This window comes from Taudactylus pleione, unplaced genomic scaffold, assembly GCF_031769625.1.
Source record: "Taudactylus pleione unplaced genomic scaffold, aTauple2 ptg000032l, whole genome shotgun sequence".
Taxonomy (NCBI): domain Eukaryota; kingdom Metazoa; phylum Chordata; class Amphibia; order Anura; family Myobatrachidae; genus Taudactylus; species Taudactylus pleione.
This window is the reverse complement of record NW_028284434.1, coordinates 48400928-48473016: the sequence shown is the minus strand read 5'-3', so window position 1 is coordinate 48473016 and position 72089 is coordinate 48400928. Positions and strand designations below refer to the sequence as shown.

The window sequence follows — 72089 nt, the reverse complement described above, 5'->3', positions numbered from 1 at the left end:
CCAGGTCAGTGATGAAATCTCCCGTTAATTTACAGGTGACCAATGAGACAGTACCAACAATGGGTGTAACAGGTAAAGTGGAACGTTATCCTTTAACAAAGTCCACAGAGGTTACTATTGGGCTGTTGCATACCAGACATTCGTTCCTTCTGGCTGCTGCGGCTCCTACTAACCTACTGGGCAGAGACTTGTTATGTAAGATGGGATGTGTTATATATTGCACCCCTGATGGGGTATATTTAGATATCCCAGAGAGAATGGTATACGAGGTGCGGGATATGTTAGACACTCCTCAAAGTATAATGTATCACTCTACAGTTGTAAATGAAACCCCATCACAAGTAGACGAAATGTTGTCCCTAATTCCAGATTCCCTTTGGACTAAAGATGGACAGGACACTGGATTAATGGCAAATGTAAGCCCTGTAATGGTAAACTTAAAAAACGGTAGGCAAGCTCCAAAAATTCCCCAGTACCCACTAAAACAGGAGGTAGAATTAGTGGTGTTTTCAATAATTGAGCGATTGTTACAACAAGGAATTGTAGTCCGTACAGCTAGTGTAGCCAACAGTCCCATCTTTCCAGTGAAGAAGAGTGGTGGGAGGGGCTATAGGCTGGTACAAGACCTTAGAGGTGTTAATAAGGTAGTAGGGAGCCAATTCCCCGTAGTGCCAAATCCAGCTGTCATTTTGATGCAGATCCCACCAAATGCAACCCATTTCACTGTCATTGACCTCTGTTCTGCTTTCTTCTCTGTGCCTCTCCATCCTGACTGTCAGTATCTATTCGTATTTACATACAGATGTTTACAATACACATGGACACGATTACCCCAAGGTTTCATAGACAGCCCCAGTATCTTCTCCCAGGCATTGCACAACTGTTTACAATCTTTTCAACCTGCCAATGGATCTGTTCTAATTCAATATGTGGACGATTTATTGCTATGTTCTGACTCGTTTATGTCATGTTTGAATGATACTAAACTTTTATTACTTCATCTCTCACAAACAGGACACAAGGTGGCTAAGGACAAACTACAGCCGTGCCAATCCAGAGTAAAATATTTGGGACACTGCCTAACCCAGGGGTTACGACACCTTACAACAGATAGAATACAAGCCATACAAAACATGACACTGCCGCAGAATCAACAGCAAATTCGTACCTTCTTAGGAATGTGTGGATATTGCCGAATGTGGATCCCAGGTTTTTCTATTTTGGCCTTACCTTTACAGGAATTAGTCTCTTCCTCAAAGCCCGATCGTGTCATACACACAGAGGAATCAGAACAGGCTTTCCTTAATCTTAAGGATAGTCTGACAAGAGCTCCTGCATTGGGAATACCTGATCATGAAAAACCTTTTGATTTGTATTGTACGGAAGCCGATGGTTGTGCTGCAGGTGTCCTTACACAAAAACATGGTGATGCCAGTAGGCCCGTAGCATACTACAGTGCCCAATTGGACACGGTAGCAAGATCACTCCCCACTTGTTTGAGAAGTGTAGCAGCTACCACTCTATTGGTGAGTAAAAGTGAGGACGTAGTATTGGGCCATGATATGATTGTCTACACTCCCCATGCTGTATCTGCTCTGTTGAACTCAGCTCAAACCAGACACGTCTCCTCAGCTAGGTTCACCAAATGGGAACTAGCCCTAATCGCTCCTGCAAATGTTACTGTTAAACGTTGCAGTACGCTGAATCCAGCAACATACCTACCATATGTACAACATGATGTACAAAGGGTGGAAGGAGAAGAGTTGCTGGCGGGAGGTGAGTTCGGCAGACATAATGATATGCACGATTGTATGACATATCTGAATCAGACCTTTACTGCTAGACCTGACATACATGACACACCTTTAGAGAATGTGGATGTAACTTTTTATACGGATGGGAGTTGTCATAGACAAACAGACACAAGTGAGTTATGTACAGGTTATGCTGTTGTAAATGACACAGACATCATGGAAGCTAAACCTCTCGGTCCTCCTCACTCGGCCCAGGTGGCAGAGTTAGTAGCACTGACTAGAGCATGTGAACTGGCAGCAGGCAAATCTGCTAACATTTACACTGATTCGAGGTACGCATTCGGGGTAGTGCATGATTTTGGGGCTCTATGGCGTCTGAGAAATTTTATGACAGCAGCAGGCACACCAGTTGCACACTCCCGACACATAAAACATCTCTTAGAAGCAATCCAACTGCCCAAGGCAGTGGCAGTAATTAAATGTAAAGCCCACACATGTGAGGATGACCCGGTGTCACTGGGCAACAACAGAGCCGATGAAGCTGCAAAATGGGCAGCAGGATTAAAAATGTTTTCTCCAACTGAAACAATTATGTCATTCCAAACCGTTGACATGCTAAAATTGATTGAGATGCAAAATTTGTGTTCAATTCAGGAAAAATCCATTTGGAAGTCCAAGGGGTGTGGGCAAGAGTCCTCTGGGCTCTGGAGGGACGGACATGGTAAACCAGTAGCCCCCAAGGCATATTACCCCAGCATGGCTGAGGCAGCACACGGTCTGACTCACCTGGGTAAACAGGGTATGTGCAAGTTGGTGAGGGCATACTGGTGCGCACCAGTTTTTTCTTCACAAGCAGAGAAGATAGCAATGTCCTGTCTGACCTGCTTGAGAAAGAACATAGGGAAAGCGATCCCTACCGAACTGTCCCACATTCCACCGACTGATGGACCTTTCCAGGTGATACAAATTGATTTCATCCAATTACCACCCTGCTTGAACCTTAAGTATGTATTAGTGTGCACAGACGTATTTTCTAACTGGGTTGAGGCCTACCCAGCGGCCACTAATACTGCTGCATTTACTGCCAAGAAAATAGTTCAGGAATTTGTATGCAGGTATGGTATCCCTAGAATCATCGAGAGTGATAGGGGTACCCATTTCACAGGTGATGTTTTCCAAAATATGTGTAAGCTGATGGGTATTAATAGCCGACTTCACACCCCCTACCGACCGCAAGCCAGTGCCAAGGTAGAGAGGATGAACGGGACTATTAAAAATAAGCTAAGTAAAATCATGGCAGAGACTGGACTAGGATGGCCAGAAGCATTACCGTTGGTCCTACATAGCATAAGGACCACTCCTAGACCTCCTCTGAATCTGTCCCCATTTGAAATATTGTTCGGTAGACAACCTCATTTGATTATAAGTCCACAGGAAGATCTAAAGGGTAACAATGAGGTAACTGTAAAGTATCTTATATCAATGAGTAGGCAGTTAAAGCAACAGCAGCAGAAACTGAAATTGTTGTCTAATGATATGCCTGAAACTAACTGTCATGATGTTGAACCAGGAGAATATGTAATGATCAGAAATTTCTTGCGTTCAGGTTGTTTGACTGACCGGTGGGAAGGTCCATACCAGGTGCTGCTGACGAGTACTACATCTTTGAAGGTGGCCGAGAGAGATACCTGGGTCCATTCGACTCACTGCAAAAAGGTCAATCAACCGGTGGAGAAACAAGTCGGAAACAAGGCTGATAGTGTGGACCTGTCACTCGCGAGCTTGTTCCGGGAGGACTGAAAAGGTCGTAGTGAGATACTTGAACCGAGAGAAATTTTGCAGGACTTGTTGTTAAAATGGACAGGCCTGCTGTGTTCATTTTCATATTCTCTTTTAGAGTGTTCACCATTCTGGTCAGTCCAGGGATATCCAGTGTCTGTGATGGGGGACCGATTGAGGAAACGGGAGCTGATGGCAGTGCCGATGGAGTGGAGACAGGAGGAGTGCAATGCCAATCAGGGGAGTGTCTTTCCAATCTTAGTACTGTTATTGTTAAAAGAGCTATCATTCCGGATACTCGGGGAAGGTGTGGAGGGTTATCGTCTGAGGATTCCTGTATTTGTGAGCTTTGTGGGTCCCTAGTTGATGAGAACTGTATCCAACGGTGCCAACCAAAATATAATCCGTACTGGGGAGGGTATCCTTTAGAGGATTATCACAGCATGGTAGGCAAAGTGTTAAATCAAACCGATTGCTGGGTGTGTTCGCATGTGCCACAGGGACAGCATAATGTAGGGTTGGTGCCATTTCCGCTGAATATCACGGAAATTTTAGAATTGCAAAAAGGGAAAACATTGGATGGAAAATTCCTCTCATCCAAACCACCTCATTTCAAACTCGGGGAATAATCAGACGATGACCTTCTCACAAAGAGCTGATAATGAGTCCATAAACTATGATCTGCTACGCTCAATTAAATCAAGTGGGAAATATTTTAGGTACCAGTATACATTGAGTTCCACCAAAGAAATGATTGGTAAAGTACCAGATGGTTATTGTGCTAAAATAATACAACCAGAAACTTGCATATACCAGATGGAAGAGCCTGAGATAGGATTGTTTGCAAGAGAAATGTGTTTAATGATAATGATGCATACCATTCCTTATGTTTTCCCTGATAATGTATATTTTATATGTGGAAGAAAAGCGTATAAATGGCTCTCCCCAAGTTCCGATGGTTTGTGTTACCTGGGAAGAGTAGTCCCAGAAGTTATGACCCTCACACATGTTGAAATGCTGAGTATACATAAAAACACACCGTCACCATATCTTCACACTCAATATGAACACAGAGGCAAGAGAAATATGATACCTGGTGATATGCATAAAGCCGCTCAGTTAATCAGTGAGACAACTGGCTTCCAAGTTTTAGTCGCCCTGGATCCCACCAGAATTGCGAGGGGTACATTAAATTTTAGATATATCCAAGAACTTGCTAAATTAATAGATAATATCACCGAGATGTACGATGACACATTCAGGTACACAGGGAGAGAATTGCAAGCGTACAAGAAACAACTGGTGCAACACAGGCTAGTGTTGAATTATTTAACAGCTGTTACTGGAGGGTATTGCATAACATTGGCCACTCAATTTGGAGTAAAATGTTGCACCTATGTCACCAATGATACCAGCGACCCTAAGGAGGTGATAGACCGGAAGATGGATGAAATTCTGCAGCTAAAGTGGGAATTTCGCAAGAACCATAACGCTTCAGTGGCTGAAGTAGGGGAAAAGATAGAAGGATGGGTGTCATGGCTGAACCCAGTGAAATGGTTCTCGGGTCTAGGGGAATGGGTCCAGGAAGTGATCGCCAGCATAGGCAAATTCTTGATCCTTATACTGATTGTCATCATAGTAATTGGCATATGCGTCCGGTGTGTTCCTATTGTGTTGAAGTGTGGAAAATGTAAAAACAGAGTGAAATGAAGGAATGAAACTGTGATGGTGGTTAGAAATGATAATATGTATACCAAGGTAGATACAGAACTGCATTACAACCCTGAGCTAGGAAGTACCATCATTTAAATGTGTAATATTTAGACATGCATAGAGGATATTATTGAAATGTTATTTATAGAACACCCAGAAAATGTAAAGTCTCAAATTCCCCTTCAAGACTGCTGTTATAAGACTGGTGCATTCCCACACCTGTCACATGATCTCCCAAGATCCGCGGTGTGCGTATAATAGTAGTTTTATGTCCCCACCCAGAGACACATTATTGATGGATTAAGAACCACCTTGTGCCATCCCATAATAACACTAAATAATATATAAATGTAAGCCTAAATTAAATCCTAATAGCAGATTGTGATAGCATGTTGTTTGCTATCAAAGGGTGGACTGTCGAAGCTGAATAATTGGCTGAGACAAGTTCAGTTTAAAATTTAATCGCGACGACGCCATTTTGCGACTGGCCTCAAGACACCATCTTGTGAATGGCAGCAAGACTCCATTTTAGAAAAGAAAGCTTACACAAGCACCATTTTGTCAAAAATACATAGTACACAATGCACAGTGCAAAATTGCTAAAAGTAGCAATTTTGCTACTCACAACGCAAAGTTGCTAAAAAGTAGCACGAACAGCTTTTTCACAATCTTCCCCAAACACCTACCAACGGTGTTTAGCAGACATAAAATAACTTTGCAACACATTAAAATCACCACAAACATATTTGAGCAGTAGCAAAGTAGTGGTGTTTTCCCCTGCATTCACATTAACACATACGCGATGTAGCAAAAAGTAGCAAATTAGTGGTGTTTTCCCTGCACTTCATGTTAAACATAGGACAACGCAAAATAGCTATTTAGATGCACAGCCAGCTTTTTAGTGATCTTTCCCAAACCCATACTGGAATGCTCACACACATACACAGAAGCCTTTCCAACTTAGTGCTGGTTGCTAAGTGCCCCACAGACCCTCAAACGCACAACACAACTTAATGTCATTTCTCCCCGCATACACATTTAAAAGCAATGGTCCCGCAGCACGAAAGGAATGATTATTATTTGGTTTAGTCGCAATGTCAGCATATGAAGAAATGAATGTTTTCTGTAACTATGGTTTAGTAAATGGCAAATGGACCGTGATTGGTGCCGTACTGATCTACTCTTTTCCCACAGCGTTCCGGTGGCATCGGTGAGGAGATCAGAACATGCGGCTATGAAATATGAATGATCGAGAGAATAACTCCTTGAAATGTTGTATGCCATAGTTTAGACTAGATTTATTATGCAGCGGGAAAGTGGACACAATCAGGCTGTTAGAGGCTGGTTTGAGTCTTTGCACTGACCTATGAATTGTACCGTAACGGAAGAAGCAAGAAGAGGAACCAATGAGAACCTGCCAATGTATTCTATTGTATTGCTTATCCCAGTACGGGTATATATGTGAGTGCTCTGAAACGAGATCCCAGTCTGCGGTAGTCCTGTTATGCTGTTTTGACGAAGGTTTCATTACTGATGCCGGTATTTGGTCCCAGAGCGCACGCGTATGTATTGACTGTACCTTATGACCTAAATGTTTGTACAATTTAGTTTGCGCTCATTGTTAGATCATAGCGTGGTAACATCTGTACTTTTACCTGAATAATAATCTTTAGCGCGTTGGACCGCTATTCCACTGTCTTAGAGTCTTATTAATGGTATATTTAAAACACAGCGCAGGTTTTGTCTTAGAGGTTCTAGGCAGGTGAATCTTAGAGGTTTATAGGCAGGAATGTACTAAAGGTTCAGATGTACGATTCAACAGATCACATGACAAAAATGCCAGAAAAGAAACCAGGGAATGGGCGCCCCGTTAAGATGGCACCCCATTGGCCTGTGACCCCGACTGTCACCTCTCCTCAAGGAAACACCACTGGAGATGCCAAGGTCATTTTCTATGAGTGCAGAGGGCCAGGACATATAAGGCGGGACTGTCCCAGAAAAACAGAGCCTATATAGTGTGGGGTTGCTAGTATGGGCGCTATGTACCCTGCTTTTGCACGATGGTACCCCTGTATTACAGACCCCTGTTAATGTGGGAAACTGTGTTACTGAATGGCAGAGGACTCTCAGCTATTATAGACTCAGGGAGTGAGCTAACCCTGATCTCAGAGGCTGTCCTGCCCAGGCCAGTGGAAAAGATGCCAGGGTTAGTTGCAGTACTCTGCGTTCATGGATCCACAAAAAACTTCTCCTGGGTGCGGGTGAGCCTCACCATAAAGGGGCACACTTATAAGGTGGTTGCCGCGGTTGGTTCTAAAGTCCCCTCTCTCTATCATATTGGGACGCAAGGTAATAGAGTACAGAACACAAAGAACATTAATAATATAGCCTTTATTTCAACTTATAATAGTTCTTCTTTTGCTATTAAAAGGGTTATTGAAAAAAAATATTATATTTTAAAACATGACTCCATCCTGAAAGATATTCTTCCTGCGAAACCAATTATAACATACAGAAAAAATAAATCCTTGAAAAATATTCTGGCCCCCAGTTATTTGGAAACCACACAAACCATAAAAACTAATCCAACAGATTCCTGGTTACTCACTAAGCCGATTGTCTAAGTGTGGGAAAAACAAGTGTGTTACCTGTAGGTACATTTTGAACAATACTAAAATAATCAAGGGTTCTAATGATATACATTTTACAATAAGACAGTTCATCAACTGCGACACAAAATTTGTAGTGTACATGCTAACTTGTGGATGTGAAAATCTTAGATATGTAGGAAGGACCATTCGATGCCTTCGTGAACGTTTCTTAGAAATATTTTAAACAAAACCTATTACACAGTGTATCAAGACACTTTATAGAGGTGCACGGGGGTGGACGCCAACTCCCTAAAGGTGGTAGGATTGGAATATGTCCCCCTGACATTTAGAGGGGAGACAGATTTAGGTTCTTATGCCGACAGGAGATATATTGGATTTTTAATATGAATTGTTTGTTTTCCGATGGCTTAAATTAACAAATCAAACTAAATACTGTTTTTTATACCTCATGTCCACCATTTTTATCCTGTTAGTGATCAGATTTTCCTGTTATTGGATCCCCACTACGATATTATGTGATCCCTTTACATTTATAGTTGACTGCTGGGATATATAAAAAGTATAGACATTAGGAAATACATATTTTATCCTATATAGATATTTTATCTCTATATATAATCATTCATATTACTGTCTGTATGACACAGCAGTGAAATATGAATGTGTACTTGTTACTTTGTTTATTTGTTATTGGAAATTAGAGATATATTGTAACTATTCTCCACAAAGTTTCATCTGACAAATATTCGGTTCACTGAAACATACAGTCATTGACAGAATTTTCATATTTTGGCCTCTATTCACCACCACAATGGCTTTGAAATGAAACAAACAAGATGTGCTTTAACTGCAGACTTTCAGATTTAATTTGAGGATAATTACATCCAAATCAGGTGAACGGTGTAGGAATTACAACGGTTTCTATATGTGCCTCCCACTTTTTAAGGGGCCAAAAGTAATGGGACAAACTAAACAATCCTAAATCTAACTTTCACTTTTTAATACTTTGTTGCAAATCCTTTGCAGGCAATTCCAGCCTGAAGTCTGGAACGCATAGACATCACCAGACGCTGGGTTTCATCTCTGGTGATGCTCTGCCAGGCCTCTACTGCAAATGTCTTCAGTTCCTGCTTGTTCTTGGGGCATTTTCCCTTGAATTTTGTCTTCATCAAGTGAAATGCATGCTCAATCGGATTCAGGTCAGGGGATTGACTTGGCCATTGCATAACATTCCACTGCATTTGCAGTATGCTTCGGGTCATTGTCCATCTGCACTGTGAAGCGCCGTCCAATGAGTTCTGAAGCATTTGACTAATTATGAGCATATAATATTGCCCGAAACACTTCAGAATTCATTCTGCTGCTTTTGTCAGCAGTCACATCATCAATAAATACAAGGGAACCAGTTCCATTGGCAGCCATACCTGCCCACGCCATGACACTACTACCACCATGCTTCACTGATGAGGTGGTATGTTTTGGATCATGAGCAGTTCCTTTCCTTCTCCATACTCTTCTCTTCCCATCACTCTGGTACAAGTTGATCTTTGTCTCATCTGTCCATAGGATGTTGTTCCAGAACTGTAATGGCTTTTTTAGATGTTGTTTGGCAAACTCTAATCTGGTCTTCCTGTTTTTGTGGCTCACCAATGGTTTACATCTTGTGGTGAACCCTCTATATTCACTCTTGTGAAGTCTTCTCTTGATTGTTGACTTTGACACATATACACCTACCTCCTGGAGAGTGTTCTTGATTTGGCCAACTGTTGTGAAGGGGTTTTTCTTCACCAGGGAAATAATTCTTCTGTCATCCACCACAGTTGTTTTCCTTGGTCTTCCAGGTCTTTTGGTGTTGCTGAGCTCTCCGGTGCGTTCTTTCTGTTTAAGAATGTTCCAAACAGTTGATTTGGCCACACCTAATGTTTTTGCTATCTCTCTGATGGGTTTGTTTTGATTTTTCAGCCTAATGATGGCTTGCTTCACTGATAGTGACAGGTCTTTAGATCTCATATTGAGAGTCGACAGCAACTGATTCCAAATGCAAATGTCACACCTAGAATAAACTCCAGACCTTTTACCTGCTTAATTGATAATGAAATAACGAGGGAATAGCCCACACCTGTCCATGAAATAGCTTTTGAGTTGATAGTCCCATTACTTTTGGCCCCTTAAAAAGTGGGAGGCACATATAGAAACCGTTGTAATTCCTACACCGTTCACCTGATTTCGATGTAATTACCCTCAAATTAAATCTGAAAAGTCTGCAGTTAAAGCACATCTTGTTTGTTTCATTTCAAAGCCATTGTGGTGGTGAATAGAGGCCAAAATATGAAAATTCTGTCAATGTCCCAATATTTATGCACCTGACTGTACCTACTATTATGAGCAGGTGTATATAGTCAATTAGGGATACACCTAATTGAACAACTGCTATTTAAACCGAGCCTGGCCAATCATTCCCACAACCTTGACAAAGACGCCAGTAAGGTGTTGAAACGCGTTGGTGACAAGCTCCTGACACACCGAACTGCTGGAAGCAGAGATACCCCTTTACTCGGAGCCACACTATGACGCTGCATACTTTTGCCTTCAGAGCTAATTGATTGGACTAACAGCAGCTAGAGTACTCAGTGTAAGCCCAGACACATCAGTGAAGTCTATCCTGACAGCGCCTCATCGACATCCGTCCTCCTTCCTCCTGTACATTGGGGACTTGTGCCATTCTTCTGCACCAGCCCTCCGGTAATCACTTGGGCAGTGACTCCGCCAGTGAGTGGAACGCTCCCTGCAGCGGCCTCAGAGACACTAACCATCCGGAACTTTTGCCATTCTAGTGTGCTTCTGTTTAAACAGCCAATTTGGATGGTGTAAATATACAGGTATTTCTCCCGACTGACAACTGAGTATGTGGGGGTTTTATGGACACTTCTGATTTGGCTTCATAAAGGAACATTAATATCCGTGTGTGAAGGTTCTAATTATATACTAAATGTACATTCCATTGTTATCATAAATATAAGTGATTACTCGCTTTTTAATATGACTGAATTGCTCGTAATAAAATTACTCTTTGGTAGTGTATAAGTTTCAGTGAACCTGATTTTATCCCCTTTTTCTGTTTGAGCTGCTTTTCTATATATACTGTTTGAAGAAGTCTGGACAGGAGTGGTCTTCATGGAAGAATTGCGGCCAAAAAGCCATACCTTTGATGTGGAACAAGGCCAAGCGACTCATCTATGCACAAAAACATAGGAACTGGGGTGCAGAAAAATGGCAGCAGGTGCTCTGGACTGATGAGTCAAAATGTTAAATATTTGGCTGTAACAGAAGACAGTTTGATTGCCGAAGGACTGGAGAGTGGTACAATAATGAGTGTCTGCAGGCAACAGTGAAGCATAGTGGAGGTTCCTTGCATGTTTGGGGCTGCATTTCAGTAAATGGTGTTGGGGATTTGGTCAGGATTAATGCTGCCCTCAATGCTGAGAAATACAGACAGGTACTTATCCATCATGCAATACCATCAGGGAAGCGTCTGATTGGCTCCAAATTTATTCTGCAGCAGGACAATGACCCCAAACATACAGCCGATGTCATTAAGAACTATTTTCAGCATAAAGAAGAACAAGGAGTCCTGGAAGTGATGATATGGCCCCCACAGAGCCCTGATCTCAACATCATCACAGGCGCCGGCACAGGGGGTGGCGCTTCGGCATTTCCCCCTCCGCCGGGTCATGGACAACCCCGACCACACCTCCCACCGGGACACAGATTACTCACCTGGACGGCCAGGTGAGTTCAGGTGAGCAGTGTATGTCCTGGAGGGAGGAGTGATGGAGTAGTCCATGACCCGGCAGAGGGGGAAGTGCCGAAGCTGCACTCCCTATGCCGGCACCTGCGCACGCCTATGTCATTGAGCAGGGGCGGATTGGGAACTTAAAGTGGCCCTGGAAAATTCCCAGAAAGTGGCCCTGGGGCGGTACACCTGTCAAACCGTAACGCAGGTGTCCTAAGGCGAGCTCAGGGAGGACAGAAACTTCCCGTGGAGCAGAAGGCGAAGGCGCACGCCAAAAAAGGTGGCGTGGCTTTGTGGCAAGGGGCGTGGCTATGTGCTTCCAAGCAAGCATGCATTGTGAATGAGTATTTTCTTACCTATATGATTGCTCTGCAATGGGGAGCTTCTGCAGAAATTGATCCTTTCTGGACAGGCAGCGTCTTGAGTCGGTATTCACTACTCATGCAGGATATCACATGGTCTGGAAGCTGCCTGTTTGTGTAGGAATACAGCCATCATGTCATCATCATGTAGTGGCTATAAAGTCAATATTCAATAAAGGAAGAGAGGGGTACCATGAGATGCTGGAGGACTGGAAGGTGAGTATGGAGAAAGACAGAGAGCAGTGCGGGAGAAAGACAGGGAGCAGTGCGAGAGAGAGACAGGGAGCAGTGCGAGTGAAAGGAGAAAGACAGGGAGAAGTGCGAGAGAGAGCGACAGGGAGCAGTGCGAGAGAGAGAGAGACAGGGAGCAGTGCGAGAGAGAGAGAGAGAGAGAGAGACAGGGAGCAGTGCAAGAGAGAGAGAGAGACAGGGAGCAGTGCGAGAGAGAGAGAGACAGGGAGCAGTGCGTGAGAGAGAGACAGGGAGCAGTGCGAGAGAGAGAGAGAGAGTCAGGGAGCAGTGTGATACATACAAGGAGCAGTGTGATACATACAGGGAGCAGTGTGAGAAAGACAGGGAGCAGTATGAGCACTCCGTTACCTCACTGCGAGACGGGTGAAACATTCTCACGTACTAGCCAACCTCTGATCGGATCAGCTGAGCACGGCACTTAGTTCCAGCACTGCAGCTGATCGATCATGGGGACATAGCGCCCCAGGTAGCAGCCCCCTTTATACAGTGCCCCCAGGTAGCAGCCCCCTTTATACAGTGCCCCCAGGTAGCAGCCCCCTTTATACAGTGCCCCCAGGTAGCAGCCCCTTTATACATTGCCCCCAGGTAGCAGCCCCCTTTATACAGTGCCCCCAGGTAGCAGCCCCTTTATACATTGCCCCCAGGTAGCAGCCCCCTTTATACAGTGCCCCCAGGTAGCAGCCCCTTTATACATTGCCCCCAGGTAGCAGACCCCTTTATACAGTGCCCCCAGGTAGCAGACCTCTTTATATAGTGCCCCCAGGTAGCAGACCTCTTTATATAGTGCCCCAGGTAGCAGCCCCCTTTATACAGTGCCCCCAGGTAGCAGCCCCTTTATACATTGCCCCCAGGTAGCAGCCCCCTTTATACAGTGCCCCCAGGTAGCAGACCCCTTTATACAGTGCCCCCAGGTAGCAGACCTCTTTATATAGTGCCCCCAGGTAGCAGACCTCTTTATATAGTGCCCCAGGTAGCAGCCCCCTTTATACAGTGCCCCCAGGTAGCAGCCCCTTTATACATTGCCCCCAGGTAGCAGCCCCCTTTATACAGTGCCCCCAGGTAGCAGACCCCTTTATACAGTGCCCCCAGGTAGCAGACCTCTTTATATAGTGCCCCCAGGTAGCAGACCTCTTTATATAGTGCCCCAGGTAGCAGCCCCCTTTATACAGTGCACCCAAGTAGCAGACCCCTTTATACAGTGCCCCCAGGTAGCAGACCTCTTTATACAGTGCCCCCAGGTAGCAGACCTCTTTATATAGTGCCCCAGGTAGCAGACCTCTTTATACTGTGCCCCCAGGTAGCAGACCCCTTCATATAGTGCCCCCAGGTAGCAGACCTCTTTAGATAGTGCCCCAGGTAGCAGACCCCTTTATACAGTGCCCCCAGGTAGCAGACCCCTTTATACAGTGCCCCCCGGTAGCTGCTGACAGGCAGCAGCACACAATAAGTGGGCGGGACTTTTGGCAATTGGGCCGGCGGGTGGTCGCCCTTATCGCCCCCCCTTGGATTCGCCGGTGCTGAGGCCGCTGTCACCCGCAGCCCCATTGCCCGCCCCTGGCCCCTGCTGCAGCTAGCCAGATTGTCTCCTCTCCGCTCTGCCCTCTCCCCAGGCTGTGAAATTAAACTTGACACTTCACAGCCTGGGGAGGAGAGAGTGGAGAGGAGACGCTCAGGCTAACAGATTGCTGTGCGGCCCCCCACTTCCGCCGCAGCTTACCCCCCTTGATGTCCCGACGTTTGCCGCGGGTCCACGCCACCTTCCTCTATTGAATCCTCCACGGTGTGTGACGCCGATAGTATGTTGAGTGAGGTTTAAATAGGCTGCCGCGCTGGCCTCTCTTCTCGCGAGAGAAAGAGAGGCTAAGTCTTAGGCAGGGGCCGCCAGACAAAGCTGACAGGCAGCCGGGTGACATAAATAAGGGGGTGGGGCCTCACAGAAAAGCGGCCCCACAACCATGCGGCCCACCGGGATTCTTCCCGCAAAAAATACCTGCCAATCCGCCCCTGTCATTGAGTCTGTCTGGGATTACATAAAAAGGCAGAAGGATTTGAGTAATCCTACATCCACAGAAGATCTGTGGTCAGTTGTTTGGAACAATCTCCCTGCAGAGTTCCTTCAAAAACTGTGTGCAAGTGTACCTAGAAGAATTATGCTGTTCTGAAGGTAAAGGGTGGTCACACCAAATATTGATATCTGATTTAGATTTCTCCTCTGTTTATTCACTTTGAATTTTGTTAATTGATAAAATAAACTATTAGCACTTCTAATTTTGAAAGCATTCTCACTTTGCAGCATTTTTTCCACACCTGCCTAATATATACACTGCTCAATAAAATAAAGGGAAGACTAAAATAACACATCCTAGATCTGAATGAATAAAATATTCTTATTAAATACTTTGTTCTTTACATAGTTGAATGTGCTGACACCAAAATCACACAAAAATTATGATTGGAAATCAAATTTATTAACCCATGGAGGTCTGGTTTTGGATCCACACTCAAAATTAAAGTGGAAAAACACACTACAGGCTGCTCCAACTTTGATGTAATGTCCTTAAAACAAGTCAAACTGAGGCTCAGTAGTGTGTGTGACCTCCACGTGCTTGTATGACCTCCCTACAACGCCTGGGCATGCTCCTGATGAGGTGGCGGATGGACTCCTGAGGGATCTCCTCCCAGACCTGGACTAATGCATCTGCCAACTCCTGGACAGTCTGTGGTGCAATGTGGCGTTGGTGGATGGAGCGAGACATGACGTCCCAGATGTGCTCAATTGGATTCAGGTCTGGGGAACGGGCGGGCCAGTCCATAGCATCAATGCCTTCATCTTGCAGGAACTGCTCACACACTCGAGCCACATGAGGTCTAGCATTGTCTTGCATTAGGAGGAACCCAGGGCCAACCGCACCAGCATATGGTCTCACAAGGGGTCTGAGGATCTCATCTCGGTACCTAATGGCAGTCAGGCTACCTCTAGCAAGCACATGGCCATTTCTTTGGGGGGCTGTGCGGCCCCCCAAAGAAATGCCACCCCACACCATTACTGTCCCACTGCCAAACCGGTCATGCTGGAGGATGTTGCAGGCAGCAGAACGTTCTCCTTGACGTCTCCAGACTCTGTCACGTCTGTCACATGTGCTCAGTGTGAACCTGCTTTCATCTGTGAAGAGCACAGGGCACCAGTGGCGAATTTGCCAATCTTGGTGTTCTCTGGCAAATGCCAAATGTCCTGCACGGTGTTGGGCTGTAAGCACAACCCCCACCTGTGGATGTCGGGCCCTCATACCACCCTCATGGAGTCTGTTTCTGACTGTTTGAGCAGACACATGCACATTTGTGGCCTGCTGGAGGTCATTTTGCAGGGCTCTGGCAGTGCTCCTCCTGTTCCTCCTTGCACAAAGGCGGAGGTAGCAGTCCTGCTGCTGGGTTGTTGCCCTCCTATGGCCTCCTCCACATCTCCTGATGTACTGGCCTGTCTCTTGGTAGCGCCTCCATGCTCTGGACACTACGCTGACAGACACACCAAACCTTGCCACAGCTCCCATTGATGTGCCATCCTTGATGATTTGCACTACCTGAGCCACTTGTGTGGGTTGTAGACTCCGTCTCATGCTACCACTAGAGTGAAAGCACCGCCAGCATTCAAAAGTGACCAAAACATCAGCCAAAAAGCATAGGAACTGAGAAGTGGTCTGTGGTCACCACCTGCAGAACCACTTCTTTATTGGGGGTGTCTTGCTAATTGCCTATAATTTCCACCTGTTGTCTATTCCATTTGCACAACAGCATGTGAAATTGATTATCAATCAATGTTGCTTCCTAAGTGGACAGTTTGATTTCACAGAAGTGTGAATGACTTGGAGTTACATTGTGTTGTTTAAGTGGTCCCTGTATTTTTTTGAGCAGTGTATATAACATACCCTCCAACATGACCCATTCCATTAGGTACATAATGCTCAGCTCCTGGACTTCATTTATGATTGCAGCCACCTGTGCTGAAACACCCTTCTCATGAAATAACTAAAGGTGCCCATACACGGTGCGATGCACCGTGTAGGGTGACTGCCGATCCGTCAGTAGACGGATTGTGCTGTAACCACTGGTAATGATGCGGTCCCAGCTGACCGCACAATATCCCGGCTCCCCCTCCTCCATCTGAATTAGATTGTACATCGCATCCCAGATCAGATGACCCTGCGGGAAGATCTGGAGAATGCGATATACGATCCTGCGGGAGCGCGCAGCACGATATCAGGTACGATTTCGTGCCCATACACCTATCCGAACACAGGTGACTGCAATCATTTATTAGGTGGGAAGTCCAGGAGCAGAGCATTTTGTACCTAATGGAACAGATCATGTTGGAGGTGAGGCTATATAATACCAGTTATTTTAAAAATAACTGGTAATAAATATATAGAGAACTCTCTCTCTCTCTCTCTCTCTCTCTCTCTCTCTCTCTCTCTCTCTCTCTCTCTCTCTCTCTCATCTATCGTACTGTGAGAAAGATTTGTCCAATGATAACGCGGAACCGTGTGACTGACTTTCTCCTCCGACCAGTAATAGGAAAGGGTGTGGACTGGGGCGTTGATTGGTTGGAAGATTGACAGACAGCCGAGTAGCCAATCGCGCCGCAGCCCGCGCTGCCTGTGCTTCCCCTTGCTGTAAAGCAGGCAGCAGTCTGCAGGCGCTGCCTATTCAGAGAGTCACTGTCCGGACCTTCATCCGGCTGCAGTCAGGCGCGGACATGACTTCCACACACACCTTCCTCGGCCTGGAAACTGACAGCAAACCCAGCTCCAGGTGAGGCGGCCCCTGTACCCGGCAGCCCGCTGTGCTCCCTGTCAGCGCTAGATGACAGTGCTGTCGGGGTATGCAGGCGTTCAGTAGTCAGCTCTTGGGTCTCCACTGCTAAATTGTATCTCCAATGGTCTCCTTCCTCGTGTAGTTATGTCAGGCTGATGCTCGAGGTCAGTTCCCTGTAGCACCATAAGTCTCAGCGTTCACTGCCAGTCCCTTGCCCGGCATGCTGGCACATGTGACGGTCTGGTGGCTGTGGAACTGAACGTCCCTGCCTGCCCATCCAGTTATGCATGCTGCGGTGCCCCGGTGACTGGGCAACTAAAAGTCCCAGCGTGTCCCTTGGCTGCTGTTATACGGATATTGGCGGTGTAGGGCGATGAAAGGGTTAGTGTGTTTGCAGAGCCTTCCTGGTGGCCATGTGTAGAGAGGCGCTGCAGCTTGCTCTGCCCATGCTTTGTTCTGCACTAGGTGTGTGTAAGGGGGAGCAGGAAGCTGCAGCTCTGGGCACTGGTTACCGGCGGCCATGTACTGTAACTGTAATTACATGTTACTGTCCCCGTGGTGCGTCTGCAAATATTGTCCTTACTGCTGCCAACATCATCAGGCTTCTGAAGGCCAATATTATTTTATGTGTAATTTGCAGAAGTAATGTCACTGATATATAATATAGGCACCATTATTCTCTATACTGCAAAACCACGCCTAGCTCATCAGTTGTGGTTTGCTCTAAATATATTTTTTTTCTAGGTCCCATCGTTAATGGACCCTGTCTGGCATTAAACTGTCTTTATAAGTAAATATTCCAATTCCAGTAGGAAATTGTTCCTATAATGGTCACACAATGAAAGGGTCAGATTAATCTTTCTTGTAGCATCATCATTTGTAAATGTCATTTCAAGAGATGAAGTGTGTGTGTTCTGCAGAATGAGCTGGGTTATTTAGGCCTGGTTGATGTGTTTTTTTTTTTTTTTTTTTTTTTAATGTAAACTGATTTTCCCCACAAATTTTGAAACCTCATGTAGGAACGTGCAGGTAAGTCAAGTGATGTACTAAAATGTCAGCCTGTTCAGGGGAAAAACCAAACTCATTCTGCATTCTGAACCTTTATATATCCTATTTCTGAAACGTCAGACTTATTTGTGATATATATAGATATAGATATATAGACAGAATTCTTTTTAGGAACCGTGCAAAAGTCCAGCATGTTTTTCCTTCTTTCCCACTATTTGCTAGTACTACATCAGCATGGTCATGACTGTAGTGTCATTGTTTAAACATGTTTTGTGTGCTCTATTTTTACTTTTAGTATAGAGCAGTTTAGAAGCATTTAGAATGATGGACTTGTGACATGCTCCGACACGGCTTCCCTAAAGAAACACTACGCTTTGAGGAGATTTGTGCTATGCGATATGGAGGGGGCTCAGGTCATCTCCACCATGAACACAAGTTTATATGAAGCCCTAATCTTACATTTATTGTTAATTTGCCTTGCATAAGTGAATGTTGGTTACATGTACTTACTTGGCCCTCAGTTGCAATGGTGAGTGTGTGCAGTTATTTAACATTGTAGACCTCCTATGACTTATTTTTTTAAATATATTCTATGTGAGAAGTAGATATACTAATCACTGTCATCAGTTTACACAGTGTTATAGGCCTTCTGCCCTCATATACTTTTCCATGGGTTATGCTGGCCATTCACGGTGTGATGCACCGTGTAGTGCGACTGCCGGTCTGTCAGCTGACAGATCGTGCTGTCACTGCCAGTGGGACCGCACGATATGCCGCCTCCAACATTTAAATGAGATCATACATTGCATCCCAGGTCAGATGGTTTTGCAAGAAGACCTGGGGATGCGATGTATGACACCGCAGGAGCACGCAGCACGATATATTAGGTATATCGTGCCATGTATGGCCACCTTTAAAACATCCTGGAAGCTGCAATTAAGGAGTTGTTAACTTGTCTGTTTTTTTTTTTTGTTGTTTGTTATATTTCTGTCTCTATAAAATCTACTTGAAAGATGAAAGCCGCTATAGTAATCCAAACCAACCTTTTTATTTAAGGCTTTACACATCTGGGTGTTATATAAAAGCTTTTAACAGGTGTCCTTAAAGAGTATTAAATGTCTTGTGATGCAGATCGCCTGAAAGTAATGTAAGCAGAATGGGCCAGCACGCACACAGACATTTTGGTATGTGAGAGCACCTCCCCCCCGATTTACTTTGGAACAATTTCAGAGTTGCATGCAGTATTAACAAGCATTAAATGCACATTAAAAATACATTGAAATATGACGGAAACTCTGATATACCACTTGGCAAGCACTTCTCAGGGCATCTTTGCCCATGAATGCTGCAGGGTAGCGTTGGGGCAATTTCTTTAGCACATCAAGTGCTCTGCGAGAAAATTGCAGTGTTCTCTCAGGCATTTTAATTGGTGTTAATTTAAAATGCTGATGTGTACGAATCTCAAAGTTGCTGAGGGATTAAATACCCTGCTGGGTGGAAATTGAAACTAAATTGTGTTATGTCTCCTCCATATCTACAATTATAGGCTTGGCTTCACCTGATAGACCCCAATCTGCTCGCTCACACCCGGTTATCTCCTTTACATGCTCTATATGGGATTACTGTAAATCCCATTTTAACATCACCACCTACCCATCCCCCATTACCCCTATATGGTCGAACCCAGCATTCTCCCCAGGTTTCAACCTTGCCTGTTTTTCTTCATGGATTAAAGGTGGGGTGAGGGTGGTATCTGATTTCTGTGAATCGGATGGATGCGCCCCTCTGGATTCCCTACAGAATAAATGTAATATATCTTCTTTTAATACTTTTACTTATATTCAAATACGTCACTTTATTAATTCTTTTCCCATTAACTCAATTGTTAGATCTTTAACACCTTATGAGTCTTTGTCTCCGCAATCCTCTTATGAAAGGTATTATCTGTCATCTATAATCTTTTATTGAATGTTAATTTATCAGATACACCTGGCCATGAACTTCAGTGGTAAAAGGATCTGGGGAGCCCACTGGACGAGGACACATTGTCTGTGGTGCAGGAGAGGGTATCCAAATCTTCTATTTCCACCTTAATAAAGGAAAATGCTTACAAGATATACTACAGATGGTACCTGGTGCCTGCCCGCCTGCATAGAATGTTTCACCTAGCATCTGATCGTTGCTGGAGAGATTGCGGTGAGGCAGGCACCTACATTCACATATGGTGGTCATGCCCTAAAATAGCCAAATTTTGGGATGAGGTTGCTGTCCTCCTTTCGGAAATACTAAAAATACCACTGACTAAATCTCCCTAGTCTTTTCTCCTTGGCTGTCCACTCGAGGGCCTCAACCCATATGCTGATAAGCTTTCTTCACATATCCTAAACGCAGTTCGTAGCTTAGTCGCAAGGCACTGGAAAGATATCAACCCTCCTCGCCAACAACTCATAAATAAAATTTGCATGTGTCGGCCATGGAGAAAAATCTCAGTGTATCTCCATAACACCGCCCATAAGTTTCTTATAGTTTGGGGTGACTGGTTTCTTTATAATAACACCACACCACATGGATCCCTACCCTCAGGCTTTTCGAACCTACTACTTTAATGATCATAGTCCACCTATTATCTGTTTAATTCTGGACTCTGTCTCCTCTTTAACTCCCATGTCCCTCCCAATATATTTTTCCCCTTCTTTCACTTCTTTCCTTCTTTCTTTTTCCTCTCTTTACCCCCTACGTAGTTCTGCTTTCCACGTATTTTTTCCCAATATTTTGTTTCTACTTCAGGGTCCATAGGGGGTCCACAGGGTTGACCTTGGGGTATAGCTGGATCTGGATCCATGGGCACCACGCAGTTAAAGCTTTAGCTGCTCCCAGGATGCACTTGGGTCCGTCCTCCTCTATACCCCGCCCCCGGCCACAGCACCTCAGTTTGAGTTGGTGCCCGGCCGGAGTCGGGTCACCTGCGCAGGGGGGCTGCAGGAGCAGCCCCCAAAAGCTTTCTATTTTTATTTAAAAAAAAAAAAAGAGCCTGTTAGATTTTTATTTTTAAACAGAGGCTCTAGTGTGGCAGCGACGGGCTGTCTATGCAGACGCCCACGCTGCCGCTCTCCTTCCCCGCTGGCGCCGCGACGCCAGTACTGCACTGGGGATCGCGGCGGGAGGCCAGAGTCCGTACTAGCCGGACTCTGGGTCCCTCCCTGGACTGCTGCCGGAGTCGCCGGGGACAAGGTAAGCCGCGAGTCGCCGATTAGCGGCGGCTCGCGGGTTTTGCCTGCAGATGCAGTCCTTTGCCCCCGGTCCTAGGGGACAGACCGGGGGCTGCTAGCGGTGGCGGCGGGCTCCCCCTCTGAGGAGGAATAACCCGTGGGACCACTAGACCACCAGGGATATATGGCAAGCGGGATGCCGGCAAGCCCTGGGGTTAATATGCTAGCCAGGGGAGGAAGCCTTCCCTGTCAGCGGCTCCTCCCCTCAGCTCAGCGCGCCTTTCAGCACGGAGTCTGGCGTCGCTTAGCTGCAGCTACTCGGCCACTCCTCCTCTGAGGTCTCCAGCGGCCATTTTCTCACAGTGGCAGCGCAGATCTTCAGGGAGCACGCGGACCGGTCCCCCTGTGTACCTCTCCCCTGATTAAGGACAGCGTACACAGCACTATAGCCCTCCCAGACACTGAATCTGGGCAGGTTGATTGTAGTGGAAAGGTGCAGTGAGTATATCTTCCTGCATGGTATGTGACTTTTGCTAGTGCTGCCTGTCTGTGCTTATTTTCTACTTACTGTCAGCTTATACCTATCCCTTTACTTCTCCTACAAGCCCTACAGGTGTGTGGGGGAGGTGCGTTTCTACTGACCTCACTTATATAGATCACGTATTTGTGAGGTCCGTCACATACAGTTGTGTGCTACTCAGTGCCATATTGTGGGCTGTTGTTCAGCACACCGGTGAGTGCGTTTTACTTCTACCCTGGTGCCAGATATATAATATATTCTGTCATGTCAGACGAGGAGGTTGAGCGCTCAGTGGCTCCGGTGTTGGCCTCCTGCGGACGCTGTTCTGCAGGAGTAGATAGGGAGGATTTGTCACAGGATGGCCTGTGTAGTCGATGCCAGGTGGCTCCTGGCCCATCCAGACCTTCTCTGGCGCAGGAACCACCGTGGGCGATGTTTTCTCAAGTGCTGGTGTCTATTGCGGACCGTCTGTCCGTCCCGACTGCTCTCCCTACTAGGTCGTTGTCCCAGCCGACCATCCTCCATTCCCCGGGTGTCCCGCAGTTATTGCGGAGTCCTCCTGGGTCTCAGTCGGTGGGTCCCTATGCGGGGTTGCCTATGTATATACAGGCTTCCCCTGTGCCGCAGCAGCCTGTGGTACCTTTTCAGGCCCCTATGGTGACTCCTCCACCCTGGGTGGATGTGCTCTCCAACTCCGTGCAAAATTTGGCGGCCGCTTCCTCGGCTTTTCAGTCAATGTTGCAGACTGACATGCCTTCTAGGATTTCAAAACGCCCACTCATGACACGGGCTGCTCAGGTATCGGACTCAGAGGGTTCCTCAGATGATGGGGAGGTCCCTGATGACACTGACTCGGACGCCTCGGTCCAGGAAATGGATACCAAGTCGTCCATTAATGTGCGAGCACTAGTTAGGGCGGTGCGAGCTATTCTTCTTATAGAGGATGAGGCACCGGTTCCTAAGTTGAAGTTTCCTAGTTTCAAAAAAACTAAGGTGGCTTCTGCGGTGTTTCCCCTGTCGGATCAGTTGACGGATCATATAGCGGTAGCTTGGCAGGCGCACAGTAAGAGATTCCTTCCTCAGAAGCGGTTGGCTTCTAATTACCCCTTCCCTGAGGCACATTGTAAAAAATGGGAAACTCCACCGGCGGTGGATTCCCATGTCACCCGTTTAACTCGGGGCGCCACCTTACCATTACCGTCGATATCCTCGCTGAAGGATCCCACGGACAGGAAAGTTGAGACTTGCTTAAAGTCTATTTACTCCCTCTCCGGGGCGGTGGCCCGACCGTCCATGGCCATCTCCTGGGTGGCCAAGGCCATTGAGGGGTGGGCCAATGCATTGGAAGATACCTTCCCGGACGACGCTCCGGATGTCCAGCGGGCGTTGTTGGGACAAATGAGGGACGCTGCTTCTTACATTGGAGAAGCTTCTTTAGATGCTAGTCTGCTGACCTCGCGGGTATCGGCTGCAGCGGTGTCTGCCCGCCGATCCTTATGGTTGCGGTCCTGGAGAGCGGACTCCGATTCAAAGAAAGGTCTGGAGGCCTTACGTTTCAATGGGGAATTACTATTTGGTCCGGACTTGGACAAAATAGTGGACACCCTGGCTAAATCCAAGTCGGCCTTCCTCCCTTCGGCGGCACTGCCTGCTAAGGTTCGGAGTTCGGCTTTTCGTTCCTTTCGGGTTCAGGGTAAGGCGAAAGGTCAGTCCTTCCCGAGACAGTCTGCGAGTAAGACTGCCTCTAAACCCAAGAAGCAAGCCTGGAGTGCTCGGCGCCCTTCTTCCAAGCAGGAAGATAAACCTGCGGCCTGATGGGACGGGCCTCCCTCTGGGGGACCTCAGAGTGGGAGGCCGACTTCTTCTATTTGCCCAGTGCTGGCACAATACCACCACGGATGCCTGGGTTCGAGAAGTGGTCTCCCAGGGGTACGCCCTGTCTTTTCGGCACAGACCGCCCCACCAGTTTTTCTGCACAAGTCCTTCTCAGGACAAGACCAAGGCGTTACAGGTTCAGGAGGCTATAGAGTCCTTGCTGAAAGCAGGGGTCATTGTTCCCGTTCCTCTATCACAACGAGGGACGGGGTATTATTCGTCTCTGTTTCTGGTGCAGAAACCCAATGGTTCTCATCGCCCTATCCTCAACTTGAAGTCTCTGAACAAATTCCTCAGGGTTCCCAAGTTCAGGATGGAAACGTTACGTTCCATCATTCTGGCGATGGAACCGGGGGATTACATGGTGTCCCTGGACATCCAGGACGCCTACCTCCATGTTCCGATAGCATCTTCACACCAGCGGTATCTGAGGTTCGCTATCCTTCAACACCACTATCAGTTCCGGGCGCTACCCTTTGGTCTCTCCACGGCACCGAGGGTGTTCACGAAGATTATGGCGGTCATGGGCGCACATCTTCGGAACCAGAATGTACGGCTGCTGCCGTACCTGGACGACCTCCTGTTGCTGGCGAGCTCCCCGGAGGTACTGCTTCAACATCTCCACCTGACGATCGCTTGCCTGCAAGCACACGGGTGGTTGATAAATTGGAAAAAGTCCTCCCTGATTCCATCACAGCGGATGGTTCATTTGGGAGCCCTGCTGGATTCGCGTCAGCAAAGGATCTTCCTGACTCCGGAGAAGGTCGCCTCCCTACAGCTGCGGATACGCAGTTGCCTGAGCCGTTGCCGCCTGTCGGTCCATTCGGCTATGAGAGTTCTGGGGTCCATGGTGTCGACATTCGACATGGTGGAATTTGCCCAGTTCCATTCCCGGCCCCTGCAGGGGCTGATTCTATCAGAATGGAACGGGTTACCTCACCGGATCCGCTCTCAGGTGCTGGTGTTGTCTCCGGGCGTTCGGCTTTCTTTGGCTTGGTGGCTTCAGACAGCTCATCTGGTCGAGGGGCGCCCATTTTGGATCCCGGACTGGGTCCTGCTCACGACGGATGCCAGTCTCCGGGGTTGGGGGGCAGTGACCGGCTCTTTGTCGCTTCAGGGTCGTTGGTCAGCGGAAGAAGCACTTCTCCCCATCAACATCCTGGAACTGCGGGCAGCATACAGGGCCCTGCAGTCGTCCGGCCCCGCTCTTCACGGAAGGGCGGTACAGGTGCAGTCCGACAACGCCACCACGGTGGTGTATATCAATCACCAAGGCGGAACTCGCAGTCAGGCAGCGATGTCGGAGGTGTCTCGTATCCTGACTTGGGCGGAGGGTCACATTCCAGCGATCTCGGCGGTCTTCATCCCCGGAGTCCTCAATTGGGAGGCGGACTTCCTCAGCCGTCACGACGTGCATCCCGGGGAATGGTCGCTTCACCCAGAGGTGTTTCAGCTACTCGTGGACAGGTGGGGACTGCCGGAGCTGGACTTGATGGCCTCCCGTCACAATCACAAGTTGCCCGTTTACGGGTCAAGGACAAGAGACACAGGTGCAAGTCTGGTGGACGCGCTGTCGGTGAAATGGACGTTTCACCTGGCGTATCTGTTTCCTCCGATATCCCTGCTTCCTCGGGTTCTGCGGAAATTCAAGCAGGACAGCGGCATGCTCGTGCTGGTAGCTCCGGCGTGGCCCAGACGTCCTTGGTACTCCGATCTCAGGAGCCTCTCCATCGACGCTCCGTACCTTCTTCCTCCGTGTCGGGACCTGTTGTCTCAGGGGCCCTGCCTTTACCCGGATCTGGGTCGGCTGTCTTTGACGGCGTGGCTCTTGAGACAGCCGTCTTGAGGTCTCGGGGCTTCTCCAGTTCGGTTATTGGTACCATGCTCAGGGCACGCAAGCCTGCTTCAGCACGGATTTATCACAGAGTGTGGCACACTTACTTTCAGTGGTGTGAGTCCAGACATTATGATCCTCAGGTGTTCCGAGTTTCTAGGATCTTGGAATTTCTTCAGTCAGGATTGGATCTCGGCTTACGCCTTGCATCTCTGAAGGTTCATGTGTCCGCCTTGTCCGTGTGGTTTCAACGGCGGATTGCAATACTACCAGACGTTCACACCTTTTTCCAAGGTGTTCTCAGGATCCAGCCTCCCTTTGTGCCTCCTGTGGCTCCTTGGGACTTGGCGGTGGTGCTACGGGTCCTGCAGGGTCCTCCGTTTGAGCCTCTTGAGGTGGTGGAGCTCAAGTGGCTGACATTTAAGACGGTTTTTCTCCTGGCAATTGCTTCGGCCAGGAGGGTGTCTGAATTGGGGGCGCTTTCCTGTCTCCCTCCTTTCCTGATTTTTCACCAGGACAGAGCGGTGCTCCGCACTCGTCCTGAGTTTTTGCCCAAAGTGGTCTCGAAGTTCCATATTAATCAGGAACTTGTTGTGCCAGCTTTTCAGTCCCCTGATCTTTCAGCTGGTGAGACTTCCTTAGATGTGGTCCGGGCGCTTAGAATTTATGTAGACCGGACGGCTTCGGTTAGGAAGTCTGATTCCTTGTTTATCCTCTTTGGTTTTCACAAGAGGGGTTGGCCTGCCAACAAACAGACTCTAGCCCGTTGGCTTCGTTCCGTTATTTGTGAGGCTTATGCACAGGAGGGCTTACCTGTGCCAGCCTCTGTTAAGACTCATTCCACTCGTTCTGTGGGTCCCTCTTGGGCTGCTAGACGTGGCGCTTCTGCTGTTCAGCTGTGTAAGGCGGCCACTTGGTCTTCAATTCAAACGTTTTTGAGGTTCTATGCGTTTGACACCTTTGCCTCTCAGGATGCATCCTTTGGGCGCCGGGTACTCCTTTCAGCACAGGAGCGTCCCCGCCCTTAGTTGTACTGCTTTGGGACATCCCCAAGGTCAACCCTGTGGACCCCCTATGGACCCTGAAGTAGAAAACAAGAGATATGGTAAGAACTTACCTTTGTTATCTCTGTTTCTACGAAGTCCATAGGGTCCACAGGGCGCCCGCCCTGACGCACCTGGCTTCAAATGGGCTGTGTGGCTGGTCACCGGTTTTCCGTCTCCCATTTCTGTGAGTATGGTTTCTTGTGTGTTCCAGTCTTCCTTCTCTCTGTTTAGTCTCCTCCTCCGGCCTTGGCTGCTTACCAACTGAGGTGCTGTGGCCGGGGGCGGGGTATAGAGGAGGACGGACCCAGTGCATCCTGGGAGCAGCTAAAGCTTTAACTGCGTGGTGCCCATGGATCCTGTTCCAGCTATACCCCAAGGTCAACCCTGTGGACCCTATGGACTTCGTAGAAACAGAGATAACAAAAGTAAGTTCTTACCATATCTCTTGTTATTGCTCTATATGATCTATTCTAATTAGATTGGATTGTTGATATATGTGCTAACATGATATATTGTTTTGTCGATCTGAATATTTCATATACCTCTTTATTGGATTATGTATAGTTGTAGTATTTTACTTCTGTAAAATCTACAAATAAATCTGTTAAAAAAAAAAAAAATTTTCTGAGGGATTTAGGTGTACCAGTCACATACTGCCAGCTGTATATTTCTATCTTTATTTATGTCACCAGTGTGTGGGCCTCTTAATGATAGCCATGGATTCCTGTGACGTGGCTGGGAACTGACATTTAACTGGCCTATCCTATCACTGTCTGTAGCGTTCAGAGTTAGTGCAGTGTAGGAAGTAAGTACTTCCCCTATTGATAACAGGAAACTCATCAAAACAACAAAATCTCCAAGGATTACCCTATGTGTAATGCTGGGCATCCACTATACAATTTTCTGTCAGGTATCTGTCCAATCTGGCTGGCTTGAAAACCTGGTAATGTATGGTCAGTCTATTCACTTTACACAACTTAGTGGATGCACAAGGAGCTGCTATTTTGTAAAATAACTTCTATAGTCCATATATATCACATGGTTTCTGTATGCTGCTCTGCAGTACTGGTAATGACACAACTATTAGCCAGTATGTTGCAACACATGAGGCCAGATGTGTCATTAGAGTTGATGCGTCATTGTAGATTGCAGTGAATGAATTGTGTAGTGGGGAAGAAGTGGAATCTGTATTTCATAAGTTTTAACAGGCAAAATGTACCATAGTCTGTTGTGTTAATGAACCTTCATAGTTCTAGCTTTGTTTGAGTGTATTTTCACACAAGTGTGGTATGCTCATATAGAAAGCATATCGGCAGGTGTCACAATGAAAACCATTCTGGACCACTGTAGTAAATAATGTAACAGGGCAGTGCTACATCTCATAATGAGTTAAATCAATACTTCAATGAAGGTGGAAACTGAACCTATATTCATGAGTAAAGCCTTCCATTTGCTTACACATGTTTTGGGGAAATCTACCAGACTCCAGAGAGATTAGATAAGCTTTGTGATTCTCCCACTTCGTACGACAATTGGGCAATTCGGGGGCTTAATGGTGCGATTTGCGACAGTGTACAGCAGGAGGTGAACAGGTGATGGAGCAGTTCATGACACTGTACTTCCTGCGCCTCCCACTCCGTCATCTCTCAAGGTGCCTGGGTAAAGAAGTGACCGACATTCAGTACTGAGGCATGATATCCCTACATCTTTTAGGGGCTGAATATTAATCCTGCCCCTAAAGTAATTGCCTCCACTGTGTAAAGGCAAGCTTTAGGTGCAAGATCATTCTCCTGTGTTGGTGTGCCACACTCACAACACAGCATAACCTAAGTTATTTTGTCTGCACACATCGACCTATATTACAGTAGCCAAATATACAGCTATTTTGAATGTTCACGAAGTCCCTTTACGTGACATAGAAACATGGAATTTGGCCAAGTTGTGCTTTATCTGTCAATCTAGTCTGCCCCTTTTCATTTATCCTTTTGGCTACTTCAACCCTATTTGCTCCTTAGGGGTCTCTTAAGGATATTCTTATGCCTATCCCAAGCGTGTTTTAAATTTTTCCACCGTCTTTGCTTCAACCACCTCTGATGGGAGGCTATTCCACTTATCAACTACCCTTTCTGTGAAGTAATTTTTCTGCAAATTTCCTCTGAGCCTCCCTCCCTCCAGTTTCAGTGCATTTTCTCGTGTCCTTGTACATCTCTTCCTTTGAAGAATGCTTCCCTCCTGTACCTTGTTAAAATCCCCCACACGCCAGAGAATAGTTTCTTTCAGATTAGTTATACAGTAGGATAAATGTTCTGTATGTGAAAATGAGAGCTTAGTGTGACTGGTATTCTCAAACACGTACAATTAGATTGAGTAAAGCAGAGATATGTTACATGTGGTTGTCCTAAACATAGGAAGACTACTGCACCTTTGTTCAGCTTGTCATGGAAATCTAGTGCAAATTCTGTGACTGCAGTAACAAGTCTGTGTAATGGGTTCATTCAGATAACATTTTATGTAAACTGGGGACGTGTTTCACTGCATCTAGGTGCAGCTTTATCAAAATAATAACGCTGCACCTAGATGCAGTGAAACGTGCTAGGACTCATTGCACTACCATTCTCACCACCTACCCTGACTTGGATTCATCTTACTACTATTATTGAGTTCTTGGGACCATAAAACTTGAGCCACGGGGGAGCTATATATCACCTAAAGCCAGTTGCTTGTTGATGGATGCCGCACCATTTGAGGACATACTCTACTGATCCACTACCTTAAGGGATTTTCCTCTAGCGGATGCCTACATAAGCGCATTAATTTGTCCCAATTGAGCTCTTTGTAGCTAAAGTTATCAGCCATAAAGGAGGTACAATACATCGGATTCCAGCGTGTTGCCCATGGATACCGCATTATTGAGGACCCAGTGACCTGATCAAGGGACATCCCTCTAGCGGATACCAGGAGGAATATGCTGCTATAAACATCTGTATTGTTCATTTGGCAGACTTTATAAGAACTTGCCAACTTACCAATCAGTCCGTTACCATCAGGACATTCTAATCTAAAGTTGTGGGTGAGATTGTATGTTGTTGTATATGTTTATTTTATTTCCCAGCTAATATGGTGAATACCATGCAATTTTAACTATTAAATTATTTTATTGGCACCGAATTGAATTTCATTACCTGCTTATATGCTCATATAACATTATTTAATAGCGCTGCTATCTGTGTTGGTGAACCTAGACAAATGTCTGGAAAATCCCATGTGTGGCCAGATCTAAGTGGGAATTACTCCAGTATGTTACCCTAAGGAATCATTATGTGGTGTGTGTTTTTAAAGGTGGCGTAATTTTCTTTAGTCTATATATCGTCACTGGTAATTCATGGTAAAGTTCCGTCACTGTGTGTTCTGAAAACAACCACAATCCTCAGAAATGATACCTTCACAATTGGGAAGGTCAGTCTTATGGCTGGAAGATTGCCACTGTTGACCTGTCTGTGCCATCCTCTCCTGACCTCTCATTACCAGGAGGCCATGCAGCCAGGAGAGAACAAGGTGATCTTACTGAGAGACTGAATGGGGTAATTGTCTGATGTGGCCACCCACAGTTAAACAGTAGTCATGTCTTGAGTGGCAAGTTTGGGTTGTCTACGATAAATGTATCCCAAGAGATAATTTACTGAGAGCCCCTGGCTAGTACTGACAAGCAGGCCCTCTGGGTTATTGCCCTGGAAGGCACGGCTGAAAGAAGTTTTATTGTCTGTCCTCTACTGCACTGTATTTTGGGCACTGTTACGCTTAATTAGTGTTGTGGTCAACAGCTAGTAAATCAGACTAGTCTGCTTGGAAACAATGGCATCTGACAGAACAATGACAGGGCAGTGGTCTAGCCCCCTGTCTGGTTACACACAGCTTTTGTTTCTAATGCATTACACGCTCTGGGAGGTTTAGCTTCACCTCTTGGCAGGAGACCTGGGGGTGTCCAGCTCCCTGGCAAGAATAAAGATGCAATGTTTCTCAGTCCTAGTTGCAGTCTGAGTTGCAGTATATTATTAGCTTGTGGTAAAGACATTTCCCATGCCATGTGCTTATCAAGTATTTCTGTTGCCAAGTCTACTCTGCTTATTTCTCCTTAAAGGACACATGAACTGGTTTTTAAAAGCAACAAAGTGATATGGATTTTTTTTTTTATTAGTGTAAGAAGAGATACCTTTGCTGTATGTACAGATAGTTAGTCTTACTTAAACCCACTGACTGGAATGATTAATGGGGAGTATGACTGACTGTAAAACTGCAGAGATCTGTGTTATGGCAGAAGAGCAGGAAGGCGTGGGACCTATTAAACATCCCTCTGTTAGCACTGAAGCTGCATGTTGTGCGGTCTCCTGCAGAAGAAGCAACTCTAAATGGGTAACTTACTCTATCTCTGGCTAAATGCACCTATGTAGGAGGCAGTGTTATTTGCACACAGTAGGCACCTCTCCTTCCCCCTCCCTCCTCCTCCACTCTAAGCAAATGTCTGGTACAGAAGTAAAGTACTTATTTATATATTTTTTCTGTTTCATTTTGTAACACATGTTAAGTTGACTGTGATGGACCAAGCACACTGGCACCGCTCAGCCAAACTAACCAAGCATAAACTGTGTCCTCATTACGGTTTATTTGTAAGGCGCCACAGAACTCTGCAGCGCCGTAGAGTCGCCTACACCTTACAATTGCACATGAATAGAACAAGTGGAAACATGGGTTACTGAGAGTGCAGAAGTGATCAGCACATTTTACCATCTTTAGTGGAAAAGATGGAGGGTTTAATGCACTGCATCTAGGAATTTGTTCCAGGGGAAAGCAAGTTAACAGTTTCTCGAGGGGGTGGGGGTGGGGGGGGGAGACAAGTCGCCGTGAAGGCGGGAGCGCTTGGCACTCTGGCATCTTTGAAGTAATACTGGGCTATTGTAATAAGTTGGTATAAAGAGTCACACAGAAGATGCACTTATTTCTGTGGACTAGGGTCTGGTGGTTTGGTCAGTACATGTATTCCATTCATTGTTAAATTTACATTAAGTGGTAACAAAGAAAAGAGGAAGCGCTGTTTAAGAAGAACCCAGGGCAACGTGTTTAACGAGGGGTCCGTATGTTCACAGGGTGGTTTTACAGTGATCTTTTTGTGCCTTCTCTATAACTGGAAAGTTTAACTGTTTGTGTTTAGCCTTGAGCACTAGCTACAGCTAGGGACAAGCCCAACAATAGTCTCTATACAATTCCCTGAACCTCCTCACTTTCTTAGCTTGTCACTTAGTACACACATTGCTGGGTTTGGGAAAGACTGAATATATGTAAGATACCCCGCTCACCAGAAGTATGTAGGCTTTATTGCTCCACTGTAGATATTATCTGCACCCACAGGTGCTAGTTTATACCACTTTCCCACCTAAATACTGGGTCCGACCCGGCTTCAGACCCGTTTCCACTGCACTACGACCTGGGTTGGCCCGTTCAGACTGAACCCGTGTGCAGTGGGAACTCTGCTGCCAGAATATTCGGATCTCCCCATGTTGTAAATGGGACCCGGGTTATCCCTTTACATGGCCCCTTAACTCTGGTCCTTCCCATGTCCACCCCTGGTTGTCTCCCGAGTCTGATTCTTGAGTCACTGGATACGGGTTTAGTTATTTCATTTTTTTCTTTCTACTTCAGGGTCCATAGGGTATCCACAGGATACCTTGGGGTATAGGTGTGACGTCAGTCGCAGGGCACCAAAGAGTTAAGCTTTCAGCCTCCCAGGATACACTGGGTCCCCCTCCTATACCCCGCCCCTGAGCCAAGGCACCTCAGTTTAGTTTGGTGCCCAGCCGGAGTCGGGTGCACCTGTTGGAGTGGGGGCTAGAAGAGCCCCTGAAGCTTTTTCTTCATGCAGCTGTGGCTGCACATCTGGATGAACAGCATGGACAGTCAGTCCTGACGTCCATGCTGTCTTCCCTACACCCCGCCAGTACCAGAACGCCGATACTGATCCGGGGATGCTGGTGGGCATCTGGGGTCACAGCTAGCGGTGACCCCAGATGTTCCGGACCATGGCCGGATTCAAGGGGGTCAGAGGTAAGCAGCGGGGTCCCGCGATGGGTCCCTGCTGATCACATGGTCCTAAGTCCCCAGGCAGGGGGCTCCCTGGGGACTGGCTGCAGCGTGGAGCCAGGCGACCAACCTGCGCTTCCACTACCCCCTGGGACAGCGGACCGCAGCAGAGCGGTAGCGCTGCGGCGTCCCAGGGGTTAAATGCATGCCAGGGGAGCGCGCCTTCCCTGTCTCACAGCCGGCGCCTCCCCCGCTGCACACAGCCCTCTCTGCACTGTGCTGACTGGCCCTGTGTCAGCGCTCCTCCCCCAGGCCAGCCTCCTCTCTGCTCCTCGGCGGCCATCTTCTCCAACGCATGGTGAACGCTGCTGGAAGCACTGGACGGAAGCATCGTGGTCTGGGTCCCCCCGCATACCTCTCCTCCGCTGTGGTCAGGTCTGTGTATGCAGCGCTGTGTCCTACCAGGCCCTGTGTCTGTGTAGTTGAGTGATCAGCGCTGTTAGTGCAGGAATTGATTTTCTTTGCATTGTATGTGACTGTGCTAGCGCTGCCTGTAACTTTTCTTCTCTAAACTGTCAGCTTTATTACTGTCCCTGTTCTTTCTGCTAAGCCCTTGTGGTGCGGTGCTGCAGGGTGGTCTCTTGCCTATTTAATATATAATTGGTGAGAGGGGTCACATACGTGGTGCCATCATGTCTGAAAGTGATTTTCCCCTCCGGCTACAGTGTACCACGTGTAAAGTACCGTTAGCGGAGGGGGAGAGTAGCGCGGAGGGCCTTTGCCGGCAGTGTTTGTCCATGGCGCGGCCTCTTACGGTTACAGCACCGGTACAGGAGCCGCCCTGGGCTTGTTTCGCTCAGGCGCTAACAGCTTTAGTGGGCCCGTTAGCTCCGCAGCCCGCGTTTACTCCGATGGGTTTGTCCCAGCAGTCTGTGGTGTCACCCATGCAGGGTTTCCCACGACAATTGGTGGCACCCCACAGTCTCCCTATTTCCCCGCTCCCGGTTTCTCAGGAGCCAGCGTGGGTTAACTCCCTGATGAGTTCTGTACAGCACTTGTCGGATGTGTTGCAAGGGGAGTCTGTGATGCGGCCTCATAAAAGGCCGGTGGCGTCCCTGTCCGCTCCTTATGAGGATGACGAAGGGACGTCTGATGATGGGGAGATTCTGGATCCTTACGATCAGGAACCTCTCCATACTAAGGACGCTGATGCTAAGTCCAAAGTATATATTCCTGGACTTATTCGGGCGGTCCGCACAGCCTTGGTGATTGAGGACGAAGTTCCCCCAGCGACTAAGTCTAAATATGCCTTTTTCAAAGATGTGAAGGGCGATGCCACAGTCTTTCCTCTTTCGGGTCAGTTGGTGGACCATTTAGAGGAGGCGTGGAAACAGCCTGGCAAAAGATACCAGCCGCAGAGATGCCTGGCGGTGGCTTATCCGTTCGCGGATAATTATTTTGCTAAGTGGAAATCCCCTCCACAGGTGGATTCTCACGTGACCCGTCTTGTCCGTAGTGCCACATTGCCGATGCCATCCATGTCCTCCCTTAAGGATGCTACGGACCGCAAGGTGGAAATCTGCCTGAAGTCCGCTTATTCCCTTGCAGGGGGGCAGCACGGCCGGCTATGGCCATTTGCTGGGTTGCCAGAGCGATGGAGCGATGGAGCGCTGGGCGGATTCATTAGAGGCTTCTTTTCATTCCGACTGTCCGGCCGAACAGGCGGAGTTGATTGGCAATCTCCGTGATTCGGCCACTTACATCAACAAGGCGGCTCTAGACATTTGTACTCTGGTGTCTAGAATTTCTTCAGCAGCGGTAGCTGCTCGTCGCACCTTGTGGCTGCGATCCTGGAAGGCGGACGCAGATTCCAAGAAGGGTCTGGAAGCCTTGCCGTTTTCCCGGAGAAGTTCTCTTCGGTCTGGATAAGATTGTGGCCACGCTGGCGGCAGCCAAATCGGCTTGTCTCCCGTCGGCCGCTGCTCCTTCTGGTTCTTGACCATCGTCCTTTCGGTCATCTAGGGCCCAGGGCAGGCCCAAACCACAGTCGTTTCCTCGTCAGGCTGGCCCTAGGAAATCTGTCAAGCCCCGGAAGCAGGCATGGAGTACAAGACGTCCGGCCCCCAAGCCAGATGACAAGCCTGCGGCCTGACGGTCCGGGCCTCCCTTTGGGGAATCCCAGGGTGGAAGGCCGCCTGCTGCAGTTCGCCCAGTGTTGGTCGGTCACTACGAGAGACACTTGGGTTCTGGAGGTGGTCTCCCACGGGTACGCCCTCTCCTTCCGGCACAGACCCCCGGCTCGATTCTTCACCACGGGTCTACCATCAGACCGGAACAAGGCTACGGAGCTGCGGAAGGTATTGCACACTATGCTCCAGGCTGGAGTTATAGTGCCTGTTCCATTCTCCCAGAGGGGCCAGGGTTTCTATTCAAATCTTTTTTTTGTGCAGAAACCCAATGGGTCGTATCGTCCGATTCTCAACCTCAAAGCACTCAACAAGTCTTTGCGGGTACCGAAGTTTTGGATGGAGACCCTACGGTCCATCATTCTGGCGCTGGAACCGGGGGACTACATGGTGTCATTGGACATACAGGACGCTTACCTGCATGTCCCTATTCTTTTGCACAATCAACAGTTCCTCAGGTTTGCAATCCGCAGCGACCACTTCCAGTTTCGGGCGTTACCTTTTGGCCTGGCGACAGCACCACGTGTCTTCACCAAGGTGATGGCGGCTTCTCTGCGGCTGCAGGGAGTCCGCATGTTGCCGTACTTGGACGACCTGTTATTGGTGGCAGGATCTCCAGAGCTCCTGTTACGCCACTTAGCCCTGACCATTGCCCTGCTGCAACGGCACGGCTGGCTAATCAACTGGCAAAAGTCCACTCTAATCCCGTCTCGGAGGATTCTGCATCTTGGAGCCTTATTGGACTCGGGACAGCAAAAGATCTTCGTGACTGAGGAAAAGATCTCGGCTTTGCTGTCAAGGGTGCGCAGTTGTCTGCACAGCCGCCGGGTGTCCTTACACTCGGCGATGAGGTTACTGGGCTCCATGGTGTCGGTGTTCGACATGGTGGAATATGCCCAGTTTCACTCCAGACCTCTGCAGCACCTGATCCTGTCAAAGTGGAACGGGCTGCCTCAGTCTCTGAAGTCCCAGACGATTGTGTTCACTCCGGAGGTTCGCCTGTCCCTTGCTTGGTGGTTACAGACGACCCACCTCAGCGAGGGACGTCCGTTCTGGATTCCAAATTGGGCCTGACTACGGACGCCAGTCTTCGGGGCTGGGGAGCAGTTTCGGGTCCACATCTGTTCCAGGGCAGGTGGACTCCGACAGAAGCGGAGCTTCCAATCAATATCTTGGAACTCCGTGCGGTCTTCAATGCTCTCCAGCAGGCACATCGGTTTCTCCAGGGTCACCCGGTACAGGTCCAGTCGGACAACGCTACCACCGTGGCCTACATAAACAGGCAAGGAGGAACCCGAAGCCGGGCGGCTCTCGTAGAGGTCTCTCGGATCCTGGTTTGGGCGGAGCGCAATCTTCCGGCCATATCAGCAGTCTTCATCCCGGGAGTGCTCAATTGGGAGGCGGACTTTCTAAGTCGCCAGGACGTTCATCCAGGGGAATGGTCCCTGCACCCGGACGTTTTTCAACTACTGGTGGACAGGTGGGGTCTTCCAGAAATCGACCTCATGGCGTCCCGGCACAACAACAAGTTGCCGGTGTACGGGTCTCGCACAAGAGACGAAGGGGCGTCTCTGGTGGATGCTCTGTCCGTCCGGTGGACGTTCCGGTTCGCATATCTGTTCCCTCCGGTCTCCCCTCTTCCACGGGTAATCCGGAAATTCTTGTCTCAGGGTCCTTGTCGTCACCCGGACCTGACTCTGCTGTCTTTGATGGCGTGGCTGTTGAGACGGCCATGCTGAGGTCCCGGGGGTTTTCCAGCTCTGTGGTGCGTACCATGTTGCGAGCTCGGAAACCGTCTTCCGCGAGGATATACCATCGCGTGTGGCATACGTTCTTCCAGTGGTGTCGACCGAGAGGTTATGCACCGCGGGAGTTTCGTCTGTCTCGGATTCTCGCCTTCCTGCAAGCGGGACTAGATCATGGGCTTCGCCTTGCTTCTTTGAAGGTACAGGTTTCGGCCCTGTCTGTCTCGTTTCACCGTAGGATTGCTACAATCCCGGATGTGCGCACCTTTATGCAAGGTGTTGTCCGCATTCAGCGGCCCTTTGTTCCACCTGTGGCGCCTTGGGATTTGGCTGTGGTCCTGAGGGCTCTCCAAGGACTGCCGTTTGAACCACTGGGCTCAGTGGATCTTAAATGGCTAACAGCTAAGACTGTTTTCCTTCTGGCTATTGCTTCGGCCAGACGTGTTTCTGAGTTAGGGGCTCTTTCTTGTAGACCCCCTTTCTTGGTTTTTCATGGGAACAGGGCAGTGCTCCGCACTCGGCCCGAGTTTCTTCCCAAAGTTGTTTCCCAGTTTCATGTTAACGAGGAAATCGTTGTTCCGGCCTTTAACTCACCGGGTCTTTCCGTGGGTGAGGCCTCTTTGGATGTTGTGCGGGCCTTAAGGACTTATATTGACCGCACTTCTTCGTTTAGGAAGTCGGACGCTTTGTTTGTCCTCTATGGCTTCCGTAAAAAGGGTTGGCCTGCTTCAAAGCAAACTTTGGCAGCCTGGATCCGTATGGCTATTTCTGAAGCTTATCTTCATGAAGGCCTGCCGGTTCCTCCTTCTGTGAAGGCTCATTCCACTAGGTCTGTGGGTCCTTCGTGGGCAGCTCGACGTGGTGCCTCTGCAGTCCAGATCTGCAAGGCTGCTACGTGGTCCTCTGTCCATACCTTCGTGAGGTATTACAGGTTTGACACCTTCGCCTCTCAGGATGCTTCCTTCGGGCGGCGGATTCTCCTTTCAGCACAGGAGCGTCCCCACCCTTAAAGGATACTGCTTTGGGACATCCCCAAGGTATCCTGTGGATACCCTATGGACCCTGAAGTAGAAAATGAGATATGGTAAGAACTTACCCTTGTTATCTCTCTTTCTACGAAGTCCATAGGGTTCCACAGGACTCCCGCCCTGTCGCACCTGTGCTGCAGATGGGCTTTGCTCTGGTCACCGGTTTTCCGTCTCCCTCTGGTGAGAATGTGATTCTTGTATGTGTCCAGATCTTTGTTCTCTCTCTTCCTTCTCCTCCTCCGGCCTATGGCTTGGTAACTAACTGAGGTGCCTTGGCTCGGGGGCGGGGTATAGGGGGGAACCCAGTGCATCCTGGGAGGCTGAAAGCTTAACTCTTTGGTGCCCTGCGACTGACGTCACACCTATACCCCAAGGTATCCTGTGGAACCCTATGGACTTCGTAGAAATAGAGATAACAAGGGTAAGTTCTTACCATATCTCATATATTTCCACTGAGCCGCAACCTGGGTTATTGCGGTAGTTGAAAAGGGGTCTAAGTGTTTATGCTCCTTTCACCCCATTTAGCTCAAAGTCCGCATTACCATTGTCTAGATGTGGGAAAAGACTGGTGTTCTCTGATCAGATCATATATGGCCTATAACAGTGTTGGCTAACCTTCACACTCCAGCTGTTGTGGAACTATATATCTTAGCATGCCCTAATGGCAAAACTGTAGCAGTGCATGCTGGGTTATGTAGTTCCATAACAGCTGGAGTGTCAAGGTTAGCCAACACTGGCCTATAAAGTGGTGTGAAACTGGTGGAGGAGGTTCTATGTATAACTTTAGATAAAACTCTGGCAATATGTGAGACGGCAGTCTGCTACCTCCAAATAAATATTGATGAAGAAGTATACCACTCGTGAGTCTATTATACTTAGGAGGCATCGCCTTGTTTATGCAGTTCAGGGTTGTGTAGTATTTGGGTATGTGAGATCTACACTAGAGAAGGTTAAATGACACTGGAGGTGACTCAGTCAGTGCAGTGTGCCAGGAATGTAGGTCTGCAATATGAGTTCACGAGTAAGTGTCATCTTCGTGCAGTCTTGCTATTCAATTCCATGGGCTCCCAAACTCCTGTTTCACAGCAAATTCACATTATTTTTATTTTTTTCCCTCGCACCCTCCTGAGCATGGGAAGATGATGGGACAGTTCTGCTAGGTTTGCCTCTTTTGGGGAGCACAGGGTGATTACCCCACTTTTTCAACCATTTCTCCCTGGTCACACATTGTAGAATTAAAGAGCAATATTGACACAATTCGCGGGAATGGCTATTTACAATTTAATTGAGAGGTGCGTGGTTGCGCTTCATGAAAATTAGCTGCGATGTGTGCAGGATTTAAGTTGTGAATTTGCGCTCCCAAACTCCTGCTGCATTGACTGTACTAATATAATGTCCAGTATAGAAACATTCTGTAGCAACATGATTGAGGTTTCTACAGAAAATAGTTTATTATAACACAATGGGGGCGATTAACTTCAGTGATGTTGAATAGCCCCAGGAATGAGGTCCCAGAGCTATTCAATTGACTGCGTCGTTACCTCCAGCTAAAGGATTTCTTCTCTCACCCTCCTGAGGTGTGAGCAGAAATCCGTCTTAAATGCCGGCCGCGATGCTGCTTTCCAGCTAAGCGTGGTGCCAACAGCCTCACAGCCGGCACTTTAGTTGGAGAATGCTGGTTAGCTCAACTAAACACCAAGTTTAAGGTGCGGTAACAGTCATTCTCTGACTTAAATGCTACTAGTCTGATTTAACAGCGCGGTCAATTGAATACTTCTGGGAACTTCTTCCCGGGGCTTCTCAATATTGCACTGAATTGAATCCCCCCAATGAACACCTACCGGACAGCTTTAAAGCTGGGCAATATTGCTGAGCCATAGCTAAGCAAACTTCTGTATTTATGTGTAATGTCTGGAATGTTTCCATTTTGGGTGATTAGTAAGTTATGCAGGGTATTTCCTGTGTGAGACTGTCATCTTAGCAGGCTGTAGTATGGATCTTGCTCACAATGATGAGAAGCATCTTATTGCATGTTAAAAAAAATAAATGTCAGTGTTCATTTCATCACCTTGCACATAACCAGTGAGGGCATATTTTATTTTGAAGGACAACATTTTATAAGTGACTTATCTCTACAACTACAGTAGCTATAGTGATGCATCACATCTAAAATGTTACCCTTCAAAATTAAAGTGCCTCCTAACTGATTACGTGCAGGCTGCAGGAATGATCACTATGGGACATATTCAATTGGGCGCAAGGTTTAGCGAGGAAAAAACCTTACACCCATCACGCCCAATTTTGCATTACCGCTGGTATGCGTGCTCCTGATACCCACGGTACCCAATTTAAAAAAAGCAAAAAAGTGGTTGCGGGGTTTTCAGAGTTAAAAACAACACTCTGCCTAAAATAAATAAATAAAAAACTTACCTGCCCGGTGATCTCTGCGGCTGCCGGTGGCCTCCCCTCCATCTTCTCACTGGGGAGGGGGCTGCAGGGAGTCCTGTGGGCTGCTGGAAGGCTGCATGGATGCACAAGGGCTGCTGGGAGATGTAGTTCTCCCAGTGCCCACTATAGTGGGGCATACTTACACTTGGGAGACACACACTGGGGGTCACTCACTCTCTCACCGCTGCTGCAGAAGACCGGGTCCCAACGCTGGATGCACATTGGAAGGTATTACTGACTAAGCTAATTATAAACTCCCAATAGTTAGTCATTAGGAGGGGTGCCGCTGGGTCCCAGAGCATTTCCTGGCCATTTTTCCTAAAATTGTGGATTTTAGGAATAATTGGTCATGCTCTAGAGGTGCACAACAAAAAAAATCCTCCCGGTGCTTAAAAAAATCAAACACCCCGCTCCTAATTGAATAACAAATATCCTGCACCTGCAGGAAAACCCCAGTGTTTGTGTTTTTTTGCTATTCTTCGTCCCAATTGAATATGCCCCCAAATGACAGTCTTACTCAGACCAGTGGGGCACCTCGTTTGAAACCAAAAGCAAACAATTTTTATATGTTAATATAAGCCTTAATAATAACCTGTTGTGTTTTTTTTCTACTTCAGGGTCCATAGGGGGTCCACAGGGTTGACCTTGGGGTATAGGTTGGGAACCAAATCCGGGCACCACGCAGTTAAAGCTTTTAGCTCCCAGGATGCACTGGGTCCACTCTCCCTATAACCCCACCCCCAAGCCAGAGGCACCTCAGTTTAAGTTGGTGCCCGGCCGGAGTCGGGTCACCGTTAGCGCAGGGGGAGCTGATTAGCAGCCCCTAAGCTTATTTTATTTTTTTAGGGACAAAGTTTTTTCCATGGACTTTGGACTCTTCAGAGCGGCAGCGTCGGACTGTCCATAGGACGTCTAAGCTGCCGCTCCGTCACCCCGCTGGCGCTGAGACGCCAGTACAGATCTGGGGATCTCAGCGGGACCCCAGAGTCTGTACTAGCCGGACTCTGTGGGCGCCCAGGACTGCTGCCGGATCCACGGGGAGCAGGTAAGGTCGCGGATCACCGCTTGCGGTGATCCGCGCATTTCAAATGCAGTCCTGTGCCTCCGGTCTCAGGGGACAGACCGGAGGCGCCGGCAGTGGCGGCGGGCCCCCCATACCCCGTGTGTCCACTAGACCACCAGGGACTTAACGATCGGTGCAGGGAGCCGGCGTCCCGGGGGTTAATAGCCGGCCAGGGGAGGCAGCCTTCCCTGTTACAGCGGCTCCTCCCCTCAGCTCAGCGCGCCTTTCAGTATCCATAGTCTGGCGTCGCTGAGCTGCTTCCTCCGCGGGCCACGCTTCTTCTGAGGTCTCCAGCGGCCATTTTATCTCTGTGGTGCAGCAGAAATCTCTCAGGATGGCAGTGAGTCCAGTCCCCCTGCGTACCTCACCATCAGGTCAGTGTACACAGCACTGTAGCCTTCCCAGACACTGAATCTGGGCAGTTGAATGCAGTGTAATAGTGCAGTATATTATATGACATGTTTATGTATATATGTATATATCTGCATTGTATGTGACTTATGCTAGTGCTGACTGTACTTTATTCTCTCACCTGTCAGTGTATATCTATCCCTTTTCTTTATCTGCCCTAATACAGCTGTACTTAGGGTGGTTCTGAGACCTCACATTTATATACTTGTTAATATTTGTGTGGTTTGTCACATACTGTTGCGTGCTGCACGTTGCCATATTTTAGATGGAACTGTGTGTTGCATACGCTGAAAATGGGTCCCTGCAGCTAATTTTTGGCATCAGTCAGGACCAGTATAGCGCTGCTTAATATTTCCGCCAAGATTGGTCAGATATGTCTGACCAGGAGATAGAGCGTTATACTGCACCCATTTTTACTATCCTGCAAGTCATGTGCTGCAGGTGTTAGTGCGGAGGATTTGACTCATAAAGGGTTCTGTATGTGGCGTCATCTGGTGCTGGCCTCTTTCACGACCCCCTTGGGCGGTTTGTTTTCTCGGGATCCTCTCAATTGCGGATCGCCGGGCGGGCCCCATTGTTGTACCTCACTTGGGGTTACTTCACCATACTGCCCTTTTCATCTCAGGGTATCTCGCAGCTTCTTGCACTCTTCCCCTGTGACACAGACTACCGCTCCCTGCAGGGGTTTTTCGCAGTATATGAATTCCCCCTGGTGCCACAATAGTCTGTCATTCCCCTTGCAGGGATTACCACAACAGCCACCCTGGGTGGATGTCGTTTTCTACGAAACGCTAATTGGCGTGGTTGACGCCCTGTGGTTACTTCCCAGTTGGCTCTGCCGTGAACTGGGTACTGTTCGGGGCTCTTTCCCTCTTACACGGGGGGAAGCCTATTTCAGGTATTATTATCCCTGCTTTAGGGCTGGTAGCAGGTCCATTCTGGTTAGAGTGAATGTTGACCTGCACCTGTATCATACACCCTCAGTATTGCGTGCCTTCGGGTTCCCTGTTGCTGACTAGCGGGTGGATCGCATAGCGGGACTCTGGCTGTTGCCAGATAGGAGGTGTTACAACAGTGTTTGGCCTCCTGTCCCAAATTCCCTGAGGGTCATCACGAGCCCCTCCTGGGGGGGATGGGCGTGTTACTCGTCTGATTACAGACGTTACTACGCCTCCCATTCCTGCGTGGTCGGATTCTTCGGATCCGTAGGTGGTAACTCTGCCTGAAATCAGTATACTTGCTTTCAGGAGTTGTTACCCATCCTACCATGGCTATAGCATGGTTGGTTAATACTATTGCATATTGGGTTGATGCATTTGTAACGTTTTTTCCCCTCCAACACGTCGGGGGTTCAAATGTATTTGGTCGCTCACGTAATATATGCTGTTGTCATAGGTGGAAATGCCTATATTGGATACCAGTCTCCTAACTTTCAGAGTTCCGGCTGCGACTGTATCCTCCGTAATACCCTATGGCTGCGCTCTGGGAATGCAGAGGTGCAGATACCATCTTTAGGGTTGATATTGTTTGGTCCTGACCTTGACAAGATTGTAGTAACATTGGCAGTATTACTAACGACAAGTTTACCGCTTTCAGCTATGCCCACTACAAGGCCTCAGACTAAGTCTGTTAAGTCTTTTTTGTCCTCTGGGTCAGCCTAAAGGTCTGTTTCTTCGTAGACTGTCGGCATCTACAAGGGCCGACATATCCAGTACCGAGCAGGCCTGGACTGCCAGCCGATCCTGCTTCTGAACCTACGGATATCTCTTCAGCCTGACGGGACAGGCCTACAACTGGGAGATACCGATTTTCTCAGTTCGCCCGGTATTAGTGTCAAGTTGCCGCGGCTACGTGGGTAGGAGGGTACGCCCTCTTTACAAGGGCCTTACAGATCCAGAAAGCTATGCAGTTGTTGCGGTAAGCGGAGCTAATTAGGCCATCCCCACTATCTCAGTGAGGGACTGGTTGTTCTGCTTTCTTTCTGGTGCGGTGGCTGAATGGTCCTCTTTGGCCTATTCTCTGTCTCAATTCCCTGAACCAGTTCCTAAAGCTACCTGGGCTCAGGAGGAAATCCCTATGCTCCATCATACGATGTTTGGAACCTGGGGACTTTATGGTATCACTGGATATACAGGACGCGTGCCTACGGGTACTTACAGAGACCTTTCCTCAGCATGGGCTGAGGTTTGCTGTATCACAGCAACACTTACAATTTTTCGGGCTCTGCCTGTTGGGACTGTCCTCAGCCCCACAGGGGTTTACCAGCGTTTTGGATTTTCTGACAGTTCTTCTGTTCAGTATATCCCAATGCTCCTGTACCTGGACGGCCTCCTGCTCTTAGCGGGATCACCGGGGTACTTTACGGCCAGGTCAGGATGACTGTGGCTTCTTCAGGATGCAGACGTTTAATCAACGGGGAAAAAGTCCTCCCTGCATCCCTCTCTGGGTATTCTTCATCTAGGATCCCTGCTGGATTCTCAGAATCTGAGAATTCTTCTGGCGTAAGACGGAATCTCCTCTCTTCCATTAGGAGTACATGGTTGTCTGCGCAGTCGACAGATGTCTTTACACTCTGGGATGCATGGTGGAATGGGCTCAGTTCCATTCCAGGCCTTTCCATAATTGGCTCATCTCCAGATGGAATGAGTTTTTTCTGTCGGATAACTGTTCAAATGATGATGCTCTCTCCGGAGGCAAGTCGGTCCCTGTCCGGGTGGCTATGGCCATCTCGTCCAGGGTTTTCTTTGCTATGGACAGTGTCTGGATCGAATCCTTTTCAGTGCAGTTGGACGTCTGTCGATTCCACCCTGTCAATTAACTTACTCTGGCATAACTCTTGTTTCCCGGTGAACCTGAAAAGGTTCAGTCCGACAGGGTCAGGACAGTGGCTTCCTTTTTAGCAACACTGTTCGTTGGGTGGCAATGACAGGTATGTCACATATTCGGACATAGTCCGAGGGTCTCCTCCCGACCATCTCGGCAGCGTTCATTTCAGGAGCTCTCCATTGGGAAGCGGGAGTCCTCAGCCGTCACGACGTGCATCCCGGGGACTAGTCTCTTCCCCAAGAGAGGTTTCATCTCCTGGTGAGCAGGGGGGGCCCCCCTGAGGTGACCCTCATGGCCTTCTGACTTTATCACACTATGGTGTTACAGTTCAGCTTTGGGGATTCTGAAGCAACCTTCAGCGACTCTTTGTCGGTGAAGTGGTCCTTCCACTTTGTGTACCTGTGTTCTCCGGTCTCCCTTCTTCCTCAAGGTCTTTGGAAGTGTTTTCAATCGAGACGGAGATGCTTTCCTGCTGGTGGCTCCTGATTGCCCCAGATGTCAGGGGTACTTGGATCTTCGGAGTCTCTACATCAATACTCCATCCCTGATGCTTCACTGCCCGGACCTGTTGTCTCAGGGTCTTTGGTTTTGCCTTGGACCTGGGTCGTTTGTCTTTGACTGTGTCCTTACAGTGGTCTTACGGCTTCCCTGGCTTTGTCATCGTTGGAATGATTAGAGCACATGGATCAGCTTTTGCTGGGACCTACCACAAACTGTGGCAGCCATAAATCTTATGGTATTGTACCTGTCGATACAATCCTCCGGTGTCCAGGATTTCCAGATATTCTGGCATTCCTTCCGGCTGGCTTGGGTTTCACACTTGGCCTGGTCTTCCTGACAGTGCGGATCTCTACACTGTCAGTATGGTTAAGATATGGAATTGCTCCACTCTGGTATCCAGTTCATCCTTTGGAGTGTTTTCTTGATTATGCCTCCATTTGTCCTCCCTAGGGACTCCTGGGGAGTAAGTAGTGGTTCTTCGTTACCTCCGGGGACAGTCAATGGAACCGCTGGTTGTGATAGCCATTACATGGTCTATTGCTTAGGCTCTCTCTTTCTCTCAGGGTGTTTATATCAACCAGGAGAGTGTCTGAATTGGGAGCGTTCTCATGTGGCTCCCTCTTCTGGAGGGCATCATGTCAGGGTGGGAGTTGCTCTCGCCCTGTGTTGCTTCTTAGTGGTTTTCAGGTTCCATATTATTCTGGAACTTATGGTACGGCCATTCTGTCCCCAGTCCTCTCGGCTGGTGTGGCCTCATTGACTGTGGTCTGGCCTCTTTGGATTTTTGTGATCCGTTCAGGTTCCTTACGGAAATCGGACTCCTTATTGGTGGTCTGAGATTTCTGGTTTTCACAGGAAAGGATGGCCGGCCTATAACCAAATGTTGGCTGGATGGCCTCGTAGGTCTTCCTCAGGGGCCTACCCATGGGTGGGCATTTCTGTCGTTGAGGCTTGTTTTTTTCTCGGGCCGTGTAACCCTCGTGGGCGGCTCGTCGTGGCGCCTCGGCTGTTTTACCTTACTAGGTGGCCACGTGGTCTTCTGTCCACACCTTTTTAAGGTTCTAGGCATTGGTTTCCTTTGCCTCTCAGGATGCTTCCTTTTTGGCGACGGATTCTCCTCTCAGCACAGGAGCGTCCCCACCCTTGGTTGAACTGCTTTGGGACATCCCCAAGGTCAACCCTGTGGACCCCCTATGGACCCTGAAGTAGAAAACAAGAGATATGGTAAGAACTTACCTTTGTTATCTCTGTTTCTACGAAGTCCATAGGGTCCACAGGGCGCCCGCCCTGACGCACCTGGCTTCATATGGGCTGTGTGGCTGGTCACCGGTTTTCCGTCTCCCATTTCGGTGAGTATGGTTATTGAGTGTTCCAGTTTTCTCTCTCTTTTTCTCTCCTCCTCCGGCCTTTGGCTACTTACAAACTGAGGTGCCTCTGGCTTGGGGGTGGGGTTATAGGGAGAGTGGACCCAGTGCATCCTGGGAGCTAAAAGCTTTAACTGCGTGGTGCCCGGATTTGGTTCCCAACCTATACCCCAAGGTCAACCCTGTGGACCCTATGGACTTCGTAGAAACAGAGATAACAAAGGTAAGTTCTTACCATATCTCTTGTTTTTTCTTCAATTAAGACAATAGTTCTCTTTGGAAAAAGCAGGCAAAGAACTACAGTTGCTTTTTTGGATTTGCCGTCCAGCTATAGCCAGTTATTCAGTGCCAGCATATTCCATAGCATTGAAAATTGGGAACAAATGCGATAATAAAACAATAATGAGCATCTATTATAACAGATGAATGTTATAGCAATATTTAAAATAGATGAAGGGCTGGCACCATCTTATCAGGTATTGTGAATGTATGAAGAGAGTTGCTTGGCAACAACTTGTATATGCCAGGTGAAAAAGGTGGGCATCTGGTGGTCAACATGGGGTTTTTAGTACAATAAATCGCCTTATACCTGGTGGCGTCTTTTTCAACACTAAAAAACGAATGTGCACCTAATATACCAAAATAGATTCCCAACTCCGCTACAAAAAATAGGAACCACTATATTAGAGCTTATTGAGGAGGAGTTTAACAAACAAGTCTTCCCGGGAGCCGGAGGTTTCTGTCCTTATCTGTCTGTCATATGATGTGGCAATGTTCCAGGATCCTAGAGATGGACAGCCCTGTGTTGTTCAGACCTCCGTCTTGCACTACACTAGGCTTCCGTCCTATCGCTACACTAGACTAGATAGGCAGAGCACTGAAACATTCATGTGTTACTCAGTATCATCTGTACAGTGTCAGCCCAATGTATCGGTACACTAGACTGTATCCACAGCGCACTGTAACATTCCTGTTACTCCTGTCTGTACAGCTTCTGTTCTACACATCACTACAGTAGACTGGATCCACAGCGCACTGTAACATTCCTGTGTTACTCTGTATCATCTGTACGGCTTGTGTCCTACAAGTCAATACACTAGACTATTCGCAGCGCTCTAACATTTCTTTGGTACTCTTGTCATCTGTACGGCATCTGTGCTACACTAGACTGTATTTGGAAGGCACTGACATTCCTATCTGTTTGCTTGGCCTACAGGCTACTTGTTTTTCCTCTGGGCTTCACTTGAGCAAAGCAATAAGGGGTCGGAAAGAGACTGGGTATCTTATAGACTTAGGAGGAAATCCAACTAAAGGGTGCAGATTTTCTCCTAGACCAAACCTGTGTGATGCAAGGTGGAAATACTGTCTGCTTTTGTCTCTGGTACAAACCTATATATTGGGCAGCTTTATTGTTATGTTGCTTTTTCGATTTGAGCTAGGAGATGTTCTTATGCAATTCTAAACCTGTACACACATTATTACTTCTCCCCCCCACAGCATAACATTGTTTTTACAATATGTTACAATATATTCTATTTAGACATACTCCTAGCTCTGGATTACATCCTTTTGGTTCTGAGATCTTAAGTGTAAACTTGGCATATAGATATTTTCATAAATCCCTGTTTAGTTGGTCCGCTTGTACATTTAAGAATGACCACCAGCCAAAACTTTTTCCTAACCACACTTTCCTGTCCCTGACAGGTAGGTGGAAATATCATGGATGCTGTAAGGAGGAATTAATGGAAACAGTCACTTGCTATAGTAAAGTAGACTATATAGCAGTGTGAGCGATTACTAATGGAACAGTATGCACTAATTACGATAGATCACAGGTATTTGCCTTTTACCTTGGTTTCACTTCCTGTTATAGATGAATAATCGTTTAGTCTCCTTTATAGAAAGCGGATACAGACATGCTGAAAGTTCAAAAGAAGCTGTCTATAAAATCTTTAAATGGTTTCATTTATAAGGGATGCCATATACTGGAGCGTTATAAAAAGGGAATTAGGAAATATAAATAAAATGTAATTAAATTGGAAGTAAAATACTGGAAATCTAATATGCTACAAATACAAGGACACACATCTTAACTAGATGGAAATAACAAGAATATGGGTAAAGGAAAGAGGCCCTTTACTCCAGTAATCTGTGTAATTGGGAGGGATGATAACGAGACAGGATATGAAGCGACCTCAGTAACGAAGGATCCTAGTTAATAAAAAACAAAACAATATGTTCCTGAAAAGTAATGCTGCTTTAACGCTTTTTGCCTGGATCATCACAGTGAGAGCATCTCCTGGAGGTCAGCAAGAAGTCATAGCTTATATTGTTACGTCGGGTGTGGGTTCGCATTTGCAGAGCTAAAAACTTGCAATAGACATTGCGGTCACTCCAGCCAACCACAGAGTAATGGCGGAGCTTGTTAAGCGTTGTTGCCCATAACACAGGAGACGTCTACAATATGACTCTTAATAGCTTTGCACATTTAAGGCAAAATTAAGTTTGACCCTGTTTTAGTAAATGGCTATTTGCACATTCTTTTGTGAGAACTACATTAGTTTGATCAAGACTCCTAGGGTGGGGAATTCACTTGTGTCCGACTGGTGATATTCAATTGTTTTGACAATGGGCACAAGTGCACTGGGCACCCATTACTTATTGCGCTGGGATTAGCTGTGTAAAGCGACTAAACCCGTGCAGACAATGTGTTTGGGTTCCCAAAAGCCTGTCTTTGGGCGAATTTCTGCTCGCTACCTTCAGAGGGCTTGAGCAGAAATAATGAGCGCCTGCAGACAAGCTAATCACTCGCAACACTTTAGACGGGAGCTGCGGCTGCATTAAAACAATTGAGCCCCCCTTCACCCAAAGGATTATATAGGCTGAAATCCTGCATTTGTTCATATCACAATAGAGATGGCAGGATAGGTGCAACCATAATTTTCCATGTACGGTGAGGTGTCTCTTGTCATTGTTTTACCATGTTTGTCATGTGTCTGCCCCATATCTCCGGTGTTTGTAACGCTGATTATTAATGACAGCTCAGTTACACATCACTCCTGACTGTAGAGGATCCCTCCCTGCTGTAAGTAGAGCAGCCTCTACATGGAAATATCTCATCCCGGCAGGGGATCACTTTACCTTCCTCCCTTGCAGGAGGGGTCCTGTCCTGTCCTGTCATCTGCTCTGCAGCTTGCTGTTCCACTTTAGGTCCTGACTAGGGTTAGCTGCACTACTTGTTTTTAATGAGTTTCCTGGCTATTCCCTAGTCTCCGATTTCATGGCCCTCTGAGCATGTGCTAGTCACATTTTACACAGCTCTGTTTTTATGCGAGTTATGTTCATCTTTTGTACATTGTTTCAGCTCAGCGCTAGTGTCCAGAAATGTGTTATTGTACAGGACACTGGAGGGGCCTCTGCTCATCTTTCCATCCAGCGGTCATTGCCCTTTCGTAGATATCGCATCAGGGAAAAGAATAAACCACAAGTGTATCTTTATGGAGCCTAGAAAGTTTGTCTTAAATGGAGTTATTTTTTGGTCTGGCATGAAAATTGGAATCAGTAAGGCGGTTGAGAGAACACTTAATATTAGTTGTAAAATATAAACCCCCTTTGTGGTGGTCACTAATAAGTTACATAAGATGGATCTGAAAGAAGAGCATGTTGAAAACAAATGGTCTCTGGTTTAGTAACTAAGAAACTTAACCCCTAAAACACTAATTCGAGCTATATTGCCATTATCTTGGCATACTTCTCGTTTGCTTAGATGATTTTGTTTGCACTACTTTAAGGAATGTGGCACTTATTCATATACCCCCAGATGTGACCTTTATGGTGCAGGTCCAGAAATAAACAATGTCACATCAAGAACTACAATTGGATTGTAAGGGCTCATTCACATAGGAGTAGCATAAGATATTATTCCTGTGGAAGGAGTGCCTTATAAGAGGGAGGGGATTTGAATTCAATCCAGAAAGACCACAATGCTATAAGCTCCAAGTGCTACTCGGGAGCTACATGATAAGTATTGTCCATGGACATGTAAATATTAAGGCGTTGGCACAATTTCTGGACTGTAGGAGGGACACATGAGAACCAGTGCACTTGGAGGACCGCTCTAGCAGCATTATTAATATTCTTGAAAAGGATTTTTTTTTTTGTCCTGTGGGACTGGAATCTTAGACTAAGAGTAACCAAAAATCTGGACCTTGTGGCACTGGGTAACCTACTATTTCTGAGGCCAAGGCTATAATTCTTTGCCTAAACAGGATAATCAGGGAGCAGTCCCACCAAATATGCATCTGCCTACCCGGTACCTTGTGACAATGCGAGCAGAGAGGACACAGAGGGGAAGAATTGGTGGAGGTTTACCGGACAACGGTACCATTTAGTTAAAATTTTGTATTGAATCGCCAGCACCTCTAAGCTAGAGGGACAAACACTATAAACCCGAAATACTTTTTCACAGTTTACTTTTATTCCCCTTGGTGATAGAGCTTGATCCCAAGCGTCAACAAATCAAGGATATGAAGCGAACAGGGAATGCATTAAAATCTTAGATTCCAGAGATTGTATAGGGGCCCTCTGATGGGGGCACATAGACTCAAAGGGGGTCAGATCTCTAGATAGGGCCGAAAGTCCCGCAAGGGATGAAACAAAGTGTCAGATCTGAAGGTAAAACCAAGAGCAACGTTCAGCTTAAGGAGTAGCAGAACAAAGCTCCTGAAAGGAAAGCCTGAGTATATGGCACACCCTAGTAAGAGTTCCCGGAGGAAATTGAACATTATACAGAAAGGGTGTGAGAGGAGATGGTGCAGGAGAGATACCATTTTTACCACGTAACTTCCTCCATGACCCCAGTGTGAGCCCAACCTGTTGAATGATTTGAACGGTCTATTTTAGAGCACCACTGGAGCATCTCTAAACGGAGATAGGGGGATGCAGATTCAAATTTCACCCATTGCTGACCTCCAGAGTCGCAGGTCCAGCTCAAAACCCTATTTAAAACGCATGTTAGTAGGTCGAGATCATGGGAACTTGTTTCCCTCCATAACATTTCTGTCGTTAGAGAATTTCATGTTTAAACCTAGGCTTACTGCCCCCACATATAAAAGTACAGAGAGCATGTGTTTCAGAGAGAAAATGAAGGGATAGTCCTATCGGAGTCATTTGCATTAAATATAGAAGCTTAGGAAGGACATTCATTTTAATTATATTCATATTCAGAGCAACTGATCTAGTTCCTTCCAGAGTGTTCACAGCAGAGGAACATAATTAAGAGAAAAGGTCGTTTAGGTAGTAGTATGCCTAGATATTTGCCATGGGACAAATGCCATTGAAAAGGAAAGGAGATGCGTAGGGCAGAAACCGTATCCTCTGAGGCGGTGACATTGAGGGCAACAGACTTACTATAGTTGATTTTAAAGTTTGAGAGCTTGCCAAAACGATGAAACTCCTGAAGTAGATTTGGGAATGAACTGCTTACCACCGCTAACAGGTCATCCGTAAAGAGGGCAAGTCTGTAGTCCGGTGCACCAACTTTTAGGCCCATGATGTTATGATTGGCTTGAATTTCTCTCGCCAGGACTTCCATTAAAAAAAAAAAAAACCCAGCAGTGATAAAGGGGGCAGCCCTGGCGAGTGCCTTTCACAATAATCGCAGGGTATGACAAAATACCATTTATACGAATCTGTGCAGACTGCGCTCTGTATAGAGCCATTATCTTTTTGATGAACGCTTCGGCTAGTCCCAAGCGCTCCAATATCACTGCCATGAAACTCAAATTTACCTGATTGAAAGCTTTGTTAGCATTTGTGGAGAGTAGAATCATAGGTTTGTGTGTGTGTGGAAACAGCATGATGTACAGTATAAGATCTATGATTTTAGTAGTATCCTTTGCTTCCTGACCTGGGACAAATCCCACTTGATCGAAGTGAATAATAGTTGGAAGGAGTGCCTTGAGACGGTTGGCATGAAGCGTCTCAGTTTTTTTTATATCAACTTTTTAGTAATCTGGTCCGATTTAGCTCAGAGGGAGTGTATGGTCCTGAGAAGGGGTGTCAAAGATAAAGGAGCATAGTCCGAACCTGTAAGTTGCCCAGTGGAAGAGTCCACTAAAAGGTCAAGATGAGTGGCCAACACAGATAATCTATTCGGGAGTAGGATCCATGTGGGGGGAGAGAATAATGTGTAGTCCCTCGCTGCTGGCAGTAACGGTTGCCAGGAATCTACCAATTGAAAGTCATGGAGAGTCAATTTAAACTTCTTACCTCTTCTGGTGGTATCTCTCTTAAAGAAGCTATCTAAGAAGGGTACCAGGGCCCAGTTGAAATCCCCTCCAACTACTAAAATCCCCTCTAACTGACCTTCAATAAGTTCTAAAGATTTACGCAGGAAGGCTGACTGGCCTTGGTTAGGCAAATTAAAGATTGACGAAGGAGAATTTTTGACTAGCAATGGTAGATTTTACGAAGAGGCCTCTGCCATCGCCAATAGGTGTTTCAGAAATATTGGACAACTGTAAAGTTTTTGAAAATGAGACACCCCTCTAGCCTTGGCATCAGAAAAATTATTAAAATACCCCAGGGGGATAGTGGTGAGGTTGAAGGGGAATAGAGGCTCCTCCCTTTTTTTTTTTTTTTTTTTAAATTATGAGTCGCCTGCAAAAAAAGCTAGGTCAACTTTATCAGCATGTAAGGAGACGAGAGCGTGCTTCTGGAATATTAAGTACTTTGACGTTGCTAGAGAATATAGAGAGCTTAGCCATAATCTGTAATTACCGACAATACCATGATACCAGGAGGCGTCCACCCCTTCTGAAGTGTTCTACGGCATCTGTTTGTTGGTTTAGGTGAGGACAAAGGATGACGGGAGGAAAGCAGGAGAGAAGGGACAACGCAGAGAAGATTCTTGTAGAAACGCACATTTGTAATCTAGAATACCAAGAACAAATGTGTTTGTTTTTTTTTTTTTTTTATGTAAATCTATTCGGACACTGTACAGAGCATTTCAGAGCCCAAAATGGCTCCACGCTGCTTGTGCTGGAAATCGTTGAACATTAATTCACAGTATAATTGCAGGAAGTAATGGTTCCAACCTGATGTACTAGAGGTCGGACTTCAGGTGAAGCTGTGGAAGTCGGGATTTGTCTGAACTTGGACTAATATTATACCCTTCAATACCTTTTTAAATTCCAGCCTAATGCCTGTAAAAGTACCCTTGCATGTTCTTCTACTACACGTTAGTCTTACTCCCTAATGTAAAACAGATTCACACTTCCACTGAACATATACTGTACCACATATTAAATGTTTAGCTTGGCACCTATTATACATTCATGGAATGTCACTGCCCAGTTCCTAAGGCCCCCTCTCAGCCACTGCATTATACCATGTAACGTAAAAGCAGATTCTATTATGCGTGGAACCCACCAGGATCTATTCCAGCGACTTCCATGCGGTAATTCCAGAAGACCAATTCTGCTCACAGCCACCGGAGATGCGAGCAGAATCTGCCTACATAATAGGCAGAAATAGGTGCAAATTCGAGCTGCTGAGACAACGGGCATTCGTTCCAACACTGGAATGAATGCCCTTGAATGGGGATTGCGTGTTCACACTTGGATCACTATTCCGTCCTTCATTAACTTACCATAGGTCGCTGGTGATGTAGTTTGGATTGATGTGAAGCACATCAAACCTGACTACGTTGCATGTGTCTGCAGCAGCGCGCATATTGAGCGCATACACTGATGTAAGCGATTTGTCGTTACGAAATGGTAAATCGGCCAGACATCACTCCAGTGTGTTCCCAGCTTTAGCCCTCAGTACCTCTGCCTTCACTCATCCCCATGTAGACGTAAAAAGTCCCATTTTACCCCAGTACTGATATGCTGATGAGGATGGCCAGAGGGAGTATTTGTATAGAATGCTTAGCAAATTCTCTGACGGATGTTGCTAGATTTTCTACTAAAAAAAAATAATAATCCTTCTAAACCCGACAAGCTTCCATATCTTTACTGTCTAAGCTGAATAGTAATTATGGCCATATACACCTTTGCATGCAGTTTCCAGGAGAACATCTTGCAGTGTACCATGTGATAAGTGTAAGGAGAAAGCAATGCCATACACAGCACCCCTAAGGAGGGGCCATACATAGTAGTATTATACATGTCTGTTTCTCATTGTGTTACTGATACACTATGAGCAGGGGTGTATCTAGAGGTCTGAGCGCCTCTGGCAAAATAGGGGCTCGGTGCCCCCCCACCCCATTGGCAGTTAGCAAACAGACACTGTAATGGCTGTACGAGTGTCAATCGCCCCTCACCCCTCCCCTCCCTCGCTGTCCAGCAATGATGCTTATGACTAAGTGATCAGCAGAAGAACAGATTGTTGACAGAACTGGCCAGTGTCGAACGCAGGATTTTTAGTGTGTGTGTATATATATATATATATATATATATATATATGTATATATGTATATGTGTGTATATATATTCTCTCTCTCTCTCTCTCTCTCTCTCTCACGTGTGTGGGGTCTGCTGCTTGGACTTCCTCCTAGGTCCCGGGCTGCTGGGCCGCCGTGATCCGCTTTCTCCCACAAGGACACGCTACTCGGACCCTGCCGGTTCAGCTGTCAGTGCTTCCGCGTCAGGTGGTATGACGCGGAAGCGCTGACAGCTAAACAGGCATTGGCCGGGCAGCTTTAATTGTGGTGGGTGTCTTGTGGCCGGAGGAGAGACTGAGACAGTTGTCTCCGTCTCTAAGAAAACAATTTGTTCCGTCAGGGGGGGTTCCGCCACTGCTAGCTGTGGGTGGCATTGCCGGGTGGTGCCAGCGCCCCCCAACCGGCTGGCGCCCCTGGCGAGTTCCATCCTGACCAATAGGGAAATACGCCCCTGACTGAGTAACAAACGTGTGCCTGTGACTTACTACCTTCCCCAATGGGGCAACACTGTACCTAAAACTCCTGTTTACAGGATCCTTTCATGTCCCCCTGTTGGCCAAATGCTGAAAAACCCCAAAGATTGATCTGCCATGTATATATGTATCGCTGTGCTCCTTTTAGTCTTTTAATGAGGTTCCTGATGAGATCAGAGATATTTACTACATTGCGGTGTCACCGTCTGACACATCGCAGTTATTTTTACCTTGTGTCTGCAGGACGCTGCGCAGACACCGGCCTCACGCTGGGTTTTCTGTACACTGTAACGTGTGTGTGTGTGATTCCACTGAGCTGTCTGTTGCCCTTTCTTCCTTTATCTGTAAGGGATAAGATCGGCCATAGTGACCCTGGTCAACAGGGAGGTACTGTGCAGTCAGTATATTCTGATGGTCAAAAAAATTCCATTGTAATACCGCCAAGGTATGGCTAGTTTTTGAAATGTGAGCTTTAACCACTTAACTAATTTGTTATTTTTCGAAAAACCCAGACGGATATTTTTTTTTTTTATTATTATTGAATTAGGTCAAGAACTTTTCTTTTTTTTTTTTTTTATAAAATAGTGTTGGAAATTGTTTTTTTTTTTTTTTTTTAAACACTATATACCATAAAAATAGCAATTTTTTTAATGCTATACTGTAGTGATAGCCATTGACTGCTTAACCATTGATAGAAATAATCGATTGAGACCGCAGCAGCTGATATTTCATTAACATCGCTTGGAGGTCTACCATCAGCCTTGGCAGGAGCCATGGCTACTGCTTACAACAAATGCAGAGAAGGAGGGTCATACAGTGATTGGGTTGCACTTGGAGCCTGCAGCTGCGCTGGGAGGGGGTGCCACCGGGTGCCCGATCACTGTGGCCAGCAATGATGGGGGGACACGGGAGGGGCAGCCACGGGGTGCCAGCAGGTCCCTCTGATGTAGGTGGCTGCGGGAAGATTGGTTTCCAAGAGCTGCCTAGTGGGCACTTCTGACTGGTTGCATCAGATGCAACCATGTCAGGGAAAGCCCAGCCTGGTGTGGTTGCATCTGATGTGACCATGCCAGGCAAGTGGTTAAACCAAAATGGGGGAGGGGGGGGCTTAAGAAGGGTTAAATTCTGAATGATGACCCCAAGTGCTATTTGATCGGTCGTGTGACTGCACTTTGTGACAAGTATCTAGGATTATTGTTTCTCGCATGCCATAGAGGAGTGCAGTATAACTGGTGAATATTGTCTACTGTAATAGTAATGCGAGGAGCTGGACATCACGTTGATGAACTCATAAACTGCATGCTAAGGGAGGCACAGCCTTTATCAGTTCTCATGTATGTTCAGTGCCACCATTTTCTGTAGCGCTGTACAGATATTTTTATAATTCATGATTCACAAATTAGAGATTAGTCTCAATTCTCTATTCCAGTGCCGTCAGGTAATCAGAGGCTTGATGTAGAAGCTTTGTATGTATTCACCCTGAATGGAGTTATAAATGTTTCCAGGAGTGAGATGACTGATGCATGTGAACGCTGTCTTGGACGTGGTATGTTTGCGTCCTTGTCTCCAGCCCCCCCCCATGTAATCAGTGGATGTGTATTGGCAGCGATCCCTGCTGTAAATATCTAGAGCTTCTATTACACAGTGACATGTCTGCCAGCCCATCACTCTGCAGTCACTTTGTACTCACTGTTCTCTTGGATACATTTCTGCTGTGTGGAGCCCCAGTGTCCCCTCTCCTGCTCCTGTTTTACCAGAGCAGTCCCCATATACACCCACCAAATTTTCCACACATTTATAACTCCATGTTTATTTTCTTTAATCAAACTCCTGATTCATAGAAGCTGTCGGGGTAAGGGTGGATGTTTCCTAGCTCTGTTCTCACGGACTTGCACCAGATGAAGTGTGTTTTATGGCCCAAGTCCTGCTAAGATGACAGAGTTGTGCCACTTTTCTCACTCCAATAGTGTGGGGTTCCCATGTATAGTACATAAATATCAGATAGGAGAGGTCAGAAGAAAGGAACCTCTGTCGGCTACATATCCATGGGTGGTTTAGCATCCACATGTGGCAGACCGACTTATAACAAACACTGGACAAATGGTGGTTTATTTTATATTTCTTTTAAATACAGATAGAATTACTATATCTGGACGTTTCTCTGTGACCCTTTCCTGCTATGTTTATTGAATAATAAACTACAAGGGTGATCCAATTAGCTGCGGGGTTTTAGCTCCCATTAAGTGCTGGGAGCTATTCAAATATTTCCCACAGTAAGCCCTACTAATGTAACACGCGGTAAGCCGTAGCTCCCAGGTTAAGTGCCCAGACATGCTTTGCAATTACTGCCCACGGTAATATCGTCTACCCAGGAAGCACTAGTTAATGTGGATTTCTGTTTGTTCCTCAGGAGGGTGCAAGCAGAAAGCCACGTTAAGTGCAACCTCTGGGCTAGACATGGGCGGTAATTGAATAGCTCCAGGGACCTAAAAGCCCGCGATGAGTCCCATGGTGAATTGAATCGCCCGCTACAGTCTCCTTGAGACTGCAGAATTATTGAGGTGTTTTCTAAACCCAAGATTGCAGAATTATTCGTCCGTGTTTCCATCTTTTCCTTATGTAGAGTGTTGAAGCCACCAGGAGGAGGGTCAAGCTGCATTTTTGGCAATGCTGAGGAAGTTGCCGCACCAAGACGACAGCAGAAGGCATCTAGCAACATTTTTGGCTCTGCGCCAGAGCAAGAAAATGCACCGAGGAAGTCCAACCCGCCAGGTCAGTGATTTATAGAGGCCCCTTGCATCCCCTGGTGCTAACAATAGAAGTTCCTGGTGAGGAGCCCTCTAAAGATGGTGATTTTTTAAATACTGTATGCTAGCTGTTGGAGATATAAGGTACATTAGCTGACGCCAAAGGGATAGTTTTTGCTCTCGTATTAGTTTTGTTACTATAACTGTGGGGAGAATTCAGTTCCAGGTGATCTGCTGACGAGCATCGCTGTGAAGCTGGGGTGCGCACATTAGCCATTGGCGGAGTACAGCCATAGTACAATAAACTACAGAAATCCATGAGTACATTTTACAGTACTTTGTGACAGATATGGGTGCAGAAATGGAAAGTAACTTAGCAAAACCATGGCTTTTTTCCATTCAATTCCAAATTAGCCCTCTGATATTCAAAGCATGTAAGGGAGCATAAAGAGCAGACGTTGAAATAGATGAAGAGCTTTTTAGGTAGAGATGAGTTAAATACATTTCAAGGAGTACTATTGAGATGGTGCATAAGCTGAGCATAATTACTGAGATGGTGCTAGCGCTGAGCAGTACTACTTAGCATTCCCGCTATTCTGATGTAGCGGGGCGACGTGCCCTGCCTGATTTTAAGAAGGGCAGATTGCACCCTTCCCTTATGGTGTCACCCCGCTAAAACAACTTGTCGGTTGCTGTCCCCACTCGTTGGCCGTAGTGTCCCGTGGGAGGGAAAAATTGCTTTGCAGCGCTCACCGCCGGTGAATAGATGCCGTGCGCATGCACGCAGTATCTATTCACAGTGATGGGAGAGCTTGGGGGCAGCCCAGCATGTCCAGATGTGCTGGGCACTCCCCTTAAGAGTGATGAAAAGGGGGCGCATCTTAAAGACACGCCCCCTTTTCGAGAGTCCTCTTTCTATGGTCCAGCTCCCTGCACCACGCCGTACCTAGAATGAACACAAACTACTGAGATGGTGCGTGGGCTGAGCTTAATTACTGAGGCGGTGCGTGGGCTGAGCTTAATTACTGAGGCGGTGCGTGGGCTGAGCATAATTACTGAGGCGGTGCGTGGGCTGAGCATAATTACTGAGGCGGTGCGTGGGCTGAGCATAATTACTGAGGCGGTGCGTGGGCTGAGCATAATTACTGAGGCGGTGCGTGGGCTGAGCATAATTACTGAGGCGGTGCGTGGGCTGAGCATAATTACTGAGGCGGTGCGTGGGCTGAGCATAATTACTGAGGCGGTGCATGGGCTGTGTGAGCTGAGCTCGTTTCACAAAAGCTTTAAAATTGGAGAAGACCAAAAGATAACGTAAGGAGGAAAAGGTGATAGACCCACGCAGCCGTCTTTCATCATTGTGGTGAGGATTTGTATGGTAAAAGCATTCAAGAACATATATTGGACACACCTATAGCTATTGCTAACACCAGGCTGGCAATATCTGTGGCTGCTTTTCCTCTGTGAAACCTGACTCTGAACTCTTTACTCAAATAACCCCGCAGGGTAATGTTTTCCCGGATCATACAGGTTAATTGCAGGCAAAGTACATTTGTTTAAGTTATTGGTGTCAGCTCTAAGTTCCGGAAGCCTGAACTATTCGTTATTTCAGAAAGCGTTTGCAACAGAATTAGACATTTGATTTAGCAAATGTACATTATTCTGTTATATGCCAGAAAAAGCGCCCAAGCAGCTGAGGGTTTTTTTTTTTTTTCCAGCCGAAACAGGTTTTCATATTTTGCTATTCTGGGGTAGACTATTTCAATAAACTTATTTTATTGTATGTGCATTATATGTAGCAAAAGGCAAGACTAGAAGTACAATTCCTTTAACTGAATGGTTAAGCTGGGTACCCGCTGACCGGTATATATTGACTCGTTCTATTGAACAGGTGATATATCCGTTGTGCATCGGCGGGTGTGTACCAGCGATATGTCTGTGAACGATGTCGTTCAGACCTATTGCATCTGCACTGCTGCACAGCCAATGTCGTCTGTATTTCTTGATATACCAACATGTCTGGCTGTGTGTACGGGCGACCCACCGACCACTCGTACACCTGCCAGTGACTGACCTCTCAACTGGATGTGAAAATTGAAATGCCCAGCTGTGATGTCAGTGCAGACACATCGGCCGAATGACTAGTAAATAGGTCGGCAGACCCTTTGGCCAGGTGTGTACCCACCTTTTAGGGTTTTTGTTTACTTTAAACAAAAATGTGAGATCAAAGCAGCTAATGATTCCTACCTGTAGTGAGCTGGCTATTGATCTAATACAAGGCTTAGGAAGCCACTTGTTAGATACGGCAGGGTTACACTTGTTTCCTGTTTCTGGTTCCAGCTAGTATGAATGCAGATGAATGACACACTGCTGTCTCTAAACAAATTGGATAAATGAGGGACAAATGACTGTGCTGAATGATTTCCATGAGAAAGACATGACTGAACTAGCCTGGCCGCAGGTAGCACTCTGTAGCAACGAGAGAAGGGTCTTCTGTCGTACTGTACGTAGAAATCCTGCAGGCTAGGTGTGGCACTGGGGAAGTCCCACACAATACATCAAGTGCTGTTCTCCTTTACTAGGATATTGTTACTGCTAATACGGCCTATGCTTTGTCTTCAAAGCAGTCAGCAGTTCCCATGCGTACTCGCTGGTAGCTCCTCATAAGTTATGTTGCTGGTAAAGTATAACTGTTCCCTGCATACAGAGCTCATTCAACTTGTATATGAACAGACATCACGTAACTAAGCGTGTTCTAATGTACTGTGTGCTGCAGCTGTGTAGTTTCCTTTGTGGTCATTGTTTTACATGCCAGCATGAAGCCATCTACTGGAGATCTGCTTAATTATTCATGAGTATTCAAGAGAACAGTCCGTGCATTGGCAGAAGGTTAGTGTGCACATGAGACACTGCCAGTGATGACATCAGGTGCCAGCTTACACTGCATCGGCCATGAATGATCACATGAGATCGGGGTGACGGGGACTTCTGCCCTCAACAGTTCACTCATATAAAGATTACACAGCGTCCGACACAGGGTATTGTAATGACGTCTCAAAGATACACATCATAAATCTGAATAAGAAATCTAATCAGGCTGGTCCAAGGATGTTTTTATTGTACTCTGAGTAACACGTAATCAATGAATACTCCCTTGTGCGCAGGTATTCGTGCAGAGACCATTGCTGTCAGTGATAGACTGTACTTGGCACCATTTGGCAATACACCGGCGCTCTCCATTTCCACACCACTAACCTAGTGGTTGCATTGTAGCTGTTCTAGTATTTTAGTTTTGCTTGTTTTTAGATTGTCATTTAAGTGTTGTAGTAATTCTTGTAATTCTTGTCGTTTTCCACCCACATGAGTAAACACTTGGTAGAAAACCTGTGGATCCTGTAGTGTGCTGCCTAGTAATGAGTTTAGTCTGGAGTAGTGTGCCTGGGGGTTGGGACCTGATGTATTGCCAGGGAATCTGACTTTGTGGTCCCCTAATTGTGAGAGATGTGGTGTTTGCAACCTTGTCTTCTACGAGAATGGCACACTACCAATTGTAGTCCAAGCAAAAAACAAGGGTAAGCACCGATGCCCCTAGGTGATTGTCTGCCACAGGCATGTATGCTCTGCTCAGGAAGGTGAGGTGTGGAATCTGTGTGTGGCTTCCTGGTAGGAAAGGGGATGGCTGTGCTGCAGACAGCTGGGATTGTGCTGAGCTGGCATTGGAAGGTCTATCCGGAACTGGGTCTTGTGCCAACAATAGAAGAATCCAGGGGCAGCCCCTCTGCTGGGGAAGATATGGTCTTGTTGCCCTGTATGAGGAATGGTGTATCTACAGTTATCCATGTTCGATTATTATACACAATAACTGTTTTCACTATCTGGGTGCTGTCCGGCTAAATAAATGTTTGTAGATTGTACCTTACACCCTTTGCAGCATTAACTGAATGAAGGCTGCAGCTTGTTCGTAACTGATTGGGCAAAAGGCAGTGTCTGAACTGAGTATTGATGTTATGCAATACATTTCTCATTGATATTAGTGTGTGCATGTATGTTGCAATGTTGTGCTCCTGTACATGGATGTGTGGGTTGGATGTAATGCAGGCAGGGAACTGACCAGATGTGCAAATATCATGGGAGCCATAATGTGCGGGCAGATCTGCAAACTGTTTGTAGTGCGTTTTTTTAGCCTGTGGAATGTGTGAGGCACTGAGCTTCCCCCACACACACAGACTGTAATCTATACACACACATATCCTCCTTCAGCAGGAATGCTAGGGTTCTATTACCAATAGTAGCTGGGCCAGTACAGTAAGGTGCAACCCCAAAGCTATTACTCCTTAGGTGACAGAAACATGATGGTCTGCAAAAGTGGCTGTAGCTGCATTATTCAGGGGGCTTGTAACTTACTGACTTCCACTGATGGAAAAGCTAATATGGTATATAATATGTTATTGGATAGCAAGTACTCTTCCTGACGTTTGTTTGGTTTGCTCCCATAGGTGGGAAGACGAGTGGTTTATTCCGGGACCCAGACCCAGTACAGGTAGCTCCACGCCCGAAGCTACCAGGAGGAAAGGGCAATGACATATTTGGTGAAGGGCAGATGCCAACGAGCCCCAAGGCACATCCAAACAAACCGAAGGTATCGAATAACGTCTTGTATCATCCTGCACTGCATTCTAAGGGTCGCTCTATAATGTGTATTGTATGAGACCCCGGACGTATGCCTAGAAATGTGTTTTTGACAATAACGGCAGCTTAAATAAATGTGACCCATGTCGCAGCACCATTTTAATAATATGCTGCTGTGTCTAATAGCACATTAATGCGGTCTCTCTTTTTTATAGAGAAACACACAGTAAAAAAAAATCCTAGAGTACATCCTGTTACTAGATTATTCCGAGGTGTGAGCCGGCACGTGTGTTTTTCACTCCATAGTTACCTGCAATGTGCGCAGCTGATTAATAAGATCACTCCCCCCTCCCAAAATGATGACCTCTTGTATTTTGCAGGACAACATCACTTTAAAAGAACCAGAAGTTACAAAAACAGCAACCCCAGGTAGGTACCACTTGCCCCAGTTGACTGGCACACATGTGTCATTGAGTTGTATGGGGCACTCGGTCAGTTTATTGACATTACGAGATGAAGTGGCGTCTATGCTCGGTCATTTCCTTTTTAATGTCCGTAGGTGAGACATTAGATTGAATTTTTATAATTGGGACTCACAGGTCCTCACTCCTATGTTACACCTGCTGCAATGATCAGCAGTGTGCTGTGTGACGAAGCGTGAGAAAAGCAGCATTGGTGATACTTTTTCACTGTTACTCACGTATCCAGGGTTCTGTAAGATCTGTATTGTTACATAATTAGAGATTCTGCTGTAATAGGTGACTTTTATATATTTCCAGTCTATAATGGCTGGACCTGCTCATATAGAGCACACAAAGGACATAACAGCTCTTTTTCTTCATGCTTTTGCAGTAAAAGCTGATCCACCTGCTCCCAAACCAGAGGAAAAGACACCAGTTGCCAAAGAGCGTGTTGTGGTGCCAGACCCGGCCCTCGCTGCACACGAGCCTCACCTCGGGCCCAGGCCACGGTCTCACAACAGAGTTCTGAACCCTCCAGGCGGCAAATCCAGCGTCACCTTCTATTAACTCCCGGAGTGAAACGGAGTTAGCAGGATGACCCTACGCATGTCTATTGCATTGTACCTCTGTTAGATCACGAGAGGGGTCCTTTTGCGGTCTAAAATACCAATTCCAAATGCAGACATACTTGCCACCAAATGAATGCGCCTTCAGATTATACAGTGATTTCTTTCAGCAGTCCATACTGTAACTCTGCATTATATTGTGGGATCCTTGTTATAGCTGAAAACAGGTGAAGATTACTCAACTTTTAGTGTCAAGGCGCAAGTTTCCTCCTTTTTTAAAAAAAATGGTGTGTAATCCAGTCCTATGGAAGTATATTCTGTATCGGGAGACTTACACAAAGCTTACTTGCCCCCCATTGTAAGTGATCTCTTACCTATACATAGTGTAGGCAGCCATTTTGTGCACTCTGCATCAGTAATACTTGAGGATCTCCAACATGTGCCCTCACCACAAATATAAATCAAAGATCCCAAAGGGTTTCTGATGGTATAACTAGGCTGCTTTTTCAGCACATGGGTATTATTTAGCAAAATTCAGAAGCCAAATGATGCCTGGGTGTTGGGGAATCTATAATGACTGACATTAAAGTGCATTTCGTAAAGGCAGCCATTTTGTGGGCTGAACCAATGCTAATGAGAATGAAGCAGTCTCTAGTAATGACAACGGTTGGGGGACCATATAGCGCCTGCCTCAGGGAGTCACCAAGTCCCAGTGAATATTGGTTCAGACCACGAAATGGCTGTCTGCACTGTGTAGGTCCGAGGTAAATATTTCTCGAGACTTTGTTAAAATATTGTCTTTTGAAAGGAAATAATAATCCTGTGTGTGATTCCAGATCTGCGCGCACATCACCACTCAGCAGGAAACTGGAGCTCGGCCATTTGCACATGGTAATCATGGGGATTACTTTGCCAATATTAAGGTGCCACTTTTGCTAGCAATTCTGTTTTTAGAAATTGAAGCTGTCCGTCTTAGTTTGATGTTATAGTAAATGTAGACATTGTGGAAGACTAGAAAGTACTTAGCCAGTTTTGTACTGGTCTGTCGCCTAATTTGTTCTCTGCACCAGTACAGGGAAATGCTCAAATGCCTCCATGAGTAGCTGAATGACCTCTCGCAAGATACTGGTACTTAAGTCCTAATGCGTACAGCCAGTAAGCTTGCATGCTGCAATATCAGGAAAATGGTGCTAGGATAGGGAGTAACCTTTTTTTTTTTTTTTTTTTTTTCCAGCTATTTTTTTTTTTTTTTTATTATAAAACGTAGGCTCTTTAAAGTAAATAAGCGAAATCTTTTTAAAGGGGGATTTTTATACAATGACACTCAGTGAGCAGGAATGTTGATTGGTTCCAGCACTTAGACTATATATGCTGATCCTGCATTTGGTCTGGGGGAGGCTGAATAAATCCGAATTTGGTTTATTAAAACTAGTTCTTAGCATTTGGTCACCATCTACAAATATAATAGAACAATGTGGGGGATGAGTGGAAATTGTTACGCGGATGTTATTCAGCTGTTCAGATCAATACCTCTCACAATGTGGGTGTAGATGTACCTCCTGAGAAGAGCAGCAATTGGTTGTTATGCTGGAATTTCTGTGCCAATACTACAAACCAGCCCTTTCCAAGACCTAGTATACAGCGCCACCTAGCTGTTGCAGCCGGTACACATCTGTTCAGTTTGAGGCCTTTGACTTCCTGGGCTTGTATAGTTTTTTTTATTTTTTTTTTATTTTAATATATACTGAATGTACAGGTCCTGCCGTTACGACGTTTTGCAGCAGGCTTCATCTCTTTTTGCATTATTGAATCAATGCCATTTATACTGTTATATTAAAGCATCTCTTAATAAACAAACAATGTATTTTGCTAATGACTTTGGCTTGTGTAAATTTTCAAGTTTAAAAGAAATAAAAAGAAATGCAACATGAATGGTTTTAAGTAACTTTATTTAGGGAAAAAACAAAACAAATCTCCTATTTCCCTTCTAGCATTACCTAAAATAGCATACTCAGATCACATGCATGCCATTCATGGCAATGTTCAAGGAATTGGACATAGAAAAGTTTCACTGTACAGCAAGGTGGGGGCGCTACAGCGTCCAGGTTCTCGTTTTTCAATTAGAATTTAGAAACTGATTACACCACCAGGTTTCATAAATATCCCCCATTGGTGTTATAGCTTCTGTGCCTGAGCTGTTCGTGATACTGTAAGATAACTAAGAACTATATTAGTCTCCATTTGGAACTATTTTTGAATAGCTGTGTACGCTCACTGTATTCCATGTTCTTGTCCATCTTGTGTGTGACTGGAGATCAAGGATATAAACTGATCGTCCCATGTACTATTCTGTTTCGCTGATTTTTGTATACACTAAAAGTTACTGGAATGTATTTATCCTATTTTGTTCCTCATATGAGACTGCTTAAAACCAGACACTTCTGCCCATTTTATAATTAAGAAAGTTTGCTCCTATTTCAAGTATGTTTTCCATATGTGCAAAACACATTAAATTGATGTAAACTGCAACACATGTGAACCATTTTACTGATCACTTTTTATCTTGTAATAAATATGAAATTAAGAAATCGCCCGATGTTGGAGCAAACTATCTTTGACCCGAGAGCTTCATAGAAGAGAAATTTATTACGAATTAAGTACCCTACACCCTGAACTAATATTTGCTTCTTAGAAGTAGTAATTGTCTAATCCAGGGGGTGGTGTTCACCATATGATGCTGGGGGGGTCTATGTCCTAAGCCTTGGAGAGAGAGAAATAAAGTACCAACCAATCTGTTCCTGTCATTTTTCAAGCAGTCTTAAAAGTAAGTTAGAAGCTTACCTGGTTTTTACTTTATCTTCATCCCCTTTATCTCTCTAAGGCTTAGTACATAGGAAACTAAGGAAAACCTCCTGTAGAGTATGTGGAATATAATTTACTTGACAGTTGGAATGTCTAAAGGTGGGTACACCGATATATCTGCAGATGATGGTCGTTCATACACACTGAACGGCCATCATCTGCTAGTGCCCCCAGGGGGCGGGACCCAGTGGGCGGGTTGGGGGAGTGTCTCACCACCTCCTAGCGGCTGCTGCCTGTACACACCTGCCGATGGACAGATATGTCTGCAGACTTATACATCCTTCGGCTGTGCAGCACAGCCAATGCGATATGTCTGTGAACGACATATCGTGGGTCCACACTGGCTGACGTGCAGCAAATATATTGGCCAATCAATTGATCGGCCAATGTATCTGTCAGTGTGTACCCACCATAAGTCTACTTGCAGCATTTGACGCCCCAGGCAATACAACTGCAAACATGATGAATTACCATTCTGTTTACAGTTGTAACGCTGGAGCACCTCAAATACTTGGAGTAGCAATTTTATACTTGTCTGCCTTCCAGGGTCCACATACTGCTCACTGACAAGCTTGTATGTATCCCCTAGCTGTTGGTGTTATATATGCATAGAGTTTTTCTTTAAAATCTAATGGAGAAACATTTAGTTGACATTAACCACGTTGATATGGTTGTAGTGTGGACATGCATGTCATGGTGACACTGATGAAGTGTGGACAGGATTAGAATGTTGAAATGTGCCTGGTGGTCTAGTGGTGCCTTACCTGGTCTGGCGGCTCAAGCAGTGACCTCATGATGACTCGGTATTGCTGACTCCTAACCCTCCCCTTCTGTAGCTTAATCCTAACCCTCAGCTGCCGGTTCTTGTGAACTTGTCGACATTCTGCAGATGCTGACATTCAATTTAGGTATTTCAACAATGTTGACATTTTAAATGTCAACATTATGGGGCATATCCAATTGGCCACAAGGTTTTGTCTGCAAAAAAATTATGCGGACCTCGTGACAACTTTGGATTACCGTGAGTATGCGTACTCCCAATACCCACGGTATCCACCTAAAAATTGGTTGGTGTTTTTGTGGGCAAAATCCTGCTGGAGGGGATTCCCTTTTTATCAGGCTGCCTGTAGGCAATAGGGTTAAGTTAGGTAGTGGGAGTGGGTGCAGGGTTAGTGTAGTGTGCACAGGGAGCGGGTGCAGGGTTAGTGTAGTGTGCCCACAGGGAGCGGGTGCAGGGTGACCAGTAGTGTGCCCACAGGGAGCGTGGGTGCAGGGTGACCAGTAGTGTGCCCACAGGGAGCGTGGGTGCAGGGTGACCAGTAGTGTGCCCACAGGGAGCGCGGGTGCGGGGTGACCAGTAGTGTGCCCACAGGGAGCGCGGGTGCGGGGTGACCAGTAGTGTGCCCACAGGGAGCGCGGGTGCAGGGTGACCAGTAGTGTGCCCAGTCCAAGGAAGCTGTCTGTAATGCTGGAGAAGGACAGCACTGCAGTAGGTGAGTAAGGAACTAATTAAGCGCATTGGAAACTTCCAGTTGCTTAGTTATGACAGAAAAACCCTGCAGGTGTGAGATTTTTCGGAAAAATTTTAATATGCCCATATGACTACATCCCTGTTCGAAGGACTTTAAATAATTAACAAATTAAGTGATGTATGTAGTACAGTCCTGATTGAATGGTTGCCTCCCTCTCCATTCACTGACATTAGGCCTGACTGATGGCTATAAATATTGTGCATAGGGGTTCAGAACAAATACACAAATTGTACTTCCTGTTTTTATCAGTGTTCCTGGCACCTTTACTTGTCGTATGCCAGGCCTGTCATTCTCTTACCTTTCCTATAACCTGAGGTAACTCTGCTGATAAAATACTGTATGGCACACTGAGCTCCAAATAAAAAAAAATTACCCACCCACACAGTATAGGCAAACTCTCAAACTGAAGGCCATATTTGCTAACAATCCAATTGCAAATGTATTCTGCCGATGGCTTTCATTCATGTTTTCCTATAGTCACTGGATAAAGTAAGTTCAGACTAGAAGCAAGCTCTAGCAACACATTGCAGGGATTGTCAGAACAGTGCAAAGTCCTAATGCATGGTCTTCATCTTCAGACTACAAATTATCAACCTAATCTGAGCAAACTATCTTCGGGAAAAAAAGACTGGGAAGCTACTAACATTTGTAGCACCTAGCGATTTAATTTTGTAAAGCTCAGTGTATATATATCTGTGAGAAGGGAACAAGTGCTGCTGGGTTTGCTGCAAGTCACTACATAGAGATCATGGACCAGTAGCCCTGGAAGGATTCTAATGATGCTTGACTCTGTTCTGCTCCAGTGGGATTCAAGGAGTTCTTAGTGGATGTGTTTTTATTCCTTTACATATATTCCTCCAGTGTTCCATAATTCTAGTATTCAATTGGCGGGTAGTTCTTCCTACATACTGTTTCCCACAGTTACATTGTCTGGGCTGTTTTAGTTTTAATGTTTGTTATATAACTCTGAAGTTTTTATTATCCATTGGCTGAGAAGTAATATGTATATTTAGATTAAACACTGTGCATAATCCATCAATATGTTTTAATAATTGTAATTATTTGCATTTGTGAAATATTATAGAAGCTATTGCTTCTTTATGCTATTACAAACATTTATTTATACATGCATGTTATGAGGTTATATGATGTATAGGTCTGATTAGTTATACTGTGTTTCAAATAAATTGTTTTGTATTTTTTACATTCAATTGTGCGATTAACGCTAGACAATCCAGTGAAAGGCCAAGAACAGGTTCTCTGGGTCAAAGTTCTGCCCAGAGCACTCTGCTGTGAGGTTCAACCGGGACCTCAACCCCCTAGTATGTCTTCTGGGATCCAATGTTACCAATCTGAAGTTTTTGTCCAAATCCATGTAGTGGCAGGCTCACTGGGTCAAATTTCTACCCAGCGTACACCAAAGGGAGGTTTGATCAGGACCCCTAACCCCCTCTAAAACCTGGCCAGGATCCAACTGGACCTCACATTGTTTTCATCTCAATTGTGCAGTGGTGTCCGAATGCATAACCAAAGAGACAGACATACCAATTAATTTTATGTACAGTGCATCCGGAAATCACATGTACATAAGTATTCACAACCTGTGCTCAATACTTTTGTTGATGCACCTTTGGCAGCAATTACAGCCTCAAGTCTTTTTGAATATGATGCCACAAGCTTGGCACACCTATCTTTGGGCAGTTTTGCCCATTCCTCTTAGCAGCACTTCTCAAGCTCAATCAGGTTAGAGGGGAAGTGTCGGTGCACAGCCATTTTCAGATCTCTCCATAGATGTTCAATTGGATTCAAGTCTGGGCTCTGTCTGGGCCACTCAAGGACATTCACAGAGTTGTCCTGAAGCCACTCCTTTGTTATCTTGGCTGTGTGCTTAGGGTCGTTGTCCTGCTGAAAGATTAACCGTTGCCCCAGTCTGAGGTCAAGAGCGCTCCTGAGCGGGTTTTCATCCAGGATGTCTGTACATTGCTGCATTCATCTTTCCCTCTATCCTGACTAGTCTCCCAGTTCCTGCCGCTGAAAAACATCCCCACAGCATGATGCTGCCACCACCATGTTTCACTGTAGGGATGGTATTGGCCTGGTGATGAGCGGTGTCTAGTTTCCTCCAAACATAACGCCTGGCATTCACGCCATAGAGTTCAATCTTTCTCTCATGGTCTGAGAGTCCTTCAAGTGCACTTTGGCAAACTCCAGGTGGGCTGCCATGTGCTTTTTGCTAAGCAGTGGCTTCCGTCTGGCCACTCTACCATACAGGCCTGATTGGTAGATTGCTGCAGAGATGGTTGTCCTTCTGGAAGGTTCTCGTCTCTCCACAGAGGAATGCTGTAGCTCTGACAGAGTGACCATCAGGTTCTTGGTCACCTCCCTGACTAGGGCCCTTCTCCCCCGATCGCTCAGTTTAGATGGCCGGCCAACTCTATGAAGTTTCCTAGTGGTTCTGAACTTCTTTCATTTACGGATGATGGAGGCCACTGTGTTTATTGGGAACATTCAAAGTGGCAGATATTTTTCTGTACCCTTACCTGTATTTGTGCCTCGAGACAATCCTGTCTCGGAGGTCTACAGACAATTCCTTGGACTTCATGCTTGGTTTGTCCTCTGACATGCAATGTCAAGTGTGAGACCTTATACAGACAGGTGTATGCCTTTCAAAACAATGTCCAATCAACTGAATTTACCACAGGTGGACTCCAATTAAGCTGTAGGAACATCTCAAGGATGATAAGTGGAAACAGGATGCACCTGAGCTCAATTTTGAGCTTCATGGCTAAGGCTGTGAATAGTAATATACATGTGGTTTCTTAGTGTTTTTTTTTTTTTTTTTGCAAAAATCTCAAACTTTTTACACGTTCTCATTATGGGGTGTTGTGTGTAGAATTTTGAGCACAAAAATGAATTCCATTTTGAAATAAGGCTGTAACATAACAAAACGTGGGAAAAGTGACGCGCTGTGAATACTTTCCGAATGCACTTTATGATAGCTACTTAATGTGTATACAACTACTATAAAGAGCTTTTCACAGCAGATAAATTGCAATACTACTGAAGTGCAGGGTGCTTCAAGAAATTACCAACAAACGCTTTAAACCACAGGTTCTCAAACTTGGTCTTCAGGACCCCAAACAGTGCATGTTTTCCAGGCCTCCTCTCAGAATTCCAAGTGAAATAATTAGTGCCACCTGTGAATCTTTTAAAATGTCAGTGAGTGAATACACCTGTGCACCTGCTGGGTGACCTGCAAAACGTGAACTGTGGGGTCCTGAGGACCGAGTTTGAGAACCACTGGTCTAAACTGTCTGGCCTGTGCTGAGCTAGTGTCTTGATAGGTCTTCTACACAGCAGTACTGGTACAAGGAAGTAGTTACAATTTAGCTTGCATCACCAGCAAAGAGTTGCTGCAGCAGTTACAACCCCCTCTAAAAAAAAAAAAAAAAAAAAGTGGCAATTCCTGCAACTGGAGGGCTATGCTGTTGTGCAGTTAATGATTATACTTGGCAAGTCTAGTTTGCCCAAGTAGTATCAGGAGTGGTTACTGATGGAAAGTAAAACCCCCAGCATAGTGATGAGCAGTGCTACCTCACTTTGTGAGGAATGGGGGCAGAGACATACTTGGGGAAGGAAGCAGAGGTACACTGTATAGAAGCCCCATGTGATGTAGTGGGGAGCTGTGTAGAGGGTATACAATCGGGAAAACCGGCTGCCTTAATACAGACAGCCGGCTTCCTGACTGTCATATCCCGGCGAGGGTGAAATGCCGGGCATCTATATCTAGACGCCTATCATTTCCCCGACACCAGGAGACAGGCGCCCGGCATCCCGATTGAAGGGGTGCCGCGAGCGGACAGCCGAGGGGGGGAGGATTAGGTTAGGCACCCCCGGGGGGGGGGACTTGGGTTTAGGAAGGGGGGAGGGGTTAGGCACCCTTAAGGAGGGTTAGGTTTAGGGCCCCCCCCCCCCTGGGAGGGATAGGCACTTGGGGGGGGTTAGGTTAGTTTATACTTGCCTTAGCGACGATCGGGATTTCCAGCGCTGTCGGGCTTCCGCTGCCGGGAACTGTCACTCTCAGGACTTTGTGACGCTCAAGTCACACTGCAGAGACGCAGTTTATCAAACAAACCGAAAGAAAAGAGTATTCTGTTCCGCTGCAC

General features: G+C 46.5%; 1 protein-coding gene across 1 annotated transcript; it reads left to right on the top strand.

Moving 5' to 3' along the window:
* The first annotated feature begins 16899 nt into the window (after positions 1-16899).
* Positions 16900-65461, top strand: JPT2 (Jupiter microtubule associated homolog 2). Its single transcript, XM_088452076.1, has 5 exons — positions 16900-17071; positions 57753-57901; positions 62370-62512; positions 62883-62931; positions 63355-65461. Exons 1-5 carry the CDS (start codon positions 17016-17018, stop codon positions 63528-63530), a joined length of 573 nt encoding a protein of 190 aa, XP_088308202.1. The 5' UTR covers positions 16900-17015; the 3' UTR covers positions 63531-65461.
* Positions 65462-72089: the final 6628 nt, after the last annotated feature.

Bases quoted from the DNA above. Each gene is read 5' to 3' on its own strand.
- JPT2 (XM_088452076.1), top strand. From the start codon at position 17,016: ATGACTTCCACACACACCTTCCTCGGCCTGGAAACTGACAGCAAACCC. The intron at 57,902-62,369 runs GTCAGTGATTTA...TTGCTCCCATAG, and splicing joins GAGGAAGTCCAACCCGCCAG to GTGGGAAGACGAGTGGTTTA. The intron at 62,932-63,354 runs GTAGGTACCACT...ATGCTTTTGCAG, and splicing joins TACAAAAACAGCAACCCCAG to TAAAAGCTGATCCACCTGCT.